Source organism: Mesoplodon mirus (genome assembly GCF_964341445.2).
Source record: "Mesoplodon mirus genome assembly, contig: SUPER_3_unloc_9, whole genome shotgun sequence".
Lineage (NCBI taxonomy): Eukaryota > Metazoa > Chordata > Mammalia > Artiodactyla > Ziphiidae > Mesoplodon > Mesoplodon mirus.
Genome location: NW_028295476.1, coordinates 298000 through 370088, shown reverse-complemented (window position 1 = coordinate 370088; position 72089 = coordinate 298000).

The window sequence follows — 72089 nt, the reverse complement described above, 5'->3', positions numbered from 1 at the left end:
ATCACTGTGTGCACTGTCACCATGTGCACTATCACTATGAGCACTTTCAGCCCGTGCACTGTCACTGTTTTGCACTGTCACCAGGTACACTATCTCCATGTGCACTATCACCACGTGCACTATCACCATGAGCACGGTTACCATGGGCATTGTCACAATGTGCACTGTCAGGATCGGTAATGTCCCCATGGGAACTGCCACCAAGAACACTGTCACCATGAGCACTGTCACCACGAGCCCTGCCACCTTGGGCACTGCTATTATGAGTACTGTCACCATGAGAACTGCCACTATGAGAACTGCCACCATGGGTATTTTCCCCATGAGTATTGTCACCATGGGTATTGTCACCATTTGCACTGTCACCATGAGCACTATTACCATGAGCACTATCACTGTGAGCCCTGTCACCATGGGCAATGTCATCATGGGCAGTATCACCGAGGACTCTGTCACATTGGGTGCTGCCACCATGGGCACTTTCACTGTGAGTACTGTCATCATGGGTACTGCAACCATGAGCACTGCCACCATGAGCACTCAGCATGGGTTGTCACCGTGTGAACTCTCACCATGAGCACTGTCACCATGGGAACTGTCACCATTTTTCATTGCCACCATGTGCACTACAACCGTGTGCACTGTCACCATGGGCACTATCACCGTTTTCACTGTCACCATGAGTACTCTCATCACGGGCACTCTCACCAAGGGCACAGCAACCATGTGCACTGTTACCATGGTCCCTATCACCGTGAGCACTGTCACCATGGGAATTACCAACATGGGCATTGTCATTATGAGCACTTGCACAATGGGAACTATCACCATTGGCACTATCAACATGAGGACTCTCACCATGGGCACTATCACCATGGGCATTGTCACCATGAGCACTGTCACTGTGGCCAATGTCACCATGGGCAATGTCACCATGAGGATTGTGACCACAGGCACTGTCATAGTGAGAACTATCACCATGGGCATTATCAGTGTTAGCACTATCACCATGTGTTCTTTTACCATGGGCACTGTCACAATTGGCACAGCCAACAAGTGTACTATCACCATGGGCACTATCACCGTGAGGACTGTCACCATGTGCACTATCACCATGAGCTGTATCACCATGGGCACTCTTACCATGAGAAGTGTCACCGTGGGCATTGTCACTATAGGCACTATCACCGTGAGCAGTATCACCATGTGTACTGTCACCATGGGCACTGTCACGATAGGCACGGCCTCAATGTGAACTATCACTATGGACACTATTACCATGAGCACTATAACCATGGACACTATCACCCTGAGCACCATCACCATGGGCACTATCACCGTGAACACAATTACCATGGGCCCTGTCAACATTTTTTAATGCCACCATGTGCACTAAAACCATGTGCACTGTCTCCAAGTGCATTATCACCATGAGCACTGTCACCATGGGCACTGTCACCATTTTTCTCTGCCAACATGTGCACTAAGACAATGTGCACTGTCAACATGGCCACTATCACCGTGAGCAGTGCCACCATGAGTATTATCATCATGGGCATTTTCACCAAGGGCACGGCCAACATGTGTACTCTTACCATGGTCAGTATCACTGTGAGCACTTTCACCATGGGAACTGTCATCATGGGCACATTCACCATGGGCCCTATCAACTTGAGGACTGTCACCATGGTCACTATCACCATGAGCATTATCACCATGGACACTGTCAACATGAGAACTGTCACCATGCGCACTTTCACCATGGGCACTATCACCTTGAGAAGTATCACCATGTGTACTGTCACCATGTGCATGGTCAGCAAGTGCACTCTCACTATGCTCACTATTACGGTGAGCACAGTCACCACGGGCACCTTAACCATGAGCACTTCCACCATGAGAACTATCACCATCAGCACTTTCACCGTGATCACTGTCACCATGGGCACTATCACCGTGAGCATGGTTACCATGGGCAATCTCACCATGTGCACTGCCACCATCGGTACTCTCACCATGGGAACTGCCACCATGAGCACTGTAACCACGAGCACTGCCACTTAGGGCACTGCCACGGTGATCACTGTCACCATTGGCACTATCACTGTGAGCATGGTTACCATGGGCAATCTCACCATGTACACTGCCACAATCGGTAATCTCACCCTGGGAAATGCCATCATGAGCACTGTCTCTATGAGCACTGCCACTTAGGGCACTGCCACCATGAGCACTGTCACCTTGAGAACTGTCACTATAAAAATCGCCACAATGGGCACTTTCATGATGAGTACTGTCACCATTGGTATTGTCACTTTGGACACTGTCACTGTGAGCACTGTCACTTTGGGCACTGGCACAATGCATACTGTCACCATGAGCACTGTCACCATGAGAACTGTCAATATAAAAACCGCCACAATGGGCACTTTCACAATGAGTACTGTCACCATGGGTGTTGTCACTATGGGCACTGTCACTGTGAGCACTGTCACGTTGGGCACTGGCACAATGCGGACTGTCACCATGAGCACTGTCACCATGGGCACTATCACCGTTAGAATTGTCACTGTGGTCAGGGTCACCATGGACACTGTCACTGTGAGCACTGTCACAATGGGCAATATCACCCCTTGCAGTGTCACCATGGCCAGTGTCACCGTGAAGGTTGTGACCATGGGCACTGTCACCATGGGCAGTGTACCCTTGGACAATTTCGCTGAGAGTACTGTCACAATGGGCACTATCATATTGGACACTGTCACCGTGGGCTCTGTCACCATGGGCACTTTCACCGTGAGCACTGCCACTGTAACCACTCTCACCATAAGCACTGTCACCATGGGCACTGTCAGCATTTTTCACTGCCACCATGTGCACTACTACAATGTGCACTGTCACCATGGACACTATCACTGTGAGCACTGTCACCATGATTACTGTCATTAAGGGCACTCTCAACAAGTTCACGGCTACCATGTGCACTGTTACCATGGTCACTATCACTGTGAGCACAGTCACCATGGGAACTATCAATGTGGGCAATGTCATCATGAGCACTTTCACAATGGGAACTGTCACCATGGGCACTCTCAATGTTAGGCCTCTCAACATGGGCACTCTCACCACGGGCACTCTCACCATGGGCACTGTCACCATGGGCACTGTCACCATGAGAATTGTCACCATAGGCACTGTCATAGTGAGAAATGTCACCATGTGCACTGTAACCATGGGCACTATCACTGTTAGCACTATCACCATGTGCACTGTCACCATGGGCACTGGCACAATGGGCACGGCCACAAAGTGTATTATCACCATGGGCACTATCACTGTGAGGACTGTCACCATGGGCACTATCACCATGAGCTGTGTCACCATGGGCATTCTTACCGTGAGAAATGTCACCATGGGCATGGCCACTAAGTTCACTATCGCTTTGGGCAGTATTACCGTGAGCACTGTCACCTTGGGCAGTTTAAACATGGGCACTATCACCATGAGCATTGTCACCATGGGCACTATCACTGTGAGCACGGTTACCATGGGCATTGTCACCATTTTTCACTGCCACCATGTGCACTACAACCATGTGCACTGGCACCATAGGCACTATCCCCGGGAGCACTGTCACCATCAGTACTGTCATCATGTTCATTGTCACCAAGGGCACAGCCACCGTATTCACTCTTACCATGGTTAGTATCACTGTGAGCACTTTCACCATGCGAACTACCAACATGGGCAATGTCATCATGAGCACTTTCACCATGCGAACACTCACAATGGGCACTTTCACCATGGGCACTATCAACGTGAGGATTCTCCCCATGGGCACTATCAGCTTGAGCAGTATCACCATGGTCACTGTCACCGTTGACACTGTCACCATAGCAATGTCACCATGGGCAGTGTCACGATGAGCATTGTGATCATAGGCACTGTCACTGTGAGAAATTTCACCATGTGCACTGTCACCATAGGCACTATCACCTTGAGTAGTATCACCATGTGTACTGTCACCATGAGCACTGTCACAAAGTGCACTATCACTATGCTCACTATTACCGTGAGCACTGTCACCATGGGTAACTTAACAATGGACAGTATCACCATGAGCACTATCACCATCGGCACTATCACTGTGAGCACTGTCACCATGGGCACTATCACCATGAGCATGGGTAGCATGGGATCTGTCACCATGTGTGCTGCCACCATCAGTACTCTCACCATGGGAATTGCCACCATGAGCAATGTCACCATGATCACTGTCACCACAAGCACTGCCACCTAGGGCACTGCCACCATGAGCACTGTCACCATGGGAACTACCAACATTGGCACTGTCATCATGAGCACTTTCACCATGTGAACTGTCACCATGGGCACATTCATTCACCATGGTCACTATCAATGTTAGGACTGTCACCATGGGCTGTATCACCTTGAGCAGTATCATCATGGTCACTGTCACCATGTGCACTGTCACTGTGGCAGTGTCACCATGGGAGGGTCACCATGGGCACCATCCCGATGAGAATTGTCACCATAGGCACTGTCACCCTGAGAACTGTCTCTGTGCTCACTGTCACCACGGGCACTATAACCTTTAGCACTATCACCATGTGTATTCTCATCATGGGCACGGTCACCGAGTGCACTATCACTATGCTCAATATTACCGTGAGCACTGTCATCATGGGCACCTTAACCATGGGCACTATCACCATGAGCACTATCACCATCGGCACTATCATCGAGATCACTGTCACCATGGGCACTATTGCTGTGAGTATGGTTACCATGGGCACTGTCACCATGTGCCCTGCCACCATTGGTATGCTCACCATGGGAACTGCCACCATGAGCACTGTCACCATGAGCGCTGTCACTGAGAGCACTGCCACCTAGGGCACTGCCACCATGAGCATTCTGACCAGGAGAACTGTCACTATGAGAATTGTCACCATGGGCACATTCACCATGAGTACTGTCACCATGGCTATTGTCACCATGGGCACTGTAACCATGTGCTCTGTCACCACAAGCACTGCCTTCTAGGGCAGTGACACCATAAGCACTGTCACCATGAGAACTCTCATTATGAGAATTGCAACCATGGGCACTTTCACCATGAGTACTCTCACCATGAGCAATGTCACCGTGGGCACTTTCACCGTGTGAACTGTCAGCACGGGGACTATCACCTTAAGCACTGCCACCATGTGTAGTGTCACCATTGGCACTGTAACCATGAGTACTGTCACCATGGTTAATATCACCATGGGCACTGTCTCTGTGAGAACTGTCACCGTGCAGCATGTCTCGATGGGCACTGGCACCAAGGACATTGTCACTATGAGCACTGTGACAATGAGCACTCTCACCGTTAGAAATCTCACCGTGCTACATTTCTCCATGGCACTGTAACCGTGAGAACTGTCACCATGGGCATTGTCACTGTCAACACAGTCACCATGGGCACTGTCATTGTGGGAACTGTCACCATGTGCACTGTCAAAATGGGCACGGCCACCAAGTGTGCTATCACCGTGGGCACTATCACTGTGAGGAATGTCACCATGGGCACTATCATCAAGAGCTGTATCACCATGGGCACTCTCACCGTGAGCAGTATCACCATGTGTACTGTCACAATGGGCTCGGCCACCAAGTGCACTATTACTATTGGCACTATTACCGTGAGTGCTGTCACCATGGGCAGTTTAACCATGGGCACTATCACTGTGAACACTGCCACCATAGGCAATGTCACCATGGGCATTTTCACCATGGGCACTGTCACCATGGGTACTGCAAACTTGAACACTGTCACCATGAGGAATGTGAGCATGGGTTGTCACTGTGTGCACTGTAACCATGAGCACTGTCACCATGGTCACTGTCACCATGGGCACTATCACCGTGAGCACTCTCACCACCAGTACTGTCATCATGGGCATTGTCACCAAGGGCACGGCCACCATATGCACTGTTTCCATGGTCAGTATCATTGTGAGCACTGTCACCATGGGAACTACCAACATGGGCACAGTCATCATGAACACTTTCACCATGGGAACTCTCACCATGGGCACTTTCACCATGAGAACTATCAACGTGAGGACTATCACCATGGGCACTATCACCATTGTCACTGTCACCATTGGCACTGTCACCGTGACACTATAACCATGGTCACTGTCACGATGAACATTGTCAGCATAGGCACTGTCACCGTGAGAACTCTCACCATGTGCACTGTCAACATGGGCACTATTACCTTGAGCAGTATCACCATGTGTTGTGTCACCTTGGGCACGGTCACCAAGTGTACTATCACCATAGGCACTATCACTGTGAGGACTGTCACCATGGGCACTATCACCATGAGCTGTATCAACATGGGCATTCTCACCGTGAGAAATGTCACCATGGGCACGGCCACTAAGTTCACTATCACCGTGAGGACTGTCACCATGGGCACTATCACCATGAGCTGTATCACCATGGGCATTCTCACCATGAGAAATGTCACCATGGGCACGGCCACTAAGTTCACTATCACCATGAGGACTGTCACCATGGGCACTATCACCATGAGCTGTATCACCATGGGCATTCTCACCGTGAGAAATGTCACCATGGGCACAGTCACTAAGTTCACTATCACCATGAGCAGCATCAACATCAGCACTGTCACCATGGGCACTGTCACCATGGGCATTGTCACCATAAAAATTGTCACCATAGGCAATGTTATAGTGAGAACTATCACCATGCACACTGTCACATTGGCACTATCACCATTAGCCGTATCACCATGTGTACTGTCACCATGGCACTATCACCATGAGCATTGTCACTATGAGTACAGTCATCATGGGCATTGTCACCAAGGGCACGGCCAACATGTGCACACGTACCATGGTCAATATCACTGTTAGCACTGTCACTATGGGAACTACCAACATGGGCACTTTCATAATGAGCATTTTCACCTTGGGAACTGTCACCATGGGCACGTTCAACATGGGCACCTTTAACTTGAGGACTGTCACCATGGGCCCTATCAGCATGATGTCTCTCACCATGGGCACTATTGCCATGGACACTATCACCTTGAGCATTATCACCATGAGTAATGTCACCATGGGTATTGTCACTATGGTCCTTATCAGCATTAGAGCTGTCACCATGGACACTGTCACCATGAGCACTATCAGCATGGGCATTGCACCCTAGGTACTCTAACCATGGGCACTTTTACTGTGAGCACTGTTACCATGAGCTCTGTCACCCTGGGTATTGTCACCATGGGCACTATCACCATTAGAATTATGATCATGGGCACTGTCACCATGGACACTATCACCATGAGCACTGTCACCATGAGTACTGTCACCCTGGGTATTGTCACCAGGGGCACTGTCACCGTGAGCTATACACCGTGAGAATTGTGACTATGGGCACTTTCACCAGGAACAATACCACCATGGGCACTGTCACCATGTGCACTATCACCGTGAGCAAGTTGACCATGGGCACTGTCACCATGTGCAGATTCACCTTCGTTACTGTCCCCATTGGAACTGACACCACAAGCCCTGTCATCATTAGCCATGTCACCACAAGCACTGCCACCTTGGGCACTGTTACTATGAGCACTGTCACCATGAGAACTGTCGCTATGAAAACTGTCACCATGTGTATTTTCACCATGAGTACTCTCACTATAGGTATTGTCACCATTTGCACTGTCAGCATCAGCAATATTACAGTGAGCATTATCACCGTTAGCACTTTCACCATGGGCAGTTGCAACATTCGCACTGTCGCCATAAGCCTGTCACCAGGGGCACTATCGCCGTAAGCACTGTCACCATAGGCAATGGCACCATGGGCACTGTCACCATGGGCAATGTCATAACGGGCAGTGTCACCTTAGGAACTGTTAACATGGGCATTGCCACAATGGGCACTGTCACTGTGAGCACTGTCAACAAGAGCACTGTCATGGTGGGAAATGGCACCATGCGCTCTATCACTGCAAGTACTATCTCCTTAAGCAATGTCACCAAGGGCACTTTCACCATGAGCAGTGTCACCGTGGGCACTGTCAACATGGGTACTGCAACCTTGAGCACTGTCACCGTGAGTAATGACAGCATGGGTTGTCACCATGTGCACTGTAACCATGAGCACTGTCAACATGGACATTATCACCGTGAGCACTGTCACCATTGGAACTGTCATCATGGGCATTGTCACCAAGGGCACAGCCACCATATGCATTCTTTCCATGGTCAGTATCAATGTGAGCACTGTCACCATGGGAAATACCAACATGGGCACTGTCATCATGAGCACTTTCAGTGTGGGAACTCTCACCATAGGCACTTTCACCATGGGAACTATCAACGTGAGGAATGTAACCATGGGCACTATCACCTTGTGCAGTATCACCATGGTCACTGTCACCATTGGCACTGTCACTGTGGCAGTGTCACCATGGGCACTGTCACGATTATCATTGTCATCATAGGCACTGTCACCGTGAGAAGTGTCACCATGAGCACTGTCACCATGGGCACTGTCACCATGGCAGTTTCACCATGGGCAATGTCAGGATGAGCATTGTCAACATAGGCACTGTCACCGTGAGAACTGTCACCATGCACACTGTCAACTTGGGCATTATCACCTTGAGCAGTATCACCATGTGTACTGTCACCATGGGCACGATCACCAAGTGCACTATCACTATGCTCACAATTACCATGAGCAGTGTCACCATGGGCACTATCACCATGAGCACTATCACCATCGGCACTATCACTGTGAGCACTGTCACCATGGGGACTGTAACTGTGATCACGGTTACCATGGGGAATGTCACCTTGTGCACAGCTACCATCGATACTCTCACCATGGGAACTGCCACCATGAGCACTGTCACCATGAGTACTGTCACCATGAGCACTGCCACATAGGGCCCTGACACCATGAGCACTGTCACCATGGGAAATCCAAACATGGGCACTGTCATCATGAGCACTTTCTCCATGAGAACTGTCACCATGGACACTTTCACCATGGGCATTATCAACGTTAGGACAGCCACCATGGGCAATATCACCTTGAGCAGTATCACCATGGCCACTGTCACGATGAGCATTGTCTCCATAGGCAGTGTCACCGTGAGAAACGTCAACATGCACAATGTCACTGTTGACACTATCACCATGAACACGGTTACCGTGGGCGCTGTCACCATGTGCACTGCCACCAACGGTAATCTCACCATGGGAACTGCCCCTATGAGCACTGTCACCATGAGCTCTATCACCACGAGCACTGCCACCTAGGGAACTACTACCATGAACACTGTCACCATGAGAACTGTCACTATGAGAATTGCCACCATGGGCACTTTCACCATGAGTATTGTCTCCATGGGTATTTTGACTATGGGCACTGTCACCATGATCACGGTCACCTTGAGCACTGGCACAATGCGGACTGTCACCATGAGCACTGTCAGCATTCGAACTGTCACCACGGTCACAGTCAGCATGGGCACTGTCACTGTGAGCACTGTCACGATAGGCAATGTCACCGTTTGCACTGTCACCATGGGCACTCTCAGAGAGACATCTATCACCGGGTGGTAACCATTGGAACAGTAACCATTGGCAGTGTCCCCATGGAATATTTCACTGTGAGTACTGTCACCATGGACACTATCACTATGGGCAATGTCACCGTGGGCTCTGTCACCATGGGCAGTTTCACCGGGAGCACTGCCAATGTGACTACTCTTACTATAAGCGCTGTCACCATGGGCAATTTCACCATGGGCATTTCCACCGTGGACCATATCAACATGAGCACTGTCACCAAGAGCACTGTCATGGTGGGAAGTGGCACCATGTGCACTATCACCACAAGGGCTATTACCTTAAGAAATGTCACCATGAGCATTGTTATCATGTGCACTGTCACCATGGACACTATCACCATGAGCGATCTCACCATGAGTACTGTCATCATGGGCAAAGTCACCAAGGCACGGCCACCATCTGCAATCTTACCATGGTCACTATCACCGTCAGCACTCTCACCATGGGAAATAACAACATGGGCACTCTCATCATGAGCACTTTCACCATGTGAACTATCACCATGGGCACTTTCATCATGAGCACTGTCAACGTGAGAACTCTCACCATGGGCACGGTCACCATGAGCATTGTCACCATAGGCACATTCACCATGAGAACTGTCACCATGTGCACTGTCAACAAGGGAACTATCACCTTGAGCAGTATCACCATGTGTACTGTCACCATGGGCACTGTCACCATGGGCACGGTCACCGAGTACACTATCACTATGCTCACTCTTACTGTGAGCACTGTCACCATGGGCAACTTAACCATGGGCACTATCACCATGGGCACTATCAACATTGGCACTACCACCGTGATAACTGTCACCATGGGTCATATCATCCTGAGCACGGTTACCATGGGCACTGTCACCATGTGCACTGCCCCATCGTTACTCTCACCATGGGAAATGCCACCATGAGAAATGTCACCATGAGCACTGTCACCACGAGCACTTCCACCTAGGGCACTGCCACCATGAGAACTGTCACCATGAGAACTCTCACTATGAGAATTGCCACCATGGGTAATTTCTCGATGAGCATTCTCACCATGGGTATTTTCACCTTGGGCACTGTCACTGTGAGAAGTATTACCATGAGCACTTTCACTGTGAGCACTGTAACCATGGGCACTGGCACAATGGGGACTGTCACCATGAGCCCTGTCACCATGGGCAACGTCACCGTGAGGAGTGTCACCATAGGCAAAGTCACCGTGGGCACTGGCACCATGGGCACTGTCATTTTGAGCACTGTCACCGTGGGTAGTGCAACCATGAGCACTGTCACCATGAGCACAATCACCATTGGCAGTATCACCATGTGCACTCTCACCATGGGCACTATCACCATGAGACTGTCAGCATGGGCACTCTCACTGCGTGCACTATCACCGAGAGCAAGGTTACCATTTGTACTATCACAATGTGCAGTGTCACCATCAGTACTGTTCCCATGGGAACTGCCATCAAGAGCACTGGCACCAAGAGCACTCCCACCACGAGCACTGCCACCTTGGGCACTGTTATTATGACAAGTCTCACCATGAGAATTTTCACTATGAGAACTGCCACCATGGGTATTTTCACCATGGTACTGTCACCATGGGTATTGTTATCATTAGCACTGTCACCATGCGTAATATTACCGTGAACACTATCACCATGTTAACTGCCACAATGGGCACTGGCACAGTAAGGATTTTCACCATGAGCGCTGTCACCATAGGCACTATCACAGTGAGCACTCTCACTGTGGTCACTGTCACCATGGGCACTGTCATCATGGTCACTGTCACTGTGGACACTGTCACCATGGGCATAGCTACCATGGGCAATGTCAGTGAGTACTGTAAACATGGGTATTGCAACGATGAAAACTGTCACCATGAGCACTGTCAACATTGGCAGTATCACCATGTGCACTGTCACCATGGGCTCTATCATCATGGGAACTGTCAGCATGTGCACTGGCACCGTGGGCACTGCCACCACGGGCAATGTCACCATGGGCATTATCACCGTGAGCACTGTCAACATGAGCACATCACCATGGGCACCGTCAACATGAGTGCTCTCCAAGGGCAATGTCACCATGAGAATTGTCACCATGGGCAATTTCACCTTGAGCACTGTCACCAAAGTCATTACCACCATGAGAAATGTCACTGTGGGCACTGTCACCAGGGGCACTATCACCTTGAGCAGTATCACCATGTGTACTGTCACCATGGGCACTGTCACCATGGTCACTTTCACCAAGGGAATTGTCACCATAGGCACTGTCATAGGGGGAACTATCACTAAGTGAACCGTGGTTTCAATCACTGTTAGCACTATCACCATGTGTACTGTCACCATGGGCAGTGTCATAATGGCCACGGCCACCAACTGTACTATCACCATCAGCATGATCAGTGTGAAGACTGTCACCATGGGCACTATCACCATGAGCTGTATCACCATGGGCACTCTCACCGTGAAAAGTGTCTCCATTGGCACTGTCACCATGGACACTATCACCTTGAGCAGTATCACCATGTGTACTGTCACCATGGTTGCTGTCACCATGGGCATGGCCACCAAGTGCACTATCAAGATGCTCACTATTACCGTGAGCACTATCACCATGGGCACTTTAACCATGGGCACTATCACTGTGAGCAATGTCTCCATGGGCAATATCACCGTGAGCACGTTTACCATGGGAACTGTCACCATTTTTCACTGCCACCATGTACACTACAAATATGTACACTGTCACCATGAGCACTATCACCGTGAGCACTGTCACCATGAGTACTGTCATAGTTGGTATTGTTACCAAGGGTACGGTCACCATGTGCACTCTTACGATGGTCAGTATCACTGTGAGCACTCTCACCACTGGAACTACCGACATGGGCAGTATCATCATGAGCACTTTCACCATGCAAACTGTCACCCTGGGCACTTTCACCTTGGGTAGTATCAACGTGGGAACTGTCACCATGGGCAGTGTCATGATGAGAATTGTCACCATAGGAACTGTCACCGTGAGCACTGTCACCATGGGCAGTATCACCTTGAGCAGTATCACCATGTGTACTCTCACCATGGGCATGGTCACCAAGTGCACTATCCCTATGCTCACTATTACTGTGAGCACTGTCACCATGGGCAACTTTACCATGGGCTCCATCATCGTGAGCATTGTCACCATGGGCACTATAACCATGAGCATGTTTACCATGGGCCTTCTCACCATGTGTAGTGTCACTATCGGTACTGTCACCATGGGAACTGCCAACAGAAGCACTATCACCATGAGTACTGTCACTGTGAGCACTGCCACCTCGGAACTGCCACCATGAGCACTGTCACCATGAGAACTATCACTATGAGAACTGCCACCATGGGCACTTTCACCTTCAGCACTGTCACCATGGGTATTTTCACTATGGGCACTGTCAACGTGAGCACAGTCACCATGGGCACTGTCACCATTTTTCACTGCCAACATGTGCACTACAACCATGGGCACTGTCACCATGTGCACTATCACCGTGAGCAGTGTCACCATGATTACTGTCACCATGGACACTGTCACCATGGGCACGGCCACCAAGTGCACTATCAGTATGGGCACTATTACAGAGAGCACAGTCACCATGGGCAGTTTAACCATGAGCACTATCACTGTGAGCAATATCACCATGGGCACTATCACCATAAGCACGGTTACCATAGGCACTGTCACCAATTTTCACTGCCACCATGTGCACTACAAAAATGTGCACTGTCACCATGGGCACTATCACTGTGAGCACTGTCACCATCAGTACTGTCATCATGGGCATTGTCACCAAGGACACGGCCACCGTCTTCACTCTTAATGTGGTTAGTATCACAGTGAGCACTGTCACCATGGGAACTACCATCATGGGCAATGTCATCATGAGCACTGTCACCATGGGAACTCTCACAATGGGCAATTTCACCATGGGCACTATCAACTTGAGGACTGTCACCATGGGTACTATCACCTTGAGCAGTATCACCATGGTCATTTTCACCATTGGCACTGTCACCGTAGCAGTGTCACCATGGGCATTGTCACGATGAGCCTTGTCATCATAGGCACTGTCATCATGAGAAGTTTCACCATGCGCACTGTCACCATGGGCACTATCACCTTGAGCGGTATCACCATGTGTACTCTCAGCATGGGCACTGTCACCAAGTGCACTATCAGTATGCTCACTATTACTGTGAGCACTGTCACCATGGACAACTTAACAATGGGCACTATCAACGTGAGCACTATCACCATGGGCAAAATCACCATGAGCACTGTCACCATGGGCACTATCACCTTGAGCACGTGTACCATGGGCAGTGTCACCATGTTCACTGCCACCATCTGTACTCTCACCATGGGAACTGCCACCATGATCAATGTCACCATGAGCACTGTCACCACAAGCACTGCCACCTAGGGCACTGCCAACATAAGCACTCTCACCATGGGAACTATCACCATGGGCACATTCACCATGGGCACTATCAACGTTAGGACTGTCACCATGGGCTGTATCACCATGAGCAGTATCACCATGGTCACTCTCACTGTGGGCCCTGTCACCATGGCAGTGTCACCGTGGCAGGGTCACCATGGGCTCTGTCATGATGAGCATTTTCACCATAGGCAGTGTCACCGTGAGAACTGTCACTGTGCACACTGTCAATATGGGAACTATAAACTTGAGCTGTATCACCATTTGTATTGTCACTATCACCATTGGCACTATCACTGTGATCACTGTCACCATGGGCACTATCATGGTGAGCATGGTTACCACGGGCAGTGTCACTGTGAGCACTCTCACCATGGGTAATGCAACCATGAGTACAGTCACCATGAGCACTGTCACCATGGGCACTGTCACCATTTTTCACTGCCACCATGTGCACTACAACCATGTGCACTGTCACCATGGGCGCTATCACTGTAAGTCACTGTCACCATGAGTACTGCCATCATGGGCACTGTCACCAAGTCCACGGCCACCATGTGCACTGTTACCTTGCTCACTATCACTGTGAGCACAATCACCATGGGAACTACCAACATGGGCACTGTCATCATGAGCACTTTCACCATGGGAACTGTCACCATGGGCACTTTCACCTTAGGCACTATCAACATGAGAACTCTTATAATGGGCACTATCTTCATGAGCAGTATCACCATGGGAACTGTCACCGTTTGCACTGTCGCCATGGGCACTGTCACCATGAGAATTGTCACTATAGGCACTGTCATAGTGAGAACTATCACCATGCACACTGTCACCATGGGCAATATCACCATTAGCAATATCACCATGTGTAATGTCACCATGGGCACTGGCACAATGGGCACGGCCACCAATTGTACTATCACCAGGTGCACTATCACTGTGAGGACTGTGGCCATGGGCACTGTCCCCATGGACAATTTCATTGTGAGTACTCTCACCATGGACACTATCACTATGGGCAATATAACCGTGGGCTCTGCCACCATATGAACTTTCACTGTGAGCACTGCCACTGTGACCACTGTTACCATAAGCACTGTCACCATGGGCACTTTCACCATGGGCACTTCCACAATGGGTACTCTCACCGTGAACACTGTCACCAAGAGCACAGTCAAGGTGGGCAGTGTCACCATGTGCACTATCACTGCTTGGACCATCACCTTAAGCAATGTCACCATGAGCAATGTTACCATGTGCACTGTCACCATTTGGCAGTGCCACAATGTGTACTATCACCATGGGCACAATCCCCATGGGCCCTTTTTCATTGACTACTGTCACTATCAGTAATATTACCATGGGCACTGTCACTGTGAGAACTATCACCATGAGTAATGTCAAGATGGGCACTGGTGCCATGGGCCTTATCACTATGAGTACTGTCACAATGGGCACTATCACCGTGAGCGGTCTCACTGTGGTAAATGTCACCATGTGCACAGTCACCGTGAGAACTCTCACCATGGGCACTGTCACTGTCTGCATTGTCCATGGGCACTGTCACTGTGGGCACTGCCACCATGAGTATTATTACCATGAACACTGCTACCGTGAGCACTATCATCATAAGTGCTATCACCATGGGCACTGTCACCATTGGCACAGCCACCATGGGCACTGTCAACATGAGGACTTTAACTATGGGCACTGTCACATTGGGCAATATCACCATGAGCACTGTCACCATTAGCACTGTCACCACGAGAACTGCCACCTTGTGCACTGTTGTTATGAGCACTGTCACCATGAGAAATATCGCTATGAGAAATGCCACCATTGGTATTTTCACCATGAGTACTCTCACCATGGGTATTGTCATTATTTGCACTGTCAACATGAGCACTATCACCGTGAGCACTATCACGGTGAGCACTGTCCCCATGGGCACTTGTACAATGCGGACTGTCACCATGGGCTGTATCACCATGAGGACTATCTCCGTGGTTACTGTCACCATGGGCACTGTCACCGTGGTCACTGTCACCATTGGAACTGTCACTGTGAACACTGTCACCATGGGTATTGCAACCATGAGCACTGTCACCATCAGCACTGTCTCTGTGTGCAGTGTCACCATATGCAGTATCACCATAAGGACTATCACCATAAGCAATGTCACCATGGTCACTGTCACCATGGCAGTGTCAGCATGGGCACTGTCACGATGATAATTGTCACCATAGGGACTCTCACCGTGAAAACAATGAACATGGGCACTGTCAACATGGGCACTCTCACCTTGAGCAGTATCACCATGTGTACTGTCAACATGGGCACGGTCACAAAGTGCATTATAACTTTGCTCACTATTACCGTGAGCATTGTCACAATGGGCACCTTAACCATAGGCACTTTCACCATGAGCACTATCACCATCGGCAGTATCACCATGAACACTGTCACCATGAGTACTATCACCGTGAGCATGATTACCATGGGCACTGTCACCATGTGCACACCACCATCGGTACTCTCACCATGGGAACTGCCACCAAGAGCACTGTCACCATGAGCGCTGTCATCACGAGCACTGCCACCTAGGGCACTGCCACAATGAGAACTGTCACCATGAGAACTCTCACTATGAGAATTGACACCATAGGCACTTTCACCATGAGTACTGTCAGCATGGGAACTCTGATCTTAGGCACTGTCAGTATGGGCACTGTCATCGTGAGGACTGTCACAATAGGATGTATCACCTTGGGCTTTATCAGCGTGGGCACTCTCACCGTGGGCACTACCACCGTGACATCTATCACCATAAACACTGTAAGCATGCACACTGTCACAATGAGCACAGTCACCATGACCACTGCCACAATGAGCACCGTCACTTATATCACTGCCAACATGAGAAGTGTAACCATGAGGACTGTCACCATGTGCATGAAACTCTGTTTTTTTTCACCTTGGGCATTGTCACCATGAGCACTCTCACCATGGGCATTGTCACCCTAGGTACTGTCACCATGGGCACTGTCACTGTCAGATCTCTTACCATGATCTCTGTCACCCTGGGTATTGTCACAATGGACACTATCACCGTGAGAATTGTGAACATTGGCACTGTCACCATGGGCACTCTCACCATGAGCACTCTCACCAAGAGTACTATCACCCTGGGTATTGTCACCATGGGAAATGTCATCGTAAGCACTACACCTTGAGAATTGTGACCATGGGCACTGTCACCATGGGGACTTTCACCAAGGACACAGTCACTGTGAGCACTGTCACCACGCACACTATCACCATAAGGACTATTACCATAAGCAATGTCACCATGAGCAATGTCACCATGGGCTCTGTCACCATTTCGCACTGCCACCATGTGCAGTATCACCATGGGCACTTTAACCATGAGTACTGTCACCATGGGTAAAATCCCCATGCACACTGTCACCGTGAGAACTGTCACCGTGTGGCATGTCTCGATGGGCACCGGCACCATGGGCATTGTCACTATGAGCATGGTCACAATGCGCACTATCACCATGCGCAGTCTGACCGTGGTAACTGTCATCATGGGATATGTCACTATCGGCCCTGTCTATGAGCATTGTCACTGTTTGCACTGCCACCGTGAGAATTATTACCATGAACACTGCTGCTGTGAGCACTATCATCATAAATACACTCACCATGGACACTGTCACATTCGGCACTGTCTATGGGCACAGTTACTGTGGGCACTGTCACCGTGAACATTATTACCATGAACACAGCTACTGTGAGAACTATCATCATAAGTACTGTTACCATGGGCACTGTCACAATTGCCGTTACCACCATGGACACTCTCACGGTGTGCACAGTCACCAGTTCCACTGCCACCGTGGGAACTGTCACCATGGGCACTATCACCATGAGCCATATTACCATGAGAACTGTCACCATGGCCACTGTCACTATTTTGCACTACCACCAGGCGCACTACCACCATGTGCACTGTCACCATGGGCACTATCAACATGAGCACCATTACCATGGGCACTACCACCATGAGCACTGCTACCAGGAGCAGTGTCACCATGAGCACTGTCACCAAGAGCACTGTCACCACGAGCATTGCCACCTTGGGCACTGCCACCATGAGCACTGTCACAATAAGAACTGTCACTATGAGAACTGACACCATGGGCATTTTCACCATGATTACTGTCACAGTGGGTATTGTCACCTTGGGCACTGTCACTGTGAGCACTATCACTGTGAGTATCATCAAACTGAGCACTGTCACCTTGGGCACAGCCACAATGTGGACTGTCAGCATGGGCACTATCACTGTGAAAGCATTCACCGTGGTCACTGTCATCATGGGCACTGTCAATGTGAGCACTCTCATTATGAGAATTATCACCATAGGCACTGTCATCCTGAGAGCTGTCACCATGGGCACTGTCAATATGAGCAACATCACCATGGTCACTTTTACCCTGAGAACTATCACCACGGGGACTATCACCATTGGCACTGTCACTGTGGGGTTGTCACCATGAGCACTATCACAATGGGCAATGTGTACATGGGCAGTTTCACCATGAGCACTGTCACTATTGGCAGTATCAGCATTGGCACTGTCGCCATGGGCACAGTAAACGTGAGAAATATCACCATGGGCCTTGCCACACTGGGTGCTGTCACCATGGGCATTGTCACCATTAGCACTGTCACCATGCGCACTGTGATCTTGGGCACTCTCACCATGGGCACTGTAACCATGGGAACTGTCACAATGAGAAGTATCACCATGGGATTTTTCAGCGTGGGCACTGTCACCATGGGCACTTCCACTATGACATCGATCACCCTAAGCACTGTAACCATGTGCAATGTCATGATGAGCACAGCCACAATGAGCACTGTCACTTATGGCACTGCCAACATGAGCAGTGTCACCATCAGAATTGTCACCATGGGCAAGGCACTCTGGATATTGTCAACATGGGCACTGTCACCATGGGCACTTTCACAATGCGTACTATCACCGAGAGCTCTGTCACCATGAGCACTGTCACTGTGTGCAGTGTCACCATGCACACTATCACCGTAAGGATTATCACTGTAAGCAATGTCACCATGAGCGATGTCACCATGGGCACTGTCACCATTTTGCACTGCCACCATGGGCAGAGTCACCATGGGCACTTTAACCATGAGTACTGTCACCATGGGTATTATCACCATGGGCTGTGTCAACATGATAACTGTCAATGTGCGGCATGTCTCAGTGGGCACTGGCACCAGGGGCAATGTCACTATGTGCACTGTGACAATGAGCACTATCACCATGAGAAATCTCTCTGTGATAAAATTCTCCATGGCACTGTCACCGTGAGAACAGTCACCATGGGCGCTGACACTGTCAGCACTTTCACCATGGGTGCTGTCATTGTGGGCACTGCCACCATGTGCACTGTCACAATGGGCAAGGCCACCAAGGTTACTCTCACCATGGGCACTATCACCGTGCGGAATGTCACCATGGGCACTATCCTCATGAGCTTTAACACCATGGGCAATTTCACCGTGAGAACTGTCACCATGGATACTGTCACCATGGGCACTATCACCGTGAGCATTATCACTATGTGTACTGTCACCATGGGCATGGCCCCTAAGTGCACTATCACTATGGGCACTATTACCATGAGCACTGTCACCATGGGCTGTTTAACCATGGGCACTATCACTGAAAGCATTGTCACAATAGGCAATGTCACCATGGGCAATGTCACCATGGGCCCTGTCATGGGCAGTGTCTTCGTGGGCAGTGTCACTATGGGTACTGCAACCTTGAGTACTGTCACCGTTAGGAATGTCAGCATGAGTTCTCACCATGTGTACTGTAACCATTTTTCACTGCCACCATGTGATCTAAAACCATGGGCATTTCACCATGGGCACTATAACCATGAGCACTGTCACCATCAATACTGTCATCACGGATATTGTCACCAAGGGCACGGCCACCATATGCACTCTTTCCATGGTCAGTGTCACTGTGATCACTGTCACCATGGACACTATCACCGTGAGCGCTGTCACCATGAGTACTGTCATCATGGGCAATGTCACCAATGGCACGGCCACCATCTGCAATCTTACCATGGTGACTCTCACTGTGAGCACTGTCACCATGGGAACTACCAACATGGGCACTGTCATCATGAGCACTTTCACCGTGCGAGCTCTCAACATGGGCATTATCACCATGGGCACTCTGAACGTGAGGACAGTCACCATGGCACTGTCACCATGGGCACTGTCACCATAGGCACTGTCACCATGAGAACTGTCACCATGCGCACTGTCAACAAGGGCACTATCACATTGAGCAGTATCACCATGTGTACTGTCACCATGGGCACTGTCACCATGGGCATGGTCACCAAGTACACTATCACTGTGCTCACTATTACTGTGAGCACTGTCACCATGGGCACCTTAACCATGGGCACTATCACCAGGAGCATTATCAGCATCGGCACAACAGTCGTGATAACTGTCACCATGAGTCATATCACCATGAGCACTGTCACCATGTGCACTGCCCCATCGGTACTCTCAACATGGGAACTGCCACCATGAGCACTGTCACCATGAGCACTGTCACCACGAGCACTGCCACAAAGGGCACTGCCACCATGAGCACTGTCACCATGAGAACTGTCACTAAGAGAATTGCCACCATGGGCACTTTTTCGATGAGTACAGTCACCATGGGTATTTTCACCTTGGGCACTGTCACCGTAAGCAGTATTACCATGTACACTTTCACTGTGAGCACTGTCACCATAGGCACTGGCACAATGCGGACTGTCACTATGAGCCCTGTCACCATGGGCAATGTCACTGTGAGAAGTGTCACCATAGGCAATGTCACCGTGGGCACTGGCACTGTGGGCACTTCCACCATGGGCAATGTCACCATGGGCACTATCACTGTGAGCACTGTCAACATGAGCACATCACCATGAGCACTGTCAACATGGGTACTCTCTGCAAGGGCAATATCACCATGAGCACTGTCAACAAAGGCACTATCACCATGAGCAATGTCACCGTGGGCAATGTCAGCAGGGGCACTATCAACATGGGTAATGTTATCATGGGCACTTTCCACGTGAGCACTATCACCATGGGCACTGTCATCATGGGCAGTGTCACCATGGGCACTGTCACCATGAGCACTGTCACCATGGCCATTGCCTCCGTGGGCACTGTCACCATTGTCACTGTCACCGTGAGGTCTCTCACTATTGTACTGTGATCGTGGGCACTGTCACCATGAATCTATCACCGTGTGTATTGCCAGCATGAGCAGTGTCACTATGGACACTGCCACGGTGAGCACAATCACTATGAGAACAGACCCTGTGAACACTATCACCATAAGCACTGTCATCATTGGCAATGTCACCATGAGCACTGCCACAATGAGCACTGTCACCATTAGCACTGTAACCATGAGCACTGTAACCATGAGCACTGTCACAATGAGGAGTTTCTCCATGAGCAGTGTCACAATGGGCACTCTCACCATGTACACTATCACCTAGAGCAAGGTTTCCATTGGCACTGTCACAATGTGCAGTGTCCCCATCGGCATTGTTCCCATACGAACTGCCACCAGGATCACTGTCACCAAGAGCAGTGCCACCTTGGACACTGCTATTATGAGTACTGTCACCATGAGAATGGTCGCTATGGGAACTGCCACCATGGGTATTTTCACCATGAGTACTGTCACCATGTGTATTGTCACCATTTGCAGTGTCACCATGCGCAATATCACCACAAGGAGTATCACCTTAAGCAATGTCACCATGAGCAATGTTACCATGGGCACTGTCACCATGGGCACTTGATCATTGAGTACTGTCACCATGGGTAATATCACCATGGGCACTGTCACCATGAGAAGTATTACCATGAGCAATGTCACCAAGAGCACTCTCACCACGAGAACTGCCACATTGGGCACTACTATTATGAGCACTGTCATGATGAGAACTGTCGCTATGAGAACGGCCACCATGGGTATTTTTACCATGAGTTCTGTCACCATGGGTATTGTCACCATTTGAACTGTCACCATGAGAACTGTCACTATGAGAATTGCCACCATGGGCACTATGAAGATGCATACTGTCAACATGGGTATTTTCACCATGGGCATTGTCACCATGAGCAGTATTACCGGGAGCACTTTCACTGTGAGCACTGTCACCATAGACACTGGCACAATGTGGACTGTCACCATGAGACCTGTCTCCATGGGCACTATCACCGTGAGAAATATCACCATGGTCATTCTCAGCATGGGCAATGTCACCGTGAGCAGAGTCAACATAGGCATTGTCACCATGGGCGCTGTGGCCTTGGGCACTGTCATTATGGGCACGGTCACAGTGAGCTCTGTCATCATGGGCACTGTCAGTTTGAGCAGTGTCACCCTGGGTACTGCAACTATGAGGACTGTCACCATGAGTAAGGTCACCATTGGCAGAATCACCATTTGCACTGTCACCATGGGCTCTATCACCATGAGAACTGTCAGCATGGGCACTGTCACTGTGTGCACTGTCACCATGGGCACTGCCACCATGGGCATTATCACTGTGAGCACTATCAACATGAGCACGTCACCATGGGCACTGTCAATATGGGTGCTCTCTCCAATGGCAATGTCACCATGAGAATTGTCACCATGGGCAATTTCACCATGAGCAATGTCAACATGGACACTGTCATCATGGGAACTGTCACCATGAGTAGTGTCACCATGGGCCCTGTCACCATGGACATGGTCAACAAGTACACTATCACTATGCTCACCATTATTGTGAACAATGTCACCATGGGCACCTTAACCATGGGCACTATCACCGGGAGCATTATCAGCATCAGCACAACAGTTGTGATAACTGTAACGATGGGTCATATCACCGTGAGCATGGTTGCCATGGCACTGTCACCATGTGCACTGCCCCATCAGGACTCTCACCATGGGAACTGCCACCATGAGCACTGTCAACACGAGGACTGCCACCCAGGGCACTGCCACCATGAGCACTGTCACCGTGGGCACTGTCTCCATGGGCACTATCACCATGAGCCATATTACCATGAGAACTGTCACCACGGCCACTGTCACTAATTTGCACTGCCACCAGGTGCACTACCACCATGTGCCCTGTCACCATGGACACTATCAACATGAGCACCATTACCATGTGCACTGCCACCATGAGCACTGCCACCATGAGCACTGTCACAATAAGAACTGTCACTATGAGAACTGACACCATGGGCATTTTCACCATGATTACTGTCACTGTGGGTATTGTCACCTTGGGCACTGTCACCGTGAGCACTATCACTGTGAGCACCATTTCCCTGAGCAGTGTCACCATGGGCACAGCCACAATGTGGACTGTCACCATGGGCAGCATCACAGTGAGAACAGTCACCATGGTCACTCTCACCATGGGCAGTGTCAACGTGAGCACTCTCACTATGAGAATTATCACCATAGGCCCTGTCACCGTGAGAAGTGCAACCATAGGCACTGTCAACATGGAGACTATCACCTTGAGCACTGTCACCATGAGCAATGTCACCTTGGTCACTCTCACCCTGAGAAGTATCACCACGGTGACTATCACCATTGGCACTGACACCATGCGGTTGTCACCATGAGCACTATAACAATTGGCAATGTCTACATAGGCAGTTTCACCATGTGCACTGTCTCTATTCGTACTATCACCATCGGCACTCTCACCATGGGCATGGACAATGTGAGCACTGTCACCATGGGCATTGTCACACTGGGCACTGTCACCATGGGCAATGTCACCATTAGCACTGTCACCATGGGCACTGTCACCATGTGCACTTTCACTGTGGGCACTGTCACAATGGGAAGTATCACCATGGGATTTATCAGCATGGGCACTGTCATCTTGGGCACTTACACCATGACATCTATCACCATAAGCACTGTAATTATATGCACTATCATCATGTGCACTGTCGCCATGAGCACCATCACCATGACCACTGCCACAATGAGCACTGTCACTTATGGCACTGCCAACATCAGCAGTGTCACCATCAGCACTGTCACCATGGGCATGGCACCCTGGGTATTGTCACCATGGGCACTGTCACCATGAGCACTCTCACCATGAGCATTTTCACCCTAGGTACTCACACCATGGGCACTGTCACCGTGAGAACTGTTAACATGAGCTCAATCACCCAGGGTATTGACACCATGGGCACTATCACAGTGAGAATTGAACACATGGGAACTCTCACCATGGGCACTATCACCATGAGCACTGTCACCATGAGTACTCTCACCTGGGTATTGTCACCATGAACACTATCACCGTGAGCACTACACCGTGAGAATTGTGACTGTGGGCACTGTCACCATGGGCACTTTCACAATGGGCACTATTACCGAGAGCACTGTCACCAAGAACACTGTCACTGTGTGCATTGTCACCATGCACACTATCACCGTAAGGACTATCACGGTAAGCAATGTCACCATGAGCAATGTCACCATGGGCACTGTCACCATTTCGTACTGACACCATGAGAAGTGTCACCATGGGCATTTTAATCATGATTACTTTCACAATGGGTAATATTATGATGGGCACTGTCACTGTGAGAACTGTCACAGTGCGGCATGTCTTGATGGGAACTGGCACCAAGGGCATTGTCACTATGAGCATTGTGACAATGAGCAATATCACTGTGAGAAATCTCACCATGCTAATTGTCTCCATGGCACTGTCATCATGAGAACTGTCACCATGGACACTGTCACAGTCGTCACTGTCACCATGGGCACTGTCATTGTGGGCACTGCCTCCATGGGCACTGTCACCATGGGTACTGTCACAATGGGCACGGCCACTAAGTTTACTATCCCCATGGGCACTATCACTGTGAGGAATGTCACCATGGGCACTATCATCATGAGCTGTATCACCATGGGCACTCTCACCGTGAGAGCTGTCACCTTGGACACTGTCACCATGGGCACTATCACCGTGAGCAATATCACCATGTGTACTGTCACCATGGGCACGACCACTAAGTGCACTATAACTATGGGCACTATTACCGTAAGTGCTCTCACCATGGGCAGTTTAACCATGGGCACTATCACAGTGAGCACTGTCACCAGAGGCAATGTGACCGTGGGCACTGTCACCATGGGCACTGTCATCATGGGCAGTGTCACTGTGCACACTGTCACCATGGGTCCTGCAACCTTGTGCACTGTAACCGTGAGGAATGGCATCATGGGTTGTTACCGTGTGCACTGTAACCATGAGCACTGTCACTATGGGAAATGTCACCATGAGAATTGTGAACATGGCCACTGTCACCATGGGGACTATCACCATGAGCACTGTCACCATGAGTACTATTACCCTGGGTATTGTTACCATGGGCACTGTCACCATGAGCACTACACCTTGAGAATTGTGACTATGGGCACTGTCACCATGTGCACTTTCACCAAGAGTACTATCACTGAGAGCACTGTCACCAGGTGAACTATTACCGTAAGGACTATCACCTTAAGGAATGTCACCATGAGCAATGTCACCATGGGCTCTGTCACCATTTCGCCCTGCCACCATGTGCAGTATCACCATGGGCAAATTAACCATGAGTACTGTCACCGTGGGTAAAATCATCATGGGCACTGTCACTGTGAGAAATGTCACCATGTGGCATGTCTCAATGGGCACTGGCACAATGGACATTGTCACTCTTAGCACTGTTACAATGGACACTATCACAGTGAGCTGTGTCAGCAGGGCAACTCTCACCATGGGCGCTGTCACTTTCGCACTGTCCATGAGAACTATGTCCATGGGAACTATTAACGTGAGGACTATCACCATGGGCACTATCACTTTGTGCTGTATCACCATGGTCACTGTCACCATTGACACTGTCACCGTGGCAGTGTGACCATAGATACTGTCATGATGAACATTGTCATCATAGGCACTGTCACCATGAGAAGTGTCACCATGCGCACTGTCACCATCAGTAATCTCACCATGTGCACTGCCACCAACGGTACACTCACCATGGGAACTGCCACCATGGGCACTGTCACCATGAGAACTCTCACTATGAGAATTGCCACCATAGGCATTTTCACCATGAGTACTGTCACCATGAGCAATGTCAGCATGGGCACTCTGATCTTGGGCACTGTCACCATGGGCACTGTCATCGTGGGCACTGTCACAATGGGAAGTATCACCGTCGGATTGCTCAGCATGGGCTCTGTGACCGTGGGCACTGCCACCGTGAGATCTGTTACCGTGAACTCTGCTACCGTGGATATTCTCACCATGAGCACTGTCACCGTGAGAATTGTGAACATGAGCACTGTAAGCATGGGGACTATCACCATGAGCACTGCCACCATGAGTACTATCACCTTGGGTATTGTTACCATATGTACTGTCACCGTGAGCACTACACCTTGAGAATTGTGACTATGGGCACTGTCACCATGGAACTTTCACCAAAGGCACTATCACCGTGAGCACTGTCACCAGGCTCACTATCACTGTAAGGACCATCACCTGAAGCAATGTTACCTTGAGCAATGTCAACATGGGCTCTGTCACCATTTCACACTGCCATCATGTGCAGTATCACCATGGGTACTTTAACCATGAGTACTGTCACCATGGGTAAAATCAACATGGGCACTGTCACAGTGAGAACTGTTACCGTGCAGCATGTCTCGATGGGCACCGGCACAATGGGGATAGTCACTCTGAGCACTGTCACAATGGGCACTATCACCGTGAGCTCTCTCACCATGGTAACTGTCACCATGGGCACTGTCTGTGTCAGCACTGTCCATGAGCACTGTCACTGTGGGCACTGCCACCGTGAGCATTATTACCATGAACACTGCTTACGTGAGCAATATCATCATAAGTATTGTCACCATGGTCACTGTCACCATTGGCACTGTCACTGTGGCAGTGTCACCATGGGCACTGTCATGATGAACATTTTCATCATAGGCACTGTCACCGTGAGAAGTGTCACCATGTGTACTGTCAACATGGGTACGATCACCAAGTGCACTATGACTATGCCCACAATTACCGTGAGCACTGTCACAATGTGCACCTTAACCATGGGCACTATCACCATGAGAACTATCACCATCTGCACTATCACTGTGAGCACTGTCACCATGGGCACTATCACAGTGAGCAAGGTTACCATGGGCAATGTCACCATGTGCACAGCTACCATCAGTACTCTCACCATGGGAACTGCCACCATGAGCAATGTCACCACCAGGACTGCCACCCAGGGCACTGCCATCATGAGCAGGGTCACCATGGGAACTCCGAATATGGGTACAGTAATCAGGAGCACTTTCACCATGGGAACTTTCAACATGGGCATTATCAATGTTAGGACAGCCACCATGGGCACTATCAACTTGAACAGTATCACCATGGTCACTGTCACCATAAGTACTTACACCGTGGCAGTCTCACTGTCGCAGCATCACCATGGGCACTGTCACGAAGAGCATTGTCACCATAGGCACTGTCACCATGAGAACAGTCACCATGCGCACTGCCACCATCGGTAATCTCACCATGTGCACTGCCACCATGGGAACTGCCACAATGAGCACTGTCACTAAGAGCACTGTCACCACGAGCACTGCTTCCTAGGGCACTGCCACCATGAGCACTGTCACCATGAGAACTCTCACTATGAGAATTGCCACCATAGGCATATTCACCATGAGTACTGTCACCATGCGCAATGTCAGCATGGGCTCTCTCATCTTGGACACTGTCACCATGGGCACTGTCATCGTGGGCACTGTCACAATGGGAAGTATGACCATGGGCTTTGTCAGCATGGGCACTGTCACTGTGGGCACTGCCACCGTGAGATCTGTTACTGTGAGCTCTGTCACCCTGGGTATTGTCACCATGGGCACTATCACTCTGAGAATTGTGGACATGGGCACTCTCAGCATGGGGACTATCATGATGTGCACTGTCACCATGGAACTTTCACCAAGGGCACTATAACCGTGAGTACTGTCACCAGGTGCACTATCACCGTAAGGACTATCACCCTAAGCAATGTCACCATGAGCAGTGTCACCATGGGCTTTGTCACCATTTCACACTGCCACCATGTGCAGTATCACCATGGGCACTTTAACCATGAGTACTGTCACCATGGGTAAAATCACCATGGGCACTGTCACTGTGAGAACTGTCACCATATGGCATGTATCAATGGGCACTGGCACAATGGACATTGTCACTCTGAGCGCTGCCACAATGGGCACAATCACTGTGAGCTGTCTCACAGTGGTAACTTTCACCATGGGCACTGTCACTTTTGGCACTGTCTATGGGCACTGTCACTGTGGGCACTGCCACCGTGAGCATTATTACCATGAACACTGCTTCTGTGAGCACTATCATCATAAGAACTGTCACCATGGGATCTGTCACCAATGCCGAGACCACCGTGGACACTCTAACGATGTGCACTGTCACCAGGGGCACTGCCACCATAGGCAATGTCACCATGAGCACTGTCACCATGGGCACAGTCACCATGGGCACTATCACCATGAGCAATGTCACCATGAGAACTGTCACCATTGGCAGTGTCACTATATTGCACTGCCACCAGGTGCACTATGACCATGGACACTGTCACCATAGGCACTATCACCATGAGCACGATTACCATGGGCACTGCAACCATGATAACTGTCTCCAAGAGCAGTGTCAGCACGAGCATTGCCACCTTGGATATTGCCACCATGAGCACTGTTCACAATGAGAACTGTCACTATGATAATTCCCACCATGAGCATTTTCACCATGATTACTGTCACCGTGGGTATTGTCACCTTGGGCACTATCACCATGAGCTCTATCACTGTGAGCACCATCACCCTGAGCAGTGTCACCATGGGTACAGCCACAGTGTGGACTGTCACCATGGGCAGTATCACAGTGAGAACAGTCTCCGTGGTCACTGTCACCATGGGCAGTGTCAACGTGAGCACTCTCACTATGAGTATTATCACCATAGTCAATGTCACCGTGAGAACTGTCACCATGGGCACTGTCAACATGGAGACTATCACCTTGAGCACTGTCACCATGAGCAATGTCACCTTGGTCACTTTCACCCTGAGAACTATCACCACGGTGACTATCACCATTGGTACTGACACCTTGCAGTTGTCACCATGAGCACTATCACAATGGGCAATATCTACATGGGCAGTTTCACCCTGAGCACTGTCTCTATTCGTACTATCACCATCGGCACTGTCACCATGGGCATGGTCAACATGAGCACTGTCACCTTGGGCCTTGTCACACTGGGCACTGTCACCATGGGCAGTGTCAACGTGAGCACTCTCACTATGAGATTTATCACCATAGGCACTGTCACCATTAGCACTGTCACCATGGGCACGGTGATCTTGGGCACTGTCACCACGTGCACTTTCACCGTGGGCACTGTCACAATGGGAAGCATCACCATGGGATTTATCAGCGTGGGCACTGTCACCTTGGGCACTTACACCATGGCATCTATCACCATAAGCACTGTAATTATGCGCACTGTCAACATGCACACTGTCACCATGAGCACCGTCACCATGACCACTGCCACAATGAGCACTGTCACTTATGGCACTGCCAACATGAGCAGGGTCACCATCAGCACTGTCACCATGGGCATGGCACCGTGGGTATTTTCACCATGGGCACTGTCACCATGAGCACTCTCACCATGGGCATTTTCAATCTAGGTACTCTCACCATGGGCACTGTCACCGTGAGAACTGTTAACATGAGCTCTGTCACCCTGGGTATTGTCACCATTGGCACTATCACAGTGAGAATTGAGAACATGGGGACTCTCACCATGGGCACTATCACCATGAGACCTGTCACCATGAATACTGTCAGCCTGGGTACTGTCACCATGAACACTATCACTGTGAGCACTACACTGTGAGAATTGTGACTGTGGGCACTGTCAACATGGGCACTTTCACAATGGGCACTATTACCGAGAGCACTGTCACCATGAACACTGTCACAGTGTGCAGTGTCACCATGCACACTATCACCGTAAGGACTATCACTGTAAGCAATGTCACTATGATCAATGTCACCATGGGCACTGTCACCATATTGCACTGCCACCATAAGCAGTGTCACCATGAGCACTTTAATCATGATTACTCTCACAATGGGTAATATCATGAGGGGCACTGTCACCATGGAACTGTCACAGTGCGGCATGTCTTGATGGGACCTGGCACAAATGGCATTGTCAGTATGAGCATTGTGACAATGAGCACTATTACCGTGAGAAATCTCACCATGCTGTCTCCATGGCACTGTCACCGTGAGAACTGTCACCATGGGCACTGTCACTGTCGTCACTGTCACCATGGGCACTGTCATTGTGGGCAATGCCTCCATGGGCACTGTCACCATGGGCACTGTCACAATGGGCACAGCCACCCAGTGTACTATCACCATGGGCACTATCACTGTGAGGAATGTCACCATGGGCACTCTCATCATGAAGTTTATCACCATGGGCACTCTCACCGTGAGAACCGTCACCATGGACACTGTCACCATGGGCACTATCACCATGAGCAATATCACCATGTGTACTGTCACCATGGGCACGGCCACTAAGTGCACTATAACTATGGGCACTATTACAGTGAGTGCTGTCACCATGGGCAGTTTAACCATGGCCACTATCACAGTGAGCACTGTCACCAGAGGCAATGTGACCATGGGCACTCTCACCTTGGGCACTGTCATCATGGGCAGTGTCACTGTGGGCACTGTCAGCATGGGTCCTGCAAACTTGTGCCCTGTAACTGTGAGGAATGTCATCATGGGTGGTTACTGTGTGCACTTTAACCATGATTATTCTCACCATGGGAACTGTCACCATTTTTCACTGCCACCATGTGCTCTACAAACATGTACACTGTCACCATGGGCACTATCACCGTGAGCTCTGTCACCAACAGTACTGTCAGCATGGGCATTTTCACCAAGGGCACAGCCACCATATGCACTCTTTCCATGGTCAGTATCACTGTGAGCACTGTCACCATGGGATCTACCATCATGGGCACTGTCATCATGAGCACTTTCAACATGGGAAAACTCACCATGGGCTATTTCACCATGGGAACTATTAACGTGAGGACTATCACCATGGGTACTATCACTTTGTGCAGTATCACCATGGCCACTGTCACCATTGGCACTGTCACCCTGGCAGTGTCACTATGGACACTGTCATGATGAACATTGTCATCATAGGCACTGTCACCATGAGAAGTGTCACCATGCTCACTGTCAACATGGGCACTATCATCTTGAGCAGTATCACCATGTGTACTGTCAACATGGTCACAGTCACCAAGTGCACTATCACTAGGCTCACAATTACCGTGAACACTGTCACAATGGGCACCTTAACCATGGGCACTATCACTGTGAGAACTATCACCATCGGCACTATCACCGTGAGCACTGTCACATTAGGCACTATCTCTGTGAGCCCGGTTACCATGGGCAATGTCACCATGTGGAGAGCTAACATCGGTACTCTCACCATGGGAACTGCCACCATGAGCACTGTCACCACAAGGACTGCCACCCAGGGCACTGCCACCATGAGCACTGTCATGGTGGGAACTCTGAATATGGGCACTGTAATCAGGAGCACTTTCACCATGGGAACTGTCACCATGGGAACTTTCACCATGGGCATTATCAATGTTAGGACAGCCACCATGGGCACTATCACCTTGAGCATTATCACCATGAGCACTTACACTGTGGCCGGGTCACCATGGGAACTGTCATGATGAGCATTGTCACCATAGGCACTATCACCATGAAAACAGTCACCATGCGCACTGCCACCATCGGTAATCTCACCGTGTGCACTGCCACCATCGGTACTCTCATCATGGGAACTGCCACCATGAGCACTGTCACCAAGAGCACTGTCACCTCGAGCACTGCCTCCTAGGGCACTGCCACCATGAGCACTGTCACCATGAGAACTCTCACTATGAGAATTGCCACCATAGGCATTTTCACCATGTGTAGTGTCACCATGCACAATGTCAGCATGGGCACTCTGATCTTGGCCACTGTCACCATGGGCACTGTCACAATGGGAAGTATCACCATGGGCTTTGTCACCATGGGCACTGTCAACGTGGGAACTGCCACCGTGAGATCTGTTACCGTGAGCTCTGTCACCCTGGGTATTGTCACCATGGGCACTATCACTGTGAGAATTGTGAACATGGGCACTGTCAGCATGGGGACTCTCACCATGAGCACTGTCACCATGAGTACTATCACCCTGGGTATTGTTACCATGGGCACTGTCACCATGAGCACTAAACCATGAGAATTGTGACTATGGGCACTGTCACCATGGGCACTTTCACCAAGGGCACTATCACCGTGAGCACTGTCAGCAGGCGCACTCTCACCTTAAGCAATGTCACCATGAGCAATGTCACCATGGGCTCTGTCACCATTTCGCCCTGCCACCATGTGCAATATCACCATGGGCAAATTAACCACGAGTACTGTCACCATGGGTAAATTCACCATGGGCACTGTCACTGTGAGAACTGTCACCGTGTGGCATGTCTCAATGGGCACTGGCACATTAGGCATTGTCACTCTTAGCACTGTCACAATGGCACTATCACTGTGAGCTGTGTCATCAGGGCAACTCTCATCATGGGCACTGTCACTTTTGGCACTGTCCATGAGCACTGTCACTGCGGGCACTGCCACCGTGAGTATTATTACCATGAACACTTCTTCCGTGAGCACTATCATCAAAAGTACTGTCACCATGGGCACTGTCACAACTGGCATGACCATCATGTGCATACTCAGGGTGTGCACTGTCACCAGGGGCACTGCCACCATGGGCAGTGTCACCATGAGCATTGTAAACATGGGCACTGTCACCATGGGCACTATCACCATGGGCAGTGACATCATGGTCAGTGTCACCGTGGGCACTGTCACCATGGGCCTTGGCACATGGGCACTGTAACAATGGCCATTGTCTTCATGGGCACTGTCACCTGTTTCACTGTCACCATGAGCTCTCTCACCATTGCACTGCGATTGTGGGCACTGTCACCATGCGTCTATCAACGTGGGCATTGCCAGCATGAGCAGTGTCACTGAGGGAACTGCTTCCATGAGCACTATCAACATGAGCACAGAGACTGTGAACTCTATCACCACAAGTACTGTCATCATCGGCACTGTCACCATGAGCACTGCCACAATGAGCAGTGTCACCATGGGCACTTCCACCATGAGCACTGTCACCATGAGAACTGTCACAGTGAGCCGTGTCTCCATGGGCAATGTCACCATGGGCACTCTCATCATGTGCAATATTCCCGAGACCAAGGTAACCATTGGCACTCTCACAAAGAGCATTTTCACCATCAGTTCTGTTCCCATAGGAACTGTCACCAAGTGAACTGTCACCATGACCACTGTCACCGGAAGCACTGCCACCTTGGACCCTGCTATTATGAGCACTGTCACACTGAGAATTGTCGCTATGAGAACTGCCACCATGGGTATTTTCACCATGAGTACTGTCGCCATGGGTATTGTCACCATTTGCACTGTCACCATGTGCACTATCACCGCAAGGACTATCACCTTAAGAAATGTCACCATGCACAATATCACCATGGACACTGTCACCATGTGCACTATCACCATGGGCACTGTCACCATGGGCCCTTTATCATTGAGTACTGTCACTATGGATAATATCACTATGGGAACTGTACATCGTGGCAGTGAAAAATGGTGACAGTGCCCATGTTGACAGTTCTCATGGTGACAGTGCACATGGTGACAACCAATGCAGACAGTACTCACGGTGACAGTTCTCATTGTTGCAGTACCCATGGTGACAGTGATCACAGTGATAGTGCCCATGGTGCCAGTGCCAAAGTTGACAGTGCCCATGGCATCATTGCCTATGGTGACAGTGCTCATGGTAACAGTGTCCATGGTGATAGTGACCATGGTGAGAGTGCTCACAGTGATAGTACCCATGGTGATAGTGTCCATGTTCACAATTCTCACAGTGATAATGCCTATGGTGAGAGTACCTAGGGTGACAATGCCCATGGTGTCATGCCCATGGTGACAGTGCTCATGGTGAATGTGCTCATGGTGACAGTGCCCATGTTTACAGTGTCTATGGTGATAGATGTCACAGTGTCAGTGCCCACGGTGACAGTACCCAGGCTGACAAAGCACATGGTGATACTTCCCATTGTGACAGTGCCCACGGTGAAAGTGCCCATGATGACAGTGCTCACGGTGACCGTAACCATGGTGACAGTGCTGATGGTGAGAGTGCCAATAGTGACAGTGCTCATAGTGAAATTGCCCATGGAAACATTGGCCATGGTGATAGTTCTCATGCTGACAACCCCACGGTGACACTGCCAATGGTGATAGTGTCCGTGGTAACAGTTCTTACGTTGAATGTGACCATAGTGACAGTTCTCACGGTGACAGTGCCTATGGTGAAAATTCTCATAGTGACAGAGCTCATGGTGACAGTGCCCATGGTGATATTACCCACGGTTACAGTACTCTTGGTAAAAGTGCCCATGGTGACACTGCACATGGTGGCAGTGCAAAATGGTGACAGTGCCCATGGTGATATTGCTCATGGTGAAATTGTTTACAGTGATAGTCCTTACGGTGCTAGTGTGTATGGTGAAACTGCGAGAGTGACAGTGCTCATTGTGACAGTCTCACGGCGATAGTGCTGATGGTGAATGTGCCCATGGTGACAGTGCCCATAGTCACAATTCTCACGGTGTAGTGCTCACGGTGACAGTGCCCATGGTGAGAATACACAGGGAGACAGTATTCATGGTGACATTGCTCATGGTGAGAGTGCCCATGTTCACAACACTCACATTGATAGTGCCCATGGTGACAATACGCAGGGAGACAGAGCTCATGGTAAAAGTGCTCACGGTGACAGTGCCCGTGGTTACAGTACCTAAGGTGACATCTGAAATGGTGAGAGTGCTCAAGGTGACAGTGCCCATGGTGACAATACCCAGCGTGTCCTGCTCATGGTGACAGTGATCATGGTGATAATGCTCATGTGGACAGTTTCATAAGTGGCAGTGCTCATTGTGGCAGTGCTCATGGTGACCGTGCTCATAGTGACAGTGCCCATGGTTACAGTGTTTATGGTGATACATGTCACTGTGGCCGTGCTCATGGTGACAGTGCTCACGCTGACCAAGCCCATGTTGATACTTCCCATTTTGACAGTGCCCACAGTGACAGAGCCCATGGTGACTGTGCCCAAGATCACAGTGCCCATGGTGAGAGTTCTAATGGTGACTGTGTCCATGGTGACAGTGCCCAATGTGACAATGCCCATTGTGACAGTGTTCACTGTGACCGAGACGATGTTGACAGTGCCGATCATGATAGTGCCAATAGTGAGAGTGCTCACGGTGAAACTGCCCATGGAGACACTGCCCATGGTGATAGTGCTCATCGTGACAACCCCTCGGAAGCAGTACCAATGGTGAGAGTCCCCGTGGTAATAGTTCTCATGGTGAAAGTGACACTGTTGAAATTACTCATGGTGACAGTGCTCAAGGTGATTGTCTCAATGTTGACAGTGCCCATGTTGACTGTTCTCATGGTAAGAGAGCCTATGGGGATAATGCTCTTAGTGACAGTGCTCACAGGGACAGTGCCCATGGTGACAGTGACCATGGTGACTGTTCCTACCGTGATAGTTCCTATGGTAACAGTGTTCATGGTGACAGTCCGAATTGAGGCTGTGACTATGGTGACAGTGCTCAGGGTGATGGTGCTCATGGTGATAGTACTCACATTGACAGGGAGAAGGTGACAGTACGCACGGTGACATTAATCATGGTGAAAGTGCCCATGGTGGCAGTGCTCGTGATGACAGTGCTCTTGGTGACAGTGCTCATGGTGGCAGTATCCATGGTGAGACTACCGATGGTGACACTGCCCATGGTGACAGTGCACATGGTTATGGTGCATCTGGTGGCAGTGCAAAATAGTGAGAGTGCCCCTGGTGATATAGCTCATGGTGACAGTGCCCATGGTGACAGTGCCCCTAGCGACAGTGCACACCGTGAGAGTGCCCATGGTGACAGTTCTTATCAAGATAGTGCTCACGGTGGCAGTGCCCACAATGAGAGTGCCAATGGCGAGAATACTGACTGTTACAGTGCCGATGGTGAATTTTCTATCTGTGAGAGTGCCCTTGGGGACAGTTAGCGTGGTGAGATTTCTCACGGTGATAGTGCCCATTGATTCAGTGCTAATAGTGACAAGACCCATGGGGCCAGTGCCCATCATGGCATTGCTCACGGTGATAGTTATTATGGTGACAGTGACCATGGTGATATTACCCATGGTGACAATACTCAGTGATCAAGAGCTCATGGTGACATTGCCTAAGGTGATAGTGCACACGGTGGCAGTGCAAAATGGTGACAGTGCCCATGGTGACTTTGCTTAATGTGATAGTCCTTGTGGTGACATTGCGCAAGGTGACATTGCCCACCACGACAGTGCTCTTGTTGACAGTGCTCATGGTGATAGTGCCAATGTTGGAAGTGCCCATCGTGAAAGTGCCCATGGTGACAGATATTATGATGAGAGTGGTCAGAGTGGCAGTGCTCATGGTGAAAGTGCCCATGGTGAAAGAGCCTACGGTGACATTGCCCATAGTTATAGTGTCCATGGTGACAGTACTAACAGTGAAATTGTCCATGGGGACACTGCCCATGGTGAAAGTGCCCATGGTCACAACACTCACGGTGATAGTGCTCACGGTGAGAGTGGCCATGGTGACAGTGACCACGGTGACAGTTCTAATGGTGATACTGCCCATGATGACAGTGCTCATGGTGACAGTCCACATTGTGCCAGTGCCCAAGGTGACAGTGCTCATGGTGACAGTGCCCAAAGTCACAATACCCATGGTGACAGTGCCCAGGCTGACAGTTCTCAAGGTGCTAGTGCCCATGGTGACAGTGCACATGGTGATACAGAGAATGGGGACAGTGCTTATGGTGACAGTGGTCATGGTTGCAGTACCCATGGTGATAGTGCTGAAACTGACAGTGCCCTTGGGGATAGTGCCCATGGTGAGTGTGCTCGTGTTAATACTGCCCATGGTGGCACTTCCGATTGTGAAAGTGCTCTTGATGACAGTGCCCATGTGGGTAGTTCCCATGGTGACAGTGCTCATGGTGATAGTGACCATGTTAAGAGTGCACATGGTGGCTGTGCCCTTGGTGACAGAGCCCATGATGACAGTACTCATGGTGACAGTGCTCACGGAGATAGTGCCCGTGGTGACAGTGCACATGGTGGCAGTGAAAAATGGTGACAGTTCCCATGCTGACAGTTCTCATTGTGACAATGCACATGGTCACAACCGATGCTGACACTGCTCATGGTAGCTGTACCCGTGGTGACAGTGCTCACAGTGATAGTGCCCATGGTGACACTGCCCATGATGACAGTGCCCATGGTGAAAGTTCACACGTCGCCATTGCCTATGGTGACAGTGCTCATGGTAACAGTGCCCATGGTGACAGTGACCATGGTGAGAGTGCTCACACTGATAGTGCCCATGGTGACAGGGCTCATGGTGCCAGTCCGCATTGTGCCAGTACCCATGGCGACAGTGGTCATGGTGACACTGACCACAGTGAGAGTGCTCACTGTGATAGAGCTCACGGTAATAGTGCTCATGGTGACAGTGCAAAGGGTGACAATACCCATGGTGACAGTACTCATGTTGAAATACCCATGGTGGCAGTTCTCATAGCGACAGTTCTCACGGTGACAGTGCTCATAGTAGCAGTGCCCAAGACGGCAGTCCTCGTGGTGACAGTGCTAATGGTGACAGTGCTCTTGGTGGCAGTTACCATGGGGACAGTACCGATGGTGACACTGCACATTGTTAGAGTGCCCATGGTAACCGTGCTCACGGTGATAGTGCACATCGTGACAGTGCCCATGGTGGTAGTTCACCTGGTGACACTGCTAAATAGTGACACTACACATGCTGACAGTGCTCATGGTGACAGTGCTCATGGTGATAATACACAGGGTGACAGTATTCATGGTCACATTGCTCATGGTGATAGTGCCCATGCTGAGAATACCCATGTTCACAACTGTCACGGTGATAGTTCCCATGGTGACAATAACCAGGGTCACAGAGCTGATGGTAAGATTGTTCACGGTGACAGTGCCCATGGTGACAGTAACTAAGGTGACAATTCCCATGGTGAGACTGCTCATAGACAGTACCCATGATCACAATACTCAGCGTGTCCTGTCCATGGTGACAGTGACAATGGTGACATTTCTCATGAGGACAGTGTCATAAGTGACATTGCTCATTGTGGCAGTGCTCATGGTGACCGTGCTCATGGTGACAGTGCCCATGGTGACAGTGCCTATGGTGATAGATATCATGGTGGCCGTGCCCAGGGTGACATTGCCCATGCTGACAAAGCCCATGGTGATACTTCCCATTGTGACAGTGCCCACGGTGGCAGAGCCCATGGTGACAGTGCCCAAGATCACAGTGCCCATGGTGAGATTGCCAGCAGTGACTGTGCCCATGGTGAAAGCACCCAGTGTGACAATGCCCATTGTGACAGTGCTCACGGTGACCATGCCAATGCTGACCGTGCCGATGGTGATAGTGTCAATAGTGAGAGTGCTCACGGTGACACTGCCCATGGAGACAATGCCCATGGTGATAGTGCTCATCATGACAACCCCTCAGAGGCAGTGCCATTGCTGAGAGTCCCCGTGGTGTCAGTTCTCATGGTGAAAGTGATCCTGCTGAAATTGCTCATGGTGACAGTGTTCCAGGTGATAGTCTGCATGTTGAGAGTGTCCATGGTGACTGTTCTCACGGTGACAGTGCCTATGGTGATTATGCTCTTAGTGACAGAGCTCACGGTGACAGTGCCCATGATGACAGTGACCACGGTGACTGTTCTCACCGTGATAGTGCCCATGGTGACAGTGTTCATGATGACAGTCCGCATTAAGGCTGTGCCCGTGGTGACAGTGCTCATGGTGATAGTTCTCACGGTGATAGTCCGCATGTTGACAGTGCCAAAGGTGACAATACCCAGGTGATAGTAATCATGGTGAAAGTGCCCATGGTGGCAGTTCTCATACTGACAGTTCTTGTGACAGTGCTCATGGGGGCAGTGCTCGAAGTGACAGTGCTCTTGGTGCCCATGGTGAGACTCCCGATGGTGACACTGCCCATGGTGACAGTGCACATGGTCATGGTGCATCTGGTGGCAGTGCAAAATAGTGAGAGTGCCCATGGTAATATTGCTCATGGTGATAGTGCCCATGGTTCCAGTGCTCATGGTGACAGTGTCCATTGTGACAGTGCCCCTGGTGACAGTGCACACCGTGAGAGTGCCCATGGTGTCTGTGTCCATGCTGACAGTTCTTATCATGAGAGTCTTCATGGTAGCAGTGTTCATGGTAATAGTGCTCACGGAGGCATTGCCCACAATGAGAGTGCCCAGGGTGAGAATACTGACTGTGACAGTGCCCATGATGACTTTTCTCTCTGTGACAGGGCCCTTGTGGACAGTTAGCACGGTGAGATTTCTCACAGTGATAGTGCACATTGTTTCACTGCTAATAGTGAAAAGACCCACGGCGCCATTGCCCATCATGGCATTGCTCATGGTGATAGTTCTCACGGTGACAGTGCCCATGGTGATATTACCCATGGTGACAGTACTCAGTGATCAAGTGCTCATGGTGACAGTACCTAAGGTGATAGTGCACACGGTGGCAGTGCAAAATGATGACAGTGCCCATGGGGACATTGCTTAATGTGATAGACCTTGTGGTGACATTGCGCATGGTGACATAGCCCACCATGACAGTGCTCTTGTTGACAGTGCTCATGGAGATAGTGCCAATGTTAGAAGTGCCCATCGAGAAAGTGCCCATGGTGACAGTTCTTATGATGAGAGTGGTCAGAGTGGCAGTGCTCATGGTGAAAGGGCCCATGGTGACAGAGCTCACGGTGACAGTGTCCATAGTTATAGTGTCCATGGTGACAGTACTAACAGTGAAATTGTCCATGGGGACACTGTCCATGGTGAAAGTGCCCATAGTCACAACACTCACGGTGATAGTGCTCACGGTGAGAGTGGCCATGGTGACAGTGACCACGGTGACAGTACTAATGGTGATACTGCCCATGATGACAGTGCTCATGGTGACAGTCCACATTGTGCCAGTGCCCATGGTGACAGTGCTCATGGTGACAGTGCCCAAAGTCACAATACCCATGGTGACAGTGCCCAGGCTGACAGTTCTCAAGGTGATAGTGCCCATGGTGACAGTGCACATGGTGATACAGAGAATGGGGACAGTGCTTATGGTGACAGTGGTCATGGTTGCAGTACCCATGGTGATAGTGCTGAAACTGACAGTGCCCTTGGGGATAGTGCCCATGGTGAGTGTGCTCGTGTTAATAGTGCCCATGGTGGCAGTTCCCATTGTGAAAGTGCTCATGATGACAGTGCCCATGTTGGTAGTTCCCATGGTGACAGTGCTCATGGTGATAGTGACCATGTTAACAGTGCACATGGTGGCTGTGCCCTTGGTGACAGTGCCCATGATGACAGTATTCATAGTGACGGTGCTCACGGAGATAGTGCCCATGGTGACACTGCACATGGTGGTAGTGCACATGGTGGCAGTGAAAAATGGTGACAGTTCCCATGCTGACAGTTCTCATTGTGACAGTGCACACGGTCACAACCGATGCTGACACTGCTCATGGTATCTGTACCCGTGGTGACAGTGCTCACAGTGATAGTGCCCATGGTGACACTGCCCATGGTGACACTACCCATGATGACAGTGCCCATGATGAAAGTTCACACGTCGCCATTGCCTATGGTGACAGTGCTCATGGTAACAGTGCCCATGGTGACAGTGACCATGGTGAGAGTGCTCACACTGATAGTGCCCATGGTGACAGGGCTCATGGTGCCAGTCCGCATTGTGCCAGTACACATGGCGACAGTGGTCATGGTGACACTGACCACAGTGAGAGTGCTCACTGTGATAGAGCTCACGGAAATAGTGCTCACGGTTACAGTGCAAATGGTGACAATACCCATGGTGACAGTACTCATGTTGAAAATACCCATGGTGGCAGTTCTCATAGCGACAGTTCTCATGATGACAGTGAAAATGGTGACAATACATATGGTGACAGTACTCATGTTGTAAATACCCTTGTTTGCTGTTCTCATTGCAACAGTTCTCATGGTGACATTTCTCGTAATAACATTGCACAAGGTGGCAGTCCTCGTGGTGACAGTGCTAATGGTGAGAGAGCTCTTGGTGCCAGTGCCCATGGGGACAGTACCGATGGTGACACTGCACATTGTTAGAGTGCCCATGGTAACCTTGCTCACAGTGATAGTGCACATCGTGACCATGCCCATGGTGGTAGTTCACCTGGTGACAGTGCTAAATAGTGACAGTGCACATGCTGAGAGTGCTCACGGTGATAGTGCCCATGGTGACAGTGCCCACGGTGATAATGGGTATTATTACAGTGTTCATCGTGACAGAGCCCAAGGTGGCAGTGGCCATGGTGACAGTGCCCACAATGACAGTGCCCATGGTAACAGTGCCGACACTGACAGTGCCCATGGTGACACTTCTCACAGTGATTGTGCCCATGGAGACAGTTACCATGATGAGATTTCTTACTATGATAGTGCCCGTTGTGACAGTGCTCACAGAGACAATTCCCATGGTGCCAGTGCCCATAGAGACATTCCGCAAGGTCACATTTCTCACGGTGAAAGTGCCTATGGTGACACTGAACCTGGTGGCAGTGCAAAATGGTGACAGTGCCCCTGGTGACATTGCTCATAATGACTTTGCTTACAGTGATAGTCCTTACGGTGACAGTGTGCATGGTGACACTGCACACAGTTGCAGTGTTCATGGTGACAATGTTCACTGTCAACTTTCCATGGTGATAGTGCCCATGGTGACATTGCACCTGGTGGCAGTGAAAAATGGTGACAGTGCCCCTGTTGACAGTTCTCATGGTGACAGTGCACATGGTGACAACCCATGCAGACAGTACTCAAGGTGACAGTACTCACGGTGACAGTTCCCATGTGTTCAGTATCCATGGTGACAGTGCTCACAGTGAGCGTGCCCATGGTGACACTGCCCATGATGACAGGGCCCATGGGGCAATTGATAATGGTGACGATGCTCATGGTAACAGTGCACATGGTGACAGTGACCATGGTGAGAGTGCTCACACTGATGGTGCCCATGGTGACAGTGCTCATGGTGCCTGTCTACATTGTGCCAGTACCCATGGCCACAGTGCTCATGGTGACAGTGACCACACTGAGAGTGCTCACGGTGATAGTGCTCACGGTAATAGTACTCATTGTGACAGTGCAAATGGTGACAATACAATGGTGACAGTACACATGTTGAAAATAACCATGGTGGCAGTACTCATATCGACAGATCTCATGGTGACAGTGCTCAAAATAGCAGTGAACAGGTGCCAGTGCTCGTGGTGACAGTGCTAATGGTGACAGTGCTCTTGGTGGCAGTTCCCATCGGGACAGTACTGATGGTGACACTGTGCATTGTTACAGTGCCCATGGTAACCGTGCTCACGGTGACAGTGCCCATGGTGGTAGTTCACCTGGTGACAGTGCTAAATAGTGACAGTGCACATGCTGACAGTGCTCATGGAGATAGTGCCCATGGTGAAAGTGCACACGGTGATAATGGGCATTGTTACAGAGTTCATGGTGACAGAGCACACAGTGGCAGTGGCCATGGAGAGAGTGCCCACAATGACAGTGCCCATGGTGACAGAGCTGACAGTGACAGTGCCCATGATGACAATTCTCACGCTGACAGTGCCCATGGGGACAGTTAGCATGGTGAGATTTCTCATGGTGATAGCACCCGTTGTGACAGTGCTCACAGTGACAATGCCCATGGTGCCAGTGCCCATAGAGACATTCCGCACGGTCACATTTCTCACGGTGAAAGTGCCTATGGTGACACTGCACCTGGTGGCAGTGCAAAATGGTGACAGTGCCCATGGTGACATTGCTCATAGTGACCTTGATTACAGTGATAGTCCTTATGGTGACAGTGTGCATGGTGACACTGCACACAGTTGCAGTGTTCATGGTGACAATGTTCCCGGTGATACTTTCCATGGTGATAGTGCCCATTGTGACACTGCACATGGAGGCAGTGAAAAATGGTGACAGTGCCCCTGTTGACAGTTCTCATGGGGACAGTGCACATGGTGACAACCCGTGCAGACTGTACTCATGGTGACAGTACTCACGGTGACAGTTCTCATGTTTGCAGTATCCATGGTGACAGTGCTCACAGTGATAGTGCCCATGGTGAGAGTGCCCCTGGTGACACTGCCCATGATGACAGGGCCCATGGTGCCATTGCCTTTGGTGACAGTGCTCATGGTAACAGTGCCCAAGGTGACAGTGACCATGGTGAGAGTGCTCACACTGATGGTGCCCATGGTGACAGTGCTCATGGTGTCTGTCTACATTGTGCCAGTACCCATGGCGACAGTGCTCATGGTGACAGTGACCACAGTGAGAGTGCTCACGGTGATAGTGCTCACGGTAATACTGCTCATGGTGACAGTGCAAATGGTGACAATACCATGGTGACAGTACTCATGTTGAAAATACCCATGGTGGCAGTTCTCATAGCGACAGATCTCATGGTGACAGTGCTCATAATAGCAGAGCCCAGGTGCCAGTGCTCGTGGTGACAGTGCTAATGGTGAGAGTGCTCTTGGTGGCAGTTCCAATCGGGACAGCAGTGAGGAGACACTGTGCATTGTTACAGTGCCCATGGTAACCGTGCTCACGGTGATAGTGTACATCGTGACAGTGCCCATGGTGGTAGTTCACCTGGTGACAGTGCTAAATAGTGACAGTGCACATGCTGACAGTGCTCACGGTGATAATGCCCATGGTGAAAGTGCACACGGTGATAATGGGAATTGTTACAGTGTTCATGGTGACAGAGCACACGTTGGCAGTGGCCATGGAGACAGTGCCCGCAATGACAGTGCCCAGGGTGAGAGTGCCGACAGTGACAGTGCCCATGGTGACACTACTCACGGTGACAGTGCCCATGTGGACAGTTAGCATGGTGAGATTTCTCACGGTGCTAGTGCCCATTGTGACAGTGCTCACAGTAACAATGCCCATGGTGCCAGTGCCCATAGAGTCATTCCGCACGGTCATATTTCTCACAGTGTAAGTGCCTATGGTGATATTAACCATGGTGACACTGCACGTGGTGGCAGAGCAAAATAGTGACAGTGCCCATGGTGACATTGCTCATGGTGACTTTGCTTACGGTGATGGTCCTTACAGTGACAGTGTGCATGGTGACACTGCACAGAGTGACAGTGTTCATGGTGATAGTGTTCACGGTGATAGTTCCCATGGTGAGATTGTCCATGCCCATAGTCACAATTCTCATGGTGTAGTGCTCACAGTGGCAGTGCCCATGGTGTCATGCCCATGGTGACAGTGCTCATGGTGACAGTGCTCATGTAGGCAGTGCCATAAATAACAGTGCTCATTGTGGCAGTGCTCATGGTGTCCGTGCTCATGGTGACACTGCCCATGTTTACAGTGTTTATGGTGATAGATATCACGCTGTCAGTGCCCACAGGGAAAGTGCCAAGGCTGACAAAGCCCAGGGTGATACTTCCCATTGTGACAGTGCCCACGGTGTCAGTGCCCATGGTGACAGCGCCCAGTGTGACAAGGCTCATGGTGACAGTGCTCACGGTGACGGTGCCCATGGTGACAGTGCCGATGGTGAGAGTGCCAATAGTGACAGTATTCATGGTGAAACTGCCCATGGAGATATCGCCCATGGTGATAGTGCTCATGGTGACAACCGCACGGTGACAGTGCCAATGTTTATAGTCCCCGTGGTGACAGGTCTTACATAGAATGTGACCATGGTGTCTGTGCTCATGGTGACAGTGCTCAAGGTTAGAGTCTCCATGTTGTCAGTGCTGATGGTGACAATTCTCACGGTGACAGGGCCTATGGTGAAAATTCTCATAGTGACAGTGTTCACGGTGACAGTGCCCATGGTGCTATTACCCATGGTGACAGTTCTCATACTGAAACAGCCCATGGTGACACTGACATGGTGGCAGTGCAAAATGGTGACAGTGCCCATGGTGATATTGCTCATGGTGACATTGCTTACGGTGATAGTGTGTTGAAACTGCACACAGTGACATTGCTCATGGTGACAGTGTTCACCGCGTTAGTTCCTATGGTGAATGTGGCCATGGGGACAGTGCCCATTGTCACAATTCTCATGGTGTAGTGCTCACGGTGACAGTGCCCATGGTGACAATACACAGGGTGACAGTATTCATGGTGACATTGCTCATGGTGAGAGTGCCCATGTTCACAACTGTCACGGTGATAGTTCCCATGGTGACAATACCCAGGGTAACAGAGCTGATGGTAAAAGTGTTCACGGTGACAGTGCCCATGGTGACAGTACATAAGGTGACAATTCCCATGGTGAGACTGCTCATAGACAGTGCCCATGGTGACAATACCCAGCATGTACTGTCCATGGTGACAGTGATCATGGTGACACTTCTCATGAGGACAGTGCCATAAGTGACAGTGCTCATTGTGGCAGTGCTCATGGTGACCGTGCTCATGGTGACAGTGCCCATGGTGACAGTGCCTATGGTGATAGATATCATGGTGGCCGTGCTCTGGGTGACATTGCCCACGCTGACAAAGCCCATGGTGATACTTCCCATTGTGACAGTGCCAACGGTGGCAGAGACGATGGTGACAGTGCCCAATATCACAGTGCCCATGGTGAGAGGGCAAACGGTGACTGAGCCCATGGTGACAGCACCCAGTGTGACAATGCCCATTGTGACAGTGCTCACGGAGACCATGCCGATGGTGATAGTGCCAATAGTGAGAGTGCTCACGGTGACACAGCCCATGGAGACACTGCCCATGGTGATAGTGCTCATCATGACAACCCCTCGGAGGCAGTGCCAATGGTGAGAGTCCCCGTGGTGACAGTTCTCATGGTGAAAGTGATCCTGTTGAAATTGCTCATGGTGACAATGCTCATGGTGACAGTGCTCAAGGTTATAATCTCCATGTTAACAGTGCCCATGGTGACTGTTCTCACGGTGACAGTGCCTATGGTGATTATGCTCTTAGTGGCAGTGCTCACGGTGACAGTGCACATGGTGACAGTGACCATGGTGAGTTTTCTCACCGTGATAGTGCCCATGGTGACAGTGTTCATGATGACAGTCCGCATTAAGGCTGTGCCCGTGGTGACAGTGCTCATGGTGATAGTTCTCACGGTGATAGTACGCACGTTGACAGTGCCAAAGGTGACAATACCCAGGTGATAGTAATCATGGTGAAAGTGCCCATGGTGGCAGTTCTCATACTGACAGTGCTCTTGGTGACAGTGCTCATGGTGGCAGTGCCCATGGTGCGACTACCGATGGTGACACTGCCCATGGTGACAGTGCACATGGTCATGGTGCATCTGGTGGCAGTGCAAAATAGTGAGAGTGCCCATGGTGTTATTGCTCATGGTGATAGTGCCCATGGTGAGAGTGCCCATGGTTCCAGTGCTCATGGTGACAGTGCCCATTGTGACAGTGCTCCTGGTGACAGTGCACACCGTGAGAGTGCCCATCGTGTCTGTGCCCATGGTGACAGTTCTTATCATGAGAGTGTTCACGGTAGCAGTGTTAATGGTAATAGTGCTCACGGAGGCATTGCCCACAATGAGAGTGCCCATGGTGAGAATACTGACTGTGACAGTGCCCATGATGACTTTTCTCTCTGTGACAGTGCCCTTGTGGACAGTTAGCACGGTGAGATTTCTCACAGTGATAGTGCACATTGTTTCAGTGCTAATAGTGAAAAGACCCACAGCGCCAGTGCCCATCATGGCATTGCTCACGGTGATAGTTCTCACAGTGACAGTACCCATGGTGATATTACCCATGGTGACAGTACTCAGTGATCAAGTGCTCATGGTGACAGTGCCTAAGGTGATAGTGCACATGGAGGCAGTGCAAAATGGTGACAGTGCCAATGGTGACATTGCTTAATGTGATAGTCCTTGTGGTGATATTGTGCATGGTGACATTGCCCACCACGACAGTGCTCTTGTTGACAGTGCTCATTGTGGTAGTTCCAATGCTGGAAGTGCCCATGGTGAAAGTGCCCATGGTGACTGTTCTTATGATGAGAGTGGTCAGAGTGGCCATGCTCATGGTGAACGTGCCCATGGTGACAGAGCTCACGGTGACAGTGACCATAGTTATAGTGTCCATGGTGACAGTACTAACAGTGAAATTGTCCATGGGGACAATGCCCATGGTGAAAGTGCCCATGGTCACAACACTCACGGTGATAGTGCTCACGGTGAGAGTGGCCATGTTGACAGTGACCACGGTGACAGTTCTAATGGTGATACTGCCCATGATGACAGTGCTCATGGTGACAGTCCACATTGTGCCAGTGCCCAAGGTGACAGTGCTCATGGTGACAGTGCCCAAAGCAACAATACCCATGGTGACAGTGCCCAGGCTGACAGTTCTCAAGGTGATAGTGCCCATGGTGACAGTGCACATGGTGATACAGAGAATGGGGACAGTGCTTATGGTGACAGTGGTCAAGGTTGCAGTACCCATGGTGATAGAGCTGAAACTCACAGTTCCCCTGGGGATAGTGCCCATGGTGAGTGTGCTCGTGTTAATAGTGCCCATGGTGGCAGTTCCCATTGTGAAAGTGCTCATGATGACATTGCCCATGTTGGTAGTTCCCATGGTGACAGTGCTCATGGTGATAGTGACCATGTTAACTGTGCACATGGTGGCTGTGCCCTTGGTGACAGTGCCCATGATGACAGTACTCATGGTGACAGTGCTCACGGTGATAGTGTCCATGGTGAGAGTGCACATGGTGGTAGTGCACATGGTGGCAGTGAAAAATGGTGACAGTTCCCATGCTGACAGTTCTCATTGTGACAATGCACACGGTCACAACTGATGCTGACACTGCTCATGGTAGCTGTACCCGTGGTGACAGTGCTCACAGTGATAGTGCCCATGGTGACAGTGCCCATGGTAACACTGCCCATGATGACAGTGCCCATGGTGAAAGTTCCCATGGCGCCATTGCCTATGGTGACAGTGCTCATGGTAACATTGCCCATGGTGTCAGTGACAATGGTGAGAGTGCTCACACTGATAGTGCCCATGGTGACAGGTCTCATGGTGCCGGTCTGCATTGTGCCAGTACCCATGGCGACAGTGGTCATGGTGACACTGACCACAGTGAGAGTGCTCACTGTGATAGAGCTCACGGTAATAGTGCTCATGGTGACAGTGCAAATGGTGACAATACCCATGGTGACAGTACTCATGTTGAAAATACCCATGGTTGCAGTTCTCATAGCGACAGATCTCATGGTGACAGTGCTCATAATATCAGTGCCAAGGTGCCAGTGCTCGTGGTGACAGTGCTAATGGTGACAGTGTTCTTGGTGGCAGTTCCCATCGGGACAGTACTGATGGTGACACTGTGCATTGTTACAGTGCCCATGGTAACCGTGCTCATGGTGATAGTGAACATTGTGACAGTGTCCATGGTGGTAGTTCACCTGGTGACAGTGCTAAATAGTGACAGTGCACATGCTGACAGTGCTCACGGTGATAGTGCCCATGGTGACAGTGCACACGGTGATAATGCGCATTGTTACAGAGTTCATGCTGACAGAGCACACGGTGGCAGTGGCCATGGAGACAGTGCCCACAATGACAGTGCTCCTGGTGACAGTGCCGACAGTGACAGTGCCCATGGTGACACTTCTCACGGTGACAGTGCCCATGTGGACAGTTAGCATGGTGAGATTTCTCATGGTGATAGTGCCTGTTGTGACAGTGCTCACTGTGACGATTCCCATGGTGCCAGTGCCCATAAAGACATTCCACACGGTTACATTTCTCACGGTGAAAGTGGCTATGGTGATATTACCCATGGTGTCACTGCATATGGTGGCAGTGCAAAATGGTGACAGTGCCCATGGTGATATTGCTCATGGTGACTTTGCTTACAGTGATAGTCCTTACAGTGACCATGCACATGATGAACCAGCACACAGTGACAGTGTTCATGGTGACAGTGTTCATGGTGATAGTTCTCATGGTGAGAGTGTCCATGGTGACATTGACCATAGTCACAAGTCTCACGGTGTAATGCTCACAGTGACAGTGCCCATGGTGACAATATACAGGGTGACAGTATTCATGGTGATATTGCCCATGGTGAGAGTGCCCATGTTCACAACTCTCACGGCGATAACACCCATGGTGACAATACCAAGGGTGACCGAGCTCACGGAAAATGTGCTCATGGTGACAGTGACCACGGTGATAGTGCCCAGTGTGACAGTGTTCATGGTGACAGTCCGCATTGAAGCTGTTCCCGTGGTGACAGTGCTCAGGGTGATAGTGCTCACGGTGATAGTTCTCACTTTGACAGTGCCCAAGGTGACAATACCCACGGTGACACTAATCATGGTGAAAGTGCCCATGGTGGCAGTTCTCATACTGACAGTTCTTTTGACAGCGCTCATGGTGGCAATTCTCGTGTTGACAGTGCTCTTGGTGACAGTGCTCATGGTGGCAGTGCCGATGGTGAGACTACCGATGGTGACACGGCCCGTGCTGACAGTGCACATGGTCATGGTGCATCTGGTGGTAGTGCAAAATAGTGAGAGTGCCCATGGTGATATTGCTCATGGTGATAGTGCCCATGATGAGAGTGCCCATGGTTACAGTGCTCATGGTGACAGTTCTTATCATGACAGTGCTCACAGTAGCAGAGTTCATGGTACTAGTTCTCATGGTGGCAGTACCCACAATGAGAGTGCCAAGGGTGAGAATACTGACTGTGACAGTGCCTATGGTGACTTTTCTCTCTGTAACAGTGCCCTTGGGGACAGTTAGAACGGTGAGATTTCTCACGGTGATAGTGCCCATTGTTTCCGTGCCCATAATGACAACACCCATGGCGCCAGTGCCCATCATGGCATTGCTCACGGTGATAGTTCTTACAGTGACAGTGCCCATGGTGATATTACCCATGGTGACAGTACTCAGTGATCAAGTGCTCATGGTGACAGTGCCTAAGGTGATAGTGCACATGGTGGCAGTGCAAAATGGTGACAGTGCCCATGGTGACATTGCTTAATGTGATAGTCCTTGTGGTGACATTGTGCATGGTGACATTGCCCACCACGACAGTGCTCTTGTTGACAGTGCTCATGGTGATAGTGACAATGTTGGAAGTGCCCATCTTGAAAGTGCCCATGGTGACAGTTCTTATGATGTGAGTGGTCAGAGTGGTAGTGCTCATGGTGACAGAGCCCACGGTGACAGTGCCTATAGTTATAGTGTCCATGGTGACAGTATTAACAGTGAAATTGTCCATGGGGACACTGCCCATGGTGAAAGTGCCCATGGTCACAACACTCACGGTGATAGTGCTCACGGTGAGAGTGGCCATGGTGTCAGTGACCACGGTGACAGTTCTAATGGTGATACTGCCCATGATGACAGTTCTCATGGTGACAGTGCACATGGTGACAACCCATGCAGACAGTACTCATGATGACAGTACTCACGGTGACAGTTCTCATGTTTTCAGTATCCATGGTGACAGTGCTCACAGTGATAGTGCCCATGGTGAGAGTGCTCATGGTGACACTGCCCATGATGACAGGGCCCATGGTGCCATTGCCTATGGTGACAGTGCTCATGGTAACAGTGCCCATGGTGACAGTGCTCATGGTGCCTGTCTACATTGTGCCAGTACCCATGGCGACAGTGCTCATGGTGACAGTGACCACAGTGAGAGTGCTCACGGTGATAGTGCTCACGGTAATAGTGCTCATGGTGACAGTGCAAATGGTGACAATACCATGGTGACAGTACTCATGTTGAAAATACCCATGGTGGCAATTCTCATAGCGACAGATCTCATGGTGACAGTGCTCATAATAGCAGTGCCCAAGGTGGCAGTCCTCGTGGTGACAGTGCTAATGGTGGCAGTGTTCTTGGTGGCAGTTCCCATCCGGACAGTACCGATGGTGACACTGTGCATTGTTACAGTGCCCATGGTAACCATGCTCACAGTGATAGTGCCCATCGTGACAGTGCCCATGGTGGTAGTTCACCTGGTGACAGTGCTAAATAGTGACAGTGCACATGCTGACAGTGCTCACGGTGATAGTGCCCATGGTGCCAGTGCCCATAGAGACATTCTGCATGGTCACATTTCTCAGGGTAAAAGTGCCTATGGTGATAAAATGCATGGTTACACTGCACATGGTGGCAGTGCAAAATGTTCACAGTGCTCATGGTGACTTTGCTTATGGTGATAGTCCTTATTGTGACAGTGTGCATGATGACACTGCACACAGTGAGAGTGTTCATGGTGACAGTGTTCATGGTGATAGATCTATGGTGAGATTGTCCATGGTGACAGTGCCCATAGTCACAATTCTCAAGGTGTAGTGCTCACAGTGACAGTGCCCATTGTAAAAATACCCTGGGTGATAGTACTCATGGTGACAGTGCACATGGTGATAATGCCCATGGAGACATTGTCCATGTTCACAATTCTCACAGTGATAATGCCTATGGTGAGAGTGCCTAGGGTGACAGTGTCCATGTTGTCATGCCCATAATGAGAGTGCTCATGTTGGCAGTGCCATAAGTAACAGTGCTCATTGTGACAATGCTCCTGGTGACTCTGCTCATGGTGACAGTGTCCATGTTTACAGTGTTTATGGTGATAGATGTCACGGTGTCAGTGCCCACGGGGACACTGCCTAGGCTGACAAAGCCCATGGTGATACTTCCCATTGGGACAGTGCCCACAGTGACAGTGCCCATGCTGATAGCACCCAGTGTGACAAGGCCCATGTTGACAGTGCTCACGTTGACGGTGCCCATTGTGACAGTGCCCATGCTGAGAGTGCCAATAGTGACAGTGCTCATGGTGAAACTGCCCATGGAAACATTGCCCACGGTGATAGTGCTCATGGTGACAACCCCACTGTGACATTGCCAATGTTGATAGTCCCCGTGGTGACAGTTCTTACATTGAATGTGACCATGGTGACATTGCTCATGGTGACAGTGCTCATGTTGACAGTGCTCAAGGTGATGATCTCCATGTTGTCAGTGCCGATGGTGACAGTTCTCATGTTGACAGGGCCTATGGTGTCAATTGTCATAGAGACAGTGCTCACGGTGACAGTGCCCATGGTGATATTACCCATGGTGACAGTACTCATGGTAAAAATGTCCATGGTGACACTGCACATGGTGGCAGTGAAAAATGGTGACAGTGCCTGTGGAGATATTGCTCATGGTGACATTGCTTACGGTGATAGTGTGTATGCTGAAACTGCACACAGTGACAGGGCTCATGGTGACAGTGTTCATGGCGATAGTGCCGATGGCGAATGTGCCCATGGTGACAGTGCCCAGAGTCACAATTCTCATGGTGTAATGCTCATGGTGACAGTGCCCATGGTGACAATACACATGGTAACAGTATTCATTCTGACATTGCTCATGGTGAGAGTGTCCATTTACACAACACTCACGGTGATAGTGCCCAGGGTGACAGAGCTCATGGTAAAAGTGCTCATGGTGACAGTGCCCATGATGACAGTACCTAAGTTGACAATTCCCATGGTGAGAGTGCTCATGGTGACAGTGCCCATGGTGACAATACCCAGGGTGTCCTGCCCATGGTGACAGTGATCATGGTGACACTCCTCATGTGGACAGTGCCATAAGTGACAGTTCTCATTGTGGCTGTGCTCATGGTAACCGTGCTCATGGTGACAGGGCCCAAGGTTACAGTGCTTAAGGTGATAGATGTCATGGTGGTCATGCCCACGGTGACAGTGCCCACGCTGACAATGCCCATGGTTATACTTCACATTGTGACAGTGCCCACGGTGAGAGAGCCCATGGTGACAGTGACCAAGATCACAGTGCCCATGGTGAGAGTGGAATGGTGACTGTGCCCATGGTGACAGCACCCAGTGTGACAACGCCCATTGTGACAGTGCTCACGGTGACCGTGCCGATGATGACAGTGCCGATGGTGATAGTGCCAATAGTGAGAGTGCTCATGGTGAAACTGCCCATGGAGACACTGCCCATGGTGATAGTGCTCATCGTGATTACCCCTCGGAGGCAGTGTCAATGGTGAGAATCCCCGTGTTCACAGTTCTCACGGTGAAAGTGACCCTGTTGAAATATCTCATGGTGACAGTGCTCATGGTGACATGGCTCAAGGTGATAGTTTCCATGTTGACAGTGCTCATGGTGACTGTTCTCACAGTGACAGTGCTTAGGGTGATAATGCTCTTAATGACAGTGCCCATGGTGACAGTGTCCATGGTGACTGTTCTCACCGTGATAGTGCCCATGGTGACACTTCTCACGGTGACAGTGCCCATGGGGAGAGTTAGCATGGTGAGATTTCTCACGGTGATAGTGCCCGTTGTGACAGTGCTCATGGTGACCATGCTCATGGTGACAGTGCCCATGTTTACAGTGTTTATGGTGATAGATGTCACGGGGTCAGTGCCCACAGGGACAGTGCTCAGGCTGACAAATCCGTTGGTGATACTTCCCATTGTGACAGTGCTCATGGTGACAGTGCCCATGGTGACAGCCCCCAGTGTGACAAGGCCCATGGTGACAGTGCTCACGGTGACGGTGCCCATGGTGACAGTGCCGATGGTGAGAGTGCCAATAGTGACAGTGCTCATGGTGAAACTGCCCATGGAGACATCGCCCATGGTGATAGTGCTCATGGTGACAACCCCACGGTGACAGTGCCAATGGTGATAGTCTCCGTGGTGACAGCTCTTACGTTGAATGTGACCATGGTGACATTGCTCCTAGTAACAGTGGCAATGGTGACAGTGACCACGGTGAGAGTGCTCACAGTGATAGTGGCCACGGTGACAGGGCTCATGGTGCCAGTCCGCATTGTGCCAGTACCCATGGCGACAGTGCTCATGGTGACAGTGACCACAGTGAGAGTGCTCATGGTGATAGTGCTCACTGTAATAGTGCTCAGGGTGACATTGCCTATGGTGATGTTACCCATGGTGACAGTACTCATGGTAAAAGTGTCCATGGTGACACTGCATGTGGTGGCAGTGCAAAATGGTGACAATGCCCATGGAGATATTGCTCATGGTGACATTGCTTATGGTGACAGTGTGTATGCTGAAACTGTACACAGTGACAGTGCTCATGGTGACAGTGTTCACGGCGATAGTGCCGATGGCGAATGTGCCCATGGTGACAGTGCCCAGAGTCACAATTCTCACGGTGTAATGCTCATGGTGACAGTGCCCATGGTGACAATGCACAGGGTGACAGTATTCATGGTGACATTGCTCATGGTGAGAGTGTCCATGTACACAACACTCACGGTGATAGTGCCCAGGGTTACAGAGCTCATGGTAAAAGTGCTCACGGTGACAGTGCCCATGGTGACAGTACCTAAGGTGACAATTCCCATGGTGAGAGTGCTCATGGTGAGAGTGCCCATGGTGACAATACCCAGGGTTTCCTTTCCATGGTTACAGTGTTCATGGTGACACTCCTCATGTGGACAGTGCCATAAGTGACAGTTCTCATTGTGGCAGTGCTCATGGTAACCGTGCTCATGGTGACAGGGCCCAAGTTTACAGTGCTTATGGTGATAGATGTCATGGTGGCCATGCCCACGGTGACAGCGCCCATGCTGACAAAGCCCATGGTTATACTTCCCATTGTGACAGTGCCCACGGTGACAGAGCCCATGGTAGCAGTGACCAAGATCACAGTGTCCATGGTGAGAGTGGAATGGTGACAGTGCCCATGGTGATAGCACCCAGTGTGACAATGCCCATTGTGACAGTGCTCACGGAGACCGTGCTGATGATGGCAGTGCCGATGGTGATAGTGCCAATAGTGAGAGTGCTCATGGTGAACCTTCCCATGGAGACACTGCCCATGGTGATACTGCTCATCGTGACAACCCCTCGGAGGCACTGTCAATGGTGAGAGTCCCCGTGTTGACAGTTCTCATGGTGAAAGTGACCGTCTTGAAATATCTCATGGTGACAGTGCTCATGGTGACAGGGCTCAAGGTGATAGTCTCCATGTTGACAGTGCCCATGGTGACTGTTCTCACAGTGATAGTAGCCATGGTGACAGTGTTCATGGTGACAGTGCCAACAGTGACAGTGCCCATGGTGACACTTCTCACGGTGATAGTGCCCATGGGGACAGTTAGCATGGTGAGATTTCTCATGGTGATAGTGCCCGTTGTGACAGTGCTCACAGTGACAATGCCCATGGTGCCAGTGCCCATTGAGACACTCCGCATGGTCACATTTCTCACTGTGAAAGTGCCTATGGTGATATTACCCATGGTGACACTGCACATGGTGGCAGTGCAAAATGGTGACAGTGCCCATGGTGACATTGCTCATGGTGACTTTGCTTACAGTGATAGTCCTTACACTGACATTGTGCATGGTGACACTGCACACAGTGACAGTGTTCATGCTGAGAGTGTTCACGGTGATAGTTCCCATGGTGAGAGTGTCCATGTTGACAGTGCCCATAGTCACAATTCTCATGGTGTAGTGCTCACAGTGACAGTGCCCATGGTGGAAATACCCAGGGTGACAGTACTCATGGTGACAGTGCTTATGGTGACAGTGCCCATGTTCACGATTCTCACAGTGATAATGCCTATGGCGAGATTACCTGGGGTGACAATACCCATGGTGACAGGGCCCATGGTGTCATGGCCATTGTGACTGTGCTCATGGTGACAGTGCTCATGTTGGCAGTGCCATAAATAACAGGGCCCATTGTGGCAGTGCTCATGGTGACCGTTCCCTTGTTACAGTGTTTATGGTGATAGATGTTATGTGTCAGTGCCCACGGGGACAGTGCTCAGGCTGACAAATCCCATGGTGATACTTCCCATTGTGGCAGTGCTCACGGTGACAGCGCCCAGTGTGACAAGGCACATGGTGACAGTGCTCATGGTGACAGTGCCCATGGTGACAGTGCCGATGGTGATATTCCCCATGGTGACAGCTCTTATGTTGAATGTGACCATGGTTACAGGTCTCCTGGTAACAGTGCCCATGGTGACAGTGACCACGGTGAGAGTGCTCACATTGATAGTGGCCACGGTGACAGGGTTCATGGTGCCAGTCCGCATTGTGCCAGTACCCATGGCAACAGTGCTCATGGTGTCAGTGACCACAGTGATAGTGCTCACGGTAACAGTGCTCATGGTGACAGTGCAAATGATGACAATACCCACGGTGACAGTACTCTTGTTGAAAATACCTATGGTGGCAGTTCTCGTAGCGACAGTTCTCATGCTGACCGTGCTCATAATAACAGTGCCCAAGGTGGTGACAGTGTTAATGGTGACAGTGCTGTTGGTGGCAGTTCCCATGGAGACAGTACCGATGGTGACACTGCACATTGTTACAGTGCCCATGGTAACAGTGCTCATGGTGATAGTGCACATCGTGATAGTGCCCATGGTGGTAGTTCACCTGGTGACAGTGCTAAATAGTGACAGTGCACATGCTGACAGTACTCATGGTGACAGTGCTAATGGTGTTAATGCCCATGGAGACAGTGTCCATGTTCACAATTCTCATAGTGATAATGCCTATGTTGAGAGTGCCTAGGGTGACAATGCCCATGGTGGCAGTGCCCATGGTGTCTTGCCCATGGTGACAGTGCTCATGTTGGCAGTGCCATAAATAACAGTGCTCATTGTATCAATGCTCATGGTGACCGTGATCATGGTGACAGTGCCCATGTTTACAGTGTTTATGGTGATAGATGTCACGGTGTCAGTGCCCACAGTGACACTGCCTTGGCTGACAAAGCCCATGGTTATACTTCTCATTGAGACAGTGCCCACGGTGACAGTGCCCATGCTAAAAGCACCCAGTGTGACAAGGCCCATGGTGACACTGCTCACGGTGATGGTGCCCATTGTGACAGTGCCCATGTTGAGAGTGCCAATAGTGACAGTGTTCTTGGTGAAACTGCCCATGGAGACATCGCCCATGGTGATAGTGCTCATGGTGACAAGCCCACTGTGACATTGCCAATGGTGATAGTCCCCGTGGTGACAGTTCTTACATTGAATGTGACCATGGTGACATTGCTCATGGTGACAGTGCTCATGTTGACAGTGCTCAAGGTGATGGTCTCCATGTTGACAGTGCCGATGGTGACAGTTCTAATGTTGACAGGACCAAAGGTGTAAATTCTCATAGTGACAGTGCTCATGGTGACAGTGCCCACGGTGATATTTCCCATGGTGACAGTTCTCATAGTGAAATTGCCCATGGTGACATTGCACATGGTGGCAGTGCAAAATGGTGACAGTGCCCATGGTGATCTTGCTTATGGTGACATTGCTTATGGTGATATTCCCTACGGTGATAGTGTGTATTGTGAAACTGCACACAGTGATAGTGCTCATGGTGACAGTGCCCATGGTGACAATACCCAGGGTGTCCTGCCCATAGTGACAGTGATCAGGGTCACACTGCTCATGTGGACAGTGCCATAAGTGACAGTGCTCATTGTGGCAGTGCTCATGGTGCCATGCTCATGGGACAGTGCCCATGTTTACAGGGCTTATGGTGATAGATTTCATGGTGGCCGTGCCCACGGTGACAGTGCCCACGCTGACAAAGCCCAAGGTGATACTTCCCATTGTGACAGTGCCCACAGTGACAGTGCCCATTGTGACAGCACGCAGTGTGAGAAGGCCCATTGTGACAGTGCTCAAGGTGACCGTGCCCAAGGTGACAGTGCCCATGCTGAGAGTGCCAATAGTGACAGTGCTCATGGTGATAATGCCCTTAGAGACATTGCCCATGGTGATAGTGCTCATGGTGACAACCCCACAGTGACAATACCAATGCTGATAGCCTCCGAGGTGACAGTTCTTACGTTGAATGTGACCATGGTGACAGTTCTCCTGGTGACAGTGCCTATGGTGAAAAATCTCATACTGACCGTGCTCATGGTGACAGTGCCCATGGTGATATTTCCCATGGTGACAGTATTCATGGTAAAGTGCCCATGGTGACAATGCACATGGTGGCAGTGCAAAATGTTGACAGTGCCCATAGTGATTTGCTCATGGTGACATTGCTTAAGGTGATAGTCCTTACGGTGATAGTGTGTATGCTGAAACTGCACACAGTGACAGTGCTCATGGTGACAGTGTTCACGGCGATAGTGCCGATGGTGAATGTGCCCATGGTGACAGTGCCCATAGTCACAATTCTCACGGTGTAGTGCTTAAGGTGACAGTGCCCATGGTGACAATACACAGGGTGACAGTATTCACGGTGATATTGCTCATTGTGATAGTGCCCATGGTGAGAATGCACATGTACACAACTCTCATGGTGATAGTGCCCATGGTGACAATACCCAGGGTGACAGAGCTCATGGTAAAAGTGCTCAAGGTGACAGTGCCCATGGTGACAGTACCTAAGGTGAGAATTCCTACAGTGTGAGAACTCATGGTGAAAGTGCCCATGTTGGAAACACACAGGGTGTCCTGCCCATTGTGAGAGTGATCATGTTGACACTGCTCATGTGGACAGTGACATAAGTGACAGTTTTCATGTGGACAGTGCCCATAGTTACAGTGCTTATGGTGATAGATGTTACGGTGGCCATGCTCACAGTGACAGTGTCCACCATGACAATGTCCAAAGTGATATTTCCCATTGTGACTGTGCCCACAGTGACAGAGCCCATGGTGAAAGTGCCCAAGATCACAGTGCCCATGGAGACAGTGCTAATGGTGACTGTGCCCAAGGTGACATCGCCCAGTGAGACAACAACCGTTTTGACAGTGCTCACGGTGACCGTGCCGATTCTGACAGTGCTTATGGTCATAGTGCCAATAGTGAGAGTGCTCACGGTGAAACTGCCCATGGAGACACTACCCATGGTGATTGTGCTCATCGTGACAATTCCTCAGAGGCAGTGCCAATGGTGAGAGTTCCCGTGGTGACAGTTCTCACGGTGAAAGTGACCCTGTTGAAGTGGCTCATGGTGACAATGCTCATGGTGACAGTGTTCATGGTGACAGTGCTCAAGGTGATAGTCTCCAGGTTGACAGTGCCCATGGTGACTGTTCACACGGGGACAGTTCTGATGGTGATAATGCTCTTAGTGACACTGCTCACGGTGAAAGTGCCCATGTTGACAGTGACCACGGTGACTGTTCTTACCGTGATAGTGCCCATGGTGAGAATGTTCATGGTGACAGTCCGCATTGAGGCTGTGTCCATGATGACAGAGCTCAGGGTGATAGTGCTCACAGTGATATTACTCACGTTGACATTGCCCAAGGTGACAATACCCACGGTGACAGTAATCATGGTGAAAGTGCCCATGGTGGCAGTTCACATAGGGACAGTTCTTGTGACAGTGCCCATGGTGGCAGTGCTCATGGTGACAGTGCTCTTGTTGACAGTACTCATGGTGCAGTGACCATGGTGAGACTACTAATGGTGATACTGCCCATGGTGACAGTGCACATGGTCATGGTGCATCTGGTGGCAGTGCAAAATAGTGACAGTGCCGATGGTTATATTGCTCATGGTGATAGTGCCCATGGTTACAGTGCCCATGGTTAGAGTGCTCATGGTGACAGTGCCCAGGGTGAAAGTGCCCCTGGTTACAGTGCACACCGTGAGAGTGCCAATGGTGTCTGTGCCCATGGTGACAGTTCTTATCATGATAGTGCTCACGGTAACAGTGTTCATGGTAATAGTGCTCAAGGTGGCATTGCCAAAAATGAGAGTGCCCATGGTGAGATTACTGATTGTGACAGAGCCCATGGTGATACTTCTCCCTGTGACAGTGCCCTGGGGGACAGTTAGCATGGTGAAATTTCTCACAGTCATAGTGCCCATTGTTTCAGTGCACATAGTGACAAGACCCATGGCGCTAGTGCCCATCATTGCATCGCTCATGGTGATAGTCCTCACAGTGACAGCGCCCATGGTGCTATTACCCATGCTGACAGTACTCAGTGATAAAGTGCTCATGGTGACAGTGCCTAAGGTGATAGTGCACATGGTGGCAATGCAAAATGGTGACAGTGCCCATGGTGACATTGCTTAATGTGATAGTCCTTGCAGTGATAGTGCACATGGTGACTGCCCACCGTGACAGTACTCTTGTTGACAGTGCTCACGGTGATAGTGCCAATGTTGGAAGTGCCCATCGTTAAAGGGCCCATGGTGACAGTTCTTTTGGTGAGTATGGTCAGAGTGTCAGTGCTGATGGTGAAAGTGCCCATGGTGACAGAGCTCACGATGGCAGTGCCTATAGTTATAGTGTCCAAGGTGACAGTACTAACAATGAAATTGTCTATGTGGACACTGCCCATGGTGAAAGTGCCCATGGTCACAACCTTCACGGTGATAGTGCTCACCGTGACAGTGCCCATGGTGACAGTGACCACGGTGACAGTTCTAACAGTGATAGTGCCCATGATGACAGTGCTCATTGTGAGAGGCCTCATTGTGCCAGTGCCCAAGGTGAGAGTACTCACGGTGACAGTGCCCAAAGTCACAATACTCATGGTGACAGTGCCCAGACTGACAGTTGTCATGTTTATAGTGCCCATGTTGACAGTGCACATGGTGATAATGAGAGTGGTGACAGTGCTTATGGTGACAGTGGTCATGGTTGCAGTACACATGGTGATATTTCTGAAACTGACAGTGCCCTTGGTGATAGTGCCCATGGTGAGTGTGCTCACGTTAATAGTGCCCATGGTGGCAGTTCCCATTGTGAAATTGCTCATGGTGACAGTGCACATGTTGTTAGTTCCCATGGTGACAGTGCTCACGGTGATAGTGAACATGGTAACAATGCACATGGTAGCTGTGACCTTGGTGACACTGCCCATGATGACAGTCCTCATGGTGACAGTGCTCACGGTGATAGTACCCTCGGTGACAGTGCACATGGTGGTAGTGAACATGGTGGCAGTGAAAAATTGTGACAGTGCCCATGCTGACAGTTCTCATGATGACAGTGCACACGGTCACAACCCATGCTGACAGTGCTCATGGTAGAAGTACCCATGGTCACAGTGCTCTCAGTGATAGTGCCCATGGTGACAGTGCCCATGGAGACACTGCCAACAGTGTCAATGCCCATGATGACACTGCCCATGGTGACAGTGCCCATGGTACAATTGCCTATAGTGACAGTGCTCACAGTGACAGTACCCATGGTAACAGTGACCATGGTGAAAGTTCTCATGGTGATAGTGTCCATGGTGACAGGTCTCAGTGTGACAGTCCGCACTGTGCCAGTACCCATAGTGAAAGTGCTCACGATGAGAGTGCCCATGGTGACAGTGACCACAGTGAGAGTGCTCATGGTGGTAGTGCTCACAGTAATAGTGTTCATGATGACAGTGCCGACGGTGACAGTGCTCACGGTGACAGTGCCCATGGTGATAGTGCCTATGGTGAGAGTCCACATGTTGATAGTGCCCAAGGTGGCAGTTCCCATTGTGAAAGTGTTCATGATGACATTGACCATGTTGTTAGTTCCCATGGGGACAATGCTCACGGTGATAGTGACCATGGTAACAGTGCACATGGTGGCTGTGCCCTTGGTGACAGTGCCCATGATGACAGGACTCATTGTGACAGTTCTCAGTGTGATAGTGCCCATGGTGACATTGCACATGGTGGCAGTGAAAAATGGTGACAGTGCCCATGTTGACAGTTCTCATGGTGACAGTGCACACGGTGACAACCCATGCAGACAGTACTCACGGTGACAGTTCTCTTTGTTGCAGTACCCATGGTGACAGTGCTCACAGTGATATTGCCCATGGTGGCAGTGCCCATGCTTACAGTTCCCATGGTGACACTGCCCATGATGACAGTACCCGTGGTGACAGTGCCCACGCAACCATTTCCTATAGTGACAGTGCTCATGGTAACAGTGCCCATGGTGACAGTGACCATGGTGAGAATGCTCAAAGTGATAGTGCCAATGGTGACAGGGCTCATGGTGCCAGTCTGCATTGTGCCAGTACCCATGGTGACCGTGCTCATGGTGACAGTGCTCACAGTGATAGTGCTCCCAGTAATAGTGCTCATCGTGACAGTGCTAATGGTGACAATACCCATGTTGACAGTACTCATGTGGAAAATACCCATGGTGGCAGTTCTCATAGCGACAGTTCTCATGGTGACAGTGCTCATAATAGCAGTGCCCATGGTGGCAGTGCTCGTGGTGACAATGTTAATGGTGACAGTGCTCTTGGTGGCAGTTCCCATGGGGACAGTACCGATGGTGACACTGCACATTGTTACAGTGCCCATGGTAACTGTGCTCATGGTGATAGTGCACATCGTGAAAGTGCCCATGGTCATAGTTCACCTAGTGACAGTGCTAAATAGTGACAGTGCACATGCTTACAGTGCTAATGGTGATCGTGCCCATGTTGAGAGTGCACATGGTGATAATGGGTATTGTTACAGAGTTAATGGTGAGAGAGCCCAAGGTGACAGTGCCCATGGTGACAGCGCCCAGTGTGACAAGGCCCATGGAGACAGTGCTCATGGTGACCGTGCCCCTGGTGACATTGCTGATGGTGAGAGTGCCAATAGTGACAGTGCTCATGGTGATACTGCCCATGGAGACATTGCCCATGGTGATAGTGCTCATGGTGACAACCCCACGGTGACATTGCCCATGTTGATAATCGCTGAGGTGACAGCTCTTACGTTGAATGTGACCATGGCGACACTTCTCATGGTGACATTGCCTACAGTGAAAATTCTCATAGTAACAGTGCTCATGGTGACAGTGCCCATGGTGATATTACCCATGGTGACAGTACTCATGGTAAAAGTGCCCATGGTGACACTGCACATGGTGGCAGTGCAATATGGTGAGAGTGCCCATGGTGATATTGCTCATGGTGACATTGCTTACGGTGATAATCCTTACGGTGATAGTGTGTATGGTGAAACTGCACACAGTGACTGTGCTCATGGTGACACTTTTAACAGTGATAGTGCCGATGGTGAATGTGCCCATAGTCACAATTCTCATGGTGTAGTGCTCACGGTGACAGTGCCCATGGTGACAATACACAGGGTGACATTATTCATGGTGACATTGCTCATGGTGATGGTGCACATGGTGAGACTGCCCATGTACACAGCTCTCACGGTGATACTGCCCATGGTGACAATACCCAGGGTGAGAGAGCTCATGGTCAATGTGCTCAACGTGACAGTGCCCATGGTGAAAACACCCAGGGTGTCCTGCCCATAGTGAGAGTGATCATGGTGACATTGCTCATGTGGATAGTGCCATAAGTGACAGTGCTCACTGTGGCACTGCTCATGTGGACAGTGCTCATGGTTACAGTGCTTATGGTGATAGATGTTACGGTGGCCATGCTCACAGTGACAGTGCCCACGATGACAAAGTCCATGGTGATACTTCCCATTGTGAGAGTGCCCATTGTGAAAGAGCCCATGGCAAAAGTGCCCAGGATCACAGTGCCCATGGTGACTGTTCTCATGGTGACAGTGCCTATGGTGATAATGATCTTAGTGACAGTCCTCATGGTAAATGTGCCCATGGTGACAGTGACGACGGTGACTGTTCTCACCATGATAGTGCGCATGGTGACAGTGTTCATGGTGACAGTCCGCATTGAGGCTGTGCCCATGGTGAAAGTGCTCAGGGTGAGAGTGCTCACAGTGATATTACTCACGTTGACACTGCACAAGGTGACAATACCCACAATGTCAGTAATCATGGTGAAAGTGCCCATGGTGGCAGTTCTCATATTGGCAGTTCTTGTGACAGTGCTCATGGTGGCAGTGCTCGTGGTGACAGTGCTCTTGGTGACAGTGCTCATGGTGCAGTGCCCATGGTGAGACTCCCAATGGTGACGCTGCCCATGGTGACAGTGCACATGGTCATGGTGCATCTGGTGGCAGTGCAAAACAGTGAGAGTGCTCATGGTGATATTGCTCATGGTGATAGTGCCCATGGTGAGAGTGCCCATGGTTCCAGTGCTCATGGTGACAGTGCCCATGGTGACAGTTCCCCTGGTGACAGTGCACAAGGTGAGAGTACCCATGTTGTCTGTGCCCATGGTGACAGTTCTTATCATGATAGTGCAAACGGTAGCAGTGTTCATGGTAATAGTGCTCACGGTGGCAGTATCCACAATGAGAGTGCCCATGGTGAGAATACTGACTGTGACAGAGCCCATGGTGACATTTCACTCTGTCACAGAGCCTTTGGGTAGAGTTAGCATGGCGAAATTTCTCACGGTGATTGTGCCCATTGTTTCAGTGCTCATAGTGACAAGACCCATGGCGCCAGTGCCCATCATGGCATCTCTCACGGTGATAGTGATAACGGTGACAGTGCCCATGGTGATATTACCCATGGTGACAGTACGCAGTGATAAAGTGCTCATGGTGACAGTACCTAAGGTGATAGTGCACATGCTGGCAGTGCAAAATGGTGACAGTGCCCATGGTGACATTGCTTAATGTGATAGTCCTTGCGGTGATAGTGCACATGGTGACACTGCCCACCGTGACAGGGCTCTTGTTGACAGTGCTCACGGTGATAGTGCCAATGTTGGAAGTGCCCATCGGTAAAGGGCCCATTATGACAGTTCTTATGGTGAGAGTGGTCAGAGTGGCAGTTCTCATGGTGAAAGTGCCCATGGTGACAGAGCTCACGGTGACAGTGCCCATAGTTATAGTGTCCATGGTGACAGTACAAAGAGTGAAATTGTCCATTGGGTCACTGCCCATGGTGACAGTGCCCATGGTCACAACCTTCACTGTGACAGTGCTCACCGTGACAGTGCCCATGGTGACAGTGACCACGGTGACAGTTCTAATGGTAATGGTGCCCATGATGACAGTGCTCATGGTGACAGTCCACATTGTGCCAGTGCCCAAGGTGACAGTGCTCATGGTGACAGTGCCCAAAGTCACAATACCCATGGTGACAGTGCCCAAGCTGACAGTTCTCATGGTGATAGTGCCCATGGTGACAGTGCACATGGTGATACTGAGAATGGTGACAGTGCTTATGGTGACAGTGGTAATGGTTGCAGTACCCATGGTGATTGTGCCGAAAGTGACAGTACCCTTGGTGATAGTGTCCATGGTGAGTGTGCTCACATTAATAGTGCCCATGGTGGAGGTTCCCATTGTCAGTGTGTTCATGGTGACAGTGCCCATGTTGGTAGTTACCATGGTGACAGTGCTCACGGTGATAGTGACCATGGTAATGGTGCACATGGTGGTTGTGCCCTTGGTGACACTGCCCATGATGACATTACTCATGGTGACAGTGCTCACGGTGATAGTGCTCATGGTGATAGTGCACATGGTGGTAGTGCACATGGCAGCAGTGAAAAATGGTGACAGTGCCCATGCTGACAGCTCTCATAGTGACAGTGCACACGGTTACAACCCATGCTGACAGTGCTCATGGTAGCAGTAAGCGTGGTGACAGTGCTCATAGTGACAGTGCTCATGGTAGCAGTACCCGTGGTGACAGAGCTCACAGTGATAGTGCACATGGTTGCATTGCCCATGGTGGCACTGAAAATGGGGACAATGCCCATGATGACAGTGCCCATGCTGACAGTGCCCACAGTGCCATTGCCTATGGTGACAGTGCTGACAGTCACAATACCCATAGTAACAGTTACCACGGTGAGATTGCTCATGGTGATAGTGTCCATGGTGACACGGCTCATTGTGACAGTCCGCATTGTGCCAGTACCCATAGGAAAGTACTCATGGTGACAGTGCGCATGGTGATAGTGTCCTTGGTGAGAGTGCTCACGGTGGTAGTACTCACAGTAATAGTGCTCATGGTGACAGTGCCGATGGTGATAGTGCCCATGGTGGCAGTTCCCATGGTGAAAGTGCTCATGATGACTTTGCCCATGTTGGTAGTTCCCATGGTGAGAGTACTCACGGTGATAGTGACCATGGTAACAGTGCACATGGTGGCCGTGCCCTTGGTGACAGTGCCCGTGTTGACAGGACTCAGGGTGACAGTTCTCATGGTGATAGTGCCCACGGTGACATTTCAGATGGTGGCAGTGAAAAATGGTGACAGTGCCCATGTTGACAGTTCTCATGGTGACAGTGCACACGGTGACAACTCATGAAGACAGTACTCACGGTGAGAGTTATCTTTGTTGCAGTACCCATGGTGACAGTGCTCACAGTGATATTGCCCATGGTGGCCGTGCCCATGTTTACAGTTCCCATGGTGACACTGCCCATGATGACAGTGCCCATGGTGACAGTGCCCATGTTCACAATACTCACAGTGATAATGCCAATGGTGAGAGTACCTAGGTTGACAATGCACATGGTGACAGTGCACATGGTGTCATGCCTATGGTGACAGTGCTCATGGTGACAGTTCTCATGTTGGCAGTGCCATAAATAACAGTGCTCATTGTGGCAGTGCTTATGGTGACCGTGCTCATGGTGAGAGTGCCCATATTTACATTGTTTATGGTGATAGATGTCACGGTGACAGTGCACGCAGGGACAGTGCCCAGCGTGACAAAGCCCATGGTGATACTTCCCATTGTGACAGTGCTCATGGTGACAGTGCCCATGGTGACAGCGCCCAGTGTGACAAGGCCCATGGTGACAGTGCTCAAGGTGACTGTGCTCATGGTGACAGTGTGCACGCTTACAGTGTTTTGCTGATAGATGTAACGGTGTCAGTGTCCACGGGGACAGTGCCCAGGCTGACAAATTCCATGGTGATACTTCCCATTGTGAAAGTGCCCATGGTAACAGCGCCCAGTTTGACAAGGCCCAAGGTGACACAGCTCACGGTGACCATGCCCATTGTGACAGTGCCGATGGTGAGAATGCGAATAATGACAGTGCTCATGGTGAAACTGCCCATGGAGATATTGCCCATGGTGATAGTGCTCATGGTGACAACCCCACGGTGACAGTGCCAATGTTGATAGTCCCCGTGGTGACAGGTCTTACATTGAATGTGACCATGGTGACAGTTCTCATGGTGACAGCACCTATGGTGAAAATTCTCATAGTGGCAGTGCTCATGGTGACAGTGCCCATGGTGATATTACGCATGGTGACGGTACTCATGGTAAAAGTGCCCATGGTGACACTGCACATGGTGGCAGTGCAAAATGTTGACAGTGCCCATGGTGATATTGCTCATGGTGACATTGCTTATGGTGATAGTCCTTCCAGTAATAGTGTGTATGGTAAAACTGCACACAGTGACAGTGCTTATGGTGACAGTGCCCTTGGTGGCTGTTCCCATGGGGACAGTACCGATGGTGACACTGTGCATTGTTACAGTTCCCATGGTAATCGTGCTCACGGTGATAGTGCACGTCCTGACAGTGCCCATGGTGGTAGTTCACCTGGTGACAGTGCTAAATAGTGACAGTGCACATGCTGACAGTGCTCATGGTGATAGTGCCCATGAGACAGTGCACACAGTGATAATAGGCATTGTAACAGTGTTCATGGTGACAGAGCCCAAGGTGGCAGTAGCCATGGTGACAGTGCCCACAATGACAGTGCCCAAAGTGACAGTGCCGACAGTGACAGTTCCCATGGTGGCACATCTCACGGTGACGGTGCCCATGGGGAGAGTTAGAATGGTGAGATTTCTCACGGTTATAGTGCCCGTTGTGACAGTGCTCTCAGTGAGAAGGCCCATGGTGCCAGTGCCCATATAGACATTCTGCTCGGTAACATTTCTCATGGCGAAAGTGCCTATGGTGATATTACCAATGGTGACACTGCACATGGTGGCTGTGCAAGATGGTGAGAGTGCCCATGGTGACATTGTTCATGGTGACATTGCTTACAGTGATAATCCTTATGGTGACTGTGTGCATGGTAACAATGCACACAGTGACAATGTTCACTGTGACAGTGTTCACGGTGATAGTTCCCATGGTGAGATTCTCCATGGTAACAGTGCCCATAGTCACAATTCTCATGGTGTAGTGCTCACAGCGACAGTGCCCATGGTGAAAATACCTAGGGTGACAGTACTCATGGTGACCGTGTTCATGGTGACAGTGCGCATGGTGACACTGCCCACCATGACAGTGCTCTTCTTGACAGTGCTCAAGGTGATAGTGCCAATGTTGGAAGTGCTCGCTCATCGTGAAAGTGCCCACGGTGACAGTTCTTATGGTGAGAGTGGTCACAGTGGCACTGCTCATGGTGAAAGTGCCCAAGGTGACAGAGCTCACGGTGACAGTGCCCTTAGTTATAGTGTCCATGGTGACAGTACTAACAGTGAAATTGACCATGGGGACACTACCCATAGTAACAGTGCACATGGTCAGAACCCTCACAGTGATAGTGCTCACAGTGACAGTGCCCTTGGTGATAGTGACCACGGTGACCTTTATAATGTTGATAGAGCCCATGATGACAGTGCTTATTGTGACAGTCCACATTGTGCCAGTGCCCAAGGTGACAGTGCTCATGGTGACAGTGCCCAAAGTCACAATACCCATGGTGACAGTGCCGATGCTGACAGTTCTCCTGGTGATAGTGCCCATGGTGACAGTGCACATGGTGATACTGAGAATGGTGACAGTGATAACGGTGACAGTGGTCATGGTTGCAGTACCCATGGTGATAGTTCTGAAACTGACAGTGCCCTTGGTGATAGAGCCCATGGTGAGTGTGCTCACATTAATAGTGCCGTGGTGGCAGTTCCCATTGTGAAAGTGCTCATGATGACAGTGCCCATGTTGGTAGTTCCCATGGTGACAGTGCTCACAGTGATAGTGACCATGGTAACAGTGCACATGGTGGCTGTGCCCTTGGTGAAAGTGCCCATGATGAGAGTGCTCATGGTGACAGTGCTCATAATAGCAGTGCCCAAGGTGCCAGTGCTCGTGGTGACAGTGTTAATGGTGACAGTGTTCTTGGTGGCAGTTCGTATGGGGACAATACCGATGATGACACTGTGCATTGTTACAGTGCCCATGGTATTTGTGCTCATGGTGATAGTGCAAATCGTGACTGTGCCCATGGTGGTAGTTCACCTGGTGACAGTGCTAAATAGTGACAGTGCACATTCTGACAGTGCTCATGGTGATAGTGCCCATGGTGAGAGAGCACACGGTGATAATTTGCATTGTTACAGTGTTCATGGTGAGAGAGCCCAAGGTGGCAGTGGCCATGGTGACACTGTCCACAATGACAGTGCCCATGGGGACAGTCCAACAGTGACAATGCCCATGGTGACCCTTCTCACAGTAAGAATCCCCATGGGGACAGTTAGCATGTTGAGATTTCTCACGGTGATAGTTCCCATTGTGACAGTGCTCACAGTGACAATGCCCATGGTGCCAGTGCCCATAGAGATATTTTGCACGGTCACATTTCTCATGGTGAAAGTGCCTATGGTGATATTACCCATGGTGACACTGCACATGCTGGCAGTGCAAAATGGTGACAGTGCCCATGGTGACATTCCTCATGGTGACTTTGCTTACAGTGATAGTCCTCATGGTGACAGTGCGCATGGTGACACTGCACACAGTGATAGTGTTCATGGTTACAGTGTTCACGGTGATAGTTCCCATGGTGAGAGTGTCCAGGGTGACAGTGCCCATAGTCACAATTCTCATGGTGTAGTGTTCACAGTGACAGTGCCCATGGTGTAAATACACAGGGTGACAGTGCTCATGGTGATAGTGCCCATGGTGACAGTGCCCATGTTCACAATTCTCACAGTGATAATGCCTATGATGACAGTACTTAGGGTGACAATGACCTTGGTGACAGTGCCCATGGTGTCATGCCCCTGGTGACACTGCTCATGGTGACAGTGCTCATGTTGGCAGTGCCATAAATAGCAGTGCTCAGTGTGGCAGTGCTCATGCTGACCGTTCTCATTGTGACAGTGCCCATGTTTACAGTGTTTATGGTGATAGATGTCACGGTGTCAGTACCCCCGTGGACAGTTCCCATGCTGACAAAGCCCATGGTGATATATCCCAATGTGACAGTGCCCAGGGTGACAGTGCCCATGATGACAGTGCCCAGTGTGAGAAAGCCCATGATGACAGTTCTCACAGTGAATGTGCCCGTGGTGAATATTGCCGATGATGAGAGTGCCAATAGTGACAGTGCTCATGGTGAAACTGCCCATGGAGACAATGCCCATGGTGATAGTGCTCATTGTGAGAACCCAACAGTGACAGTGCCAATTGTGATAGTCCCCGTGGTGACAGTTCTTACATTGATGTGACCATGGTGATATTGCTCATGGTGACAGTGCTCATGGTGACAGTGCTCAAGGTTATGGTCTCCATGTGGACAGTGCCCATGGTGACATTTCTCACGGTGACTGTGCCTATGGTGAAAATTCTCATAGTGACAGTGCTCATGGTGACTGTGCCCATGGTGATATTACCCATGGTGACAGTACTCATGGTAAAAGTGCCCATGGTCACACTGCACATAGTGGCAGTGCAAAATGGTGACAGTGCCCATGGGGATATTGCTCATGGTAACCTTGCTTACGGTGATAGTGTGTATGGTGAAACTGCACACAGTGACACTGCTCATGTTGACAGTGTTCACGGCGATAGTGCCGATGGTGAATTTGCCCATGGTGACAGTGCCCATAGTCACAATTCTCATGGTGTAGTGCTCACAGTGACACTGTCCATGGTGACAATACACAGGGTGACAGTATACATGGTGACATTGCTCATGGTGAGAGTGCCCATGTTCACAACTCTCACAGTGATAGTGCCCAGGGTGACAGAGCTCATGGTAAAATTGTTCACGGTGACAGTGCCCATGGTGACAGTACCTAAGGTGACAATTCCCAAGGTGAGAGTTCTCATGCTGACAGTGCCCATGGTGACAATACCCAGGGTGTCCTGCCCATGGTGAGAGTGATCATGGTGACACTGCTCATGTGGACAGTGCCATTAGTGACAGTGCTCATTGGGGCAGTGCTCATGGTGACCATGCTCATGTTGACTGGGCCAAGATTACAGTGCTTATGGTGATAGATATTACGGTGGTCATGCCCACGGTGACAGTGCCCACGCTGACAAAGCCCATGGTGATATTTCCCATTGTGACAGTGCCCATGGTGACAGAGCCCATGGTGACAGAGACCACGATCACACTGCCCATGGTGAGAGTGCTAATGGAGACTGTGCCCATGGTGACAGCGCCCAGTGTGACAATGCTC